The sequence below is a fragment of the Nuphar pumila genome, chromosome 4, assembly GCF_984573655.1.
Source record: "Nuphar pumila chromosome 4, dmNupPumi1.hap1.1, whole genome shotgun sequence".
Lineage (NCBI taxonomy): Eukaryota > Viridiplantae > Streptophyta > Magnoliopsida > Nymphaeales > Nymphaeaceae > Nuphar > Nuphar pumila.
This window is the reverse complement of record NC_143252.1, coordinates 55774581-55846669: the sequence shown is the minus strand read 5'-3', so window position 1 is coordinate 55846669 and position 72089 is coordinate 55774581. Positions and strand designations below refer to the sequence as shown.

At 38.1% G+C, this 72089-nt stretch overlaps 1 protein-coding gene across 1 annotated transcript; it reads right to left on the bottom strand.

Annotated features, from left to right (window-relative positions):
* Nucleotides 1–20613: 20613 nt before the first annotated feature.
* On the bottom strand, nt 20614–47541 carry LOC149840229 (Cornichon family protein). Its single transcript, XM_090003081.1, has 4 exons — nt 47331–47541; nt 44871–45052; nt 20969–21091; nt 20614–20885 (listed from the first exon to the last, which is right to left on the bottom strand). The coding sequence occupies exons 1-4, from the start codon at nt 47403–47405 to the stop codon at nt 20852–20854; spliced, it is 414 nt and encodes a 137-aa protein (XP_089859207.1). The 5' UTR covers nt 47406–47541; the 3' UTR covers nt 20614–20851.
* Between the last annotated feature and the right edge of the window lie 24548 nt (nt 47542–72089).

Sequence of the window (72089 nt, the reverse complement as noted above, 5' to 3'; positions counted from 1 at the left end):
GGATGAGAGAATTAATCCATCGAGGCACTCTGATTACTCCACGCTAAGAGCACCACAAACTTGGGCGCTCGCATATGATACTTGATTTCGTCGCTGGAGTCCACGTGCAAATCTAGTTGATCATTAAAGGGAAGCTGCTTCTCTACCCTACAAGTCGATCATCCGATAATATCGTGGAACTCTAGTTGTTGCCTTGCGACTTACAGTGTACAGTTGCGCTTAGAGTCTGTTTTGCTTTTGTTGAGTCTGATGTAAGCTGCCCGGTTCAGGTGAATCAATACCCCGAAGGGGCAGCCCGTATACTTGAACTGTAATGGCCTGCGGGCAAAATTGTGAATGAAGTAAATGCATTGAGCTTTCTTTTGTTCACCCTCGTTGTGATTGCTTCTTGTGATTGCAATTTCTCTCCCTCTATTCTCTCTTGCTCTCTTGCACTCTGATTACAAGCTTCCGTGATCGGCAAGCGAGCTAACGAGTAGGCTTGCGGCGGTTGGGAAGGACCGTCGTGTCGCGCTGACCCATTGAAGGAAATAGGCCTATGACAAGTGGTACCAGAGCCCGTTCTCGTGCTGGGGAAGGGACCTGGAGTCGGTGTCGATGGACACGCTGACAGACTGCGATTTGTGAGCAAGACATCGTGGCGCCTTATCAAAACTTGTGCAACACCAAAGGCAAGGCAGTTGCTGAAGCTGAGGAGATTTGTTCACCTCGGGGCCAAGAAGAGTTGGTTGCAACTGTTAACAAGCTGGTGGAAGAGGTGACTTCGCATGAGGAAGCAATTTCACGCGCATGTGAATCATTCAATGGACTGAATGATGTGGTGGCGAGCCTGCAAGAGCAGGTAACCTTATTAATGGGACAGGTCATTTCGTTGACGACTACAGTGGCCGACTTGCAGACTAAAGTAGGGGAGCTTCAGTTGAAGAACCGTATGTTGCAGCGGACGGTGACCCTAAATGGCGGAAATGGTGAGAGACCATCAAGGATTGATGTACCAAGACCTGCAAAATTCAATGGTTCTAGCGACAGCAAGGCCATTGAGAACTTCTTGTTCCAAGTAGAAGACTACTTGGATATCCAGAATGTGACCCTCGAAGATCTGAGGATTAAGGCTGCAGCGACCTTACTTGATGGAGATGCTATCGCTTGGTGGAGGCGGAAGCGCAATGACATGGAGAGGGGTCAATGTGTGATAGACACCTTTGATGACTTCAAAATGGAGTTGCACAACTACTTCATTCCAAGCAATGCGCAGAGGCAGGCTTATCGGATGGTTCGTGAGCTCAAACACACTGGTTCGTTGCAAGACTATGTCAGAACGTTCCAGAAGCTTATGCTGGAGATACCTAACATGCCAGAAGACGACATGCTCAACGGGTTCATTGTGGGGCTTCAGCCATGGGCACAGTCTGAAGTGGAAAGGAGCAACCCTCGTATTTTGGAAGATGCATATGTGGCGGCTGAGCGCTTAGTTGACACTCAGTGCAAGTCTTTCACCCCATCAACCAAAGTTGGGAAGAAGCCTGACCACGGAGGCAAGAAGGATGAGCAGTGAAATGATAAAGGTGAGGCGTCGACACGCCATCAATCCGAAAAGAAACAAAACTTCACGAAACATAACAACAGCAACAAGAGTGCGGTTGTGACATGTTGGTTCTGCGGCGATAGACATATCACCAGGCAGTGCTCAAAGCGCCTTGTAAAGGACGACGGGCAAGCCAATGCTGCACGGGAAGAATGCAGCGATACTGAATGCAGTGACACTGAGACCATTCAACCAAGGATGGGGGCCATGCGATCGATTAACGCAGTTAGAAGTTGCGCAGCTAAGAACATGCAAGTCAGTAAGGAACTTATGTACGTAGAAGTCATTATGAATGGAAAGTCTACTTCAGCAATGATAGACTCTGAGGCCACACACAACTTTGTCTCGCGGGAAAAGGCAGAGCGGTTGGGCTTGAAAACTGGGTCAAAGCAGAGGACTATCAAAACAGTAAACTCTGAGGTCAAGCCCATCCTTGGTGAAGCAAGAGATGTGGCTACTCAAGTGGGGAGTTGGGTCGGCAAAGCCAACTTCTCTATGGTGCCCCTGGACGATTTCAAGGTGATTCTGGGTATGGAGTTTCTGCGAACCCAAAATGTTATAATGCTGCCAAAGTTTAACACGTTGACGATCATGGGGTCAGACCTGTCCCACACAGTGCAGTGCCTTACGCAGAAAGGCAAGTTTTCAGTGTTATCGGCAATGCAACTGAAGAAGGGTGCCAAGCATAGGGAGCAGACATTCTTAGTTGCAGTGCATGTAGATGAAGGGAAGGTAGAAGCAACAGTGCCGCCAACCCTAGCCCCACTATTGGAGGAGTTTCGGGGGGTGATGCCCCCGGAATTGCCAAAGCGTCTTCCGCCAAGACGTGAGGTCGACCACAAGATTGAGTTGACCCCGAGAGCGAAGCCTCCCGCAATGGTTCCATACCGTATGGGGTCAGCTGAACTGAAGGAGCTGCGTAGGCAGCTAGACGAGATGTTGGACGCAGGCATTGTTCATCCATTAAAAGCCCCATTTGGTGCCCCAGTCCTTTTCCAGATGAAACATAATGGCTCTAAACGGTTATGTGTGGATTACCGTGCTCTGAACAAGGTCACGGTGAAGAACAAGTACTCATTGCCATTGATAGCGAACTTGTTCGATCAGCTAGGCAGTGCCCGTATCTTTTCCAAGCTAGATCTGCGATCGGGTTACTGGCAGGTGAGGATTGCCGAAGGTAATGAGCCGAAAACAACTTGCGTCACCCGCTATGGTGCTTACGAATTTCTAGTAATGTCATTCAGGTTGACAAATGCTCCAGCCAAGTTCACGACTTTAATGAACCAGATCTTCTACCCTTACTTAAACAAGTTTGTGGTAGTCTACCTGGATGATATCATGATCTACAGCATCAACATGGAGGAACATGACAGGCACTTGCGAACAGTGTTTCAGGTGCTGAAGGAGAATGATCTTTGTGTCAAACGAGAGAAGTGTCTCTTCGGGCAGGAGGAGATCAGCTTCCTTGGCCACGTTGTGGGGCGTGGTGTGCTGCGTATGGATGGGCAGAAGATAAGGGCCATCCAGGAATGGGTTCCGCCAAGCAAAGTGTCAGAATTGCGGTCATTCCTCGGTTTGGCAAACTATTATCGGCGTTTAATCGAAGGTTATTCCCTCATTGTTGCGCCCCTCACAGATTTGTTAAAGAAGAATCGGGTATGGCTCTGGACAGGAGCGTGCCAAGATACCTTCGATGGCTTGAAGAAAGCCTTAGTGAGGGAGTCAGTGCTGCGACTGCCTGATCATTCGAGACCCTTTGAAGTCCACACGGATGCCTCAGACTTTGTCATTGGCGGAGTTATTATGCAAGATGGTCATCCGATCGCATATGAGAGTCGCAAGTTGAAAGATGCAGAGAAGCGTTACACAGTGCATGAACGTGAGATGACTGCCATTGTGTATTGCCTCAGGACCTGGCGGCACTACCTTTTGGGTGTTGAGTTCATCGTCAAGACGGACAATGTGTCCATAAGCTATTTTCAGACGCACAAGAAGTTAACGCCTAAACAAGCTCGATGGCAGATGTTTTTGGTTGAGTTCGACTTTGCCTTAGAGTACAAGGTTGGAAAGACCAATGTTGTGGCGGATGCCTTAAGCCGTAGGACTGAACTGGCAGTTGTGCGCACGGAGCCTTCTAAAGTGCACTTAGAAGGCGCATTGCTAAGCCGCATCTGTGAAGGTACGCAGCAGGATCCGATCGCACAACACCTTGTTTCTCTGGCGCAGGCAGGGAAGACTCGGCGATTCTGGCTACAGGATGACCTCCTCATAACAAAAGGGGGACGCATCTTCATACCGCGGTGGAGAAGCCTCCACCGAGAATTGCTTAAGGAGTACCATGATACACTATGGGCCAGCCATCCTGGTCAGGAGCGGACCTTAGCACTCCTTGAGCGTGGCTACTATTGGCCGCATATGAGAGACGATGTTGAGGGGTATGTGCGAACATGCCTCATCTGCCAGCAAGATAAGGGGACAAACCAGAAGGCTGCCGGTCTCCTTGAGCCTCTACCCATTCCAGAACGTCCTTGAGAAAGCATCTTTATGAACTTTATTGTTAGTCTGCCAAAAGTAGAGGGCCTCAGTTCTATTTTGGTTGTGGTGGATCGTTTCTCAAAGTATGCCACCTTCATCCCAGCTTCCAAGGAGTGTCCTGCAGAGAAGACTGCAGAGTTGTTCGTAAAGCATGTGGTGAAGCACTGGGGCATACCAAAGAGCATTGTGAGTGATCGTGATGCTCACTTCACGGGCAAGTTCTGGCGTGAAGTATTTCGGCTACTTGGCTCTGATTTGCTGTTTTCAACAAGCTTCCATCCATAGACAGATGGGCAGACAGAGCGCATCAACGGGATACTGGAGCAGTACCTTAGGCACTTTGTTAGTGCCAATCAGAAAAATTGGGTAAAACTCCTCGATGTGGCACAGTTTTGTTATAATCTGCAGAAGAGCGAGTTTTCAGGCCACAACCCGTTTGAGATAGCCACGGGGCAACAACCACTGACCCCGCACACTCTTGCCGCATAAGAAAAAGAAAGGCCATCTTTCGCCAGTCTGTTCGTGACTGGCACGAGCAGAATGAGTTGGCGAAGGCATTCTTACACAAAGCGGCAAAGAGAATGAAGAAGTGGGCAGACAAACACCGTCGGCCCGTAAGGTTCCAAGTTGGGGACCAAGTGTTGGTGAAGCTATATTCTGGTCACACAGGCATCTTCCGCGGGCGGCACCGCGGACTACTCAGAAAGTATGAGGGACCCTTCACCATCACAAAGAAGGTGGGCAAGCTGGCATACAAGCTGGAGTTTCCCCCAGACTTCAAGGTGCACCCGGTGTTCCACGTGTGCAACCTCAAGCAGTTTCATCCAGATGATGGAGACCCAGAATGCAGTATGCCACAACGCGCTCCCATCATGCAGAGGGCCCCGACGGCACAACGGGCCGAGAAACACCTCAGTCAGATCCTTTGCCACAAGGTCAACTACTTGGGGCAAGTGAAGAAATATTTGGTGCAGTGGGAGGAAACAGCGGAACCAACGTGGGAGCCTGCATTTCGAATGAACAGCCGCTACCCGGCTGAAGTCAGGGCTTACCACGAAACAGATGGCGCCGAGGATGGCGCATGATTTGAAGGGGGGAGCATGTTCCCTTGCGACTTACAGTGTACAGTTGCGCTTAGAGTCTGTTTTGCTTTTGTTGAGTCTGATGTAAGTTGCCCGATTCAGGTGAATCAATACCCCAAAGGGGCAATCCGTATACTTGAAGCGTGCAAAATTGTGAATGAAGTAAATGTGTTGAGCTTTCTTTTGTTCACCCTCGTTGTGATTGCTTCTTGTGATTGCAATTTCTCTCCCTCTATTCTCTCTTGCTCTCTTGCACTCTGATTACAAGCTTCCACGATCGGCAAGCGAGCTGACGAGTAGGCTTGCGGCGGTGGGGAAGGACTGTCGCGCCGCGCTGGCCCATTGAAGGAAATAAGCCTGTGACACTAGTATAGTCCCAAGAAATAAGCCATCATTTTCTTCGACCTCCGATACTTCTTATGGAAGTGTTTTAATAATTAAATCTTGCCAAAATTTCATTATTTTCAATTGCTAACATCTTTTGAAGACGTGTTTCCAAGAACTCAACAAAAATTGGACACTCACAAGGATGGCAGAACAAACTGTCGTCCATTACTGAATGGCAGAACGAGAATGCCATCTATCGCAGAATAGCCGAACACGGAATGGCGTCCGCTATTGGATGACACAATCCTTTCATCGTTCACTTTACCAAACATGCAGATAAGCTTTGAGGCTTGTCCCTATTTCATTCCAATTACCCTATATATGTTTCAGGGTGAGAGGATTATTCTTGAACGAGTTTTTGTACGAGAAGACTCTCCTTCATGAATGATACATATCTCATGCTGAACCTTATAAATAGAGCTTTACCCTTATACCTTGAACACATAAAAAATATCAAAAAATCAAAAATTTCTCTCTGTATTCTTTGATCCTGCAAAGAACGCACCCTAGCATATTTATGTCATCCTCTCGCTAATCAGCCTACTTGTACCGAAGTACTGTCAAAGCTGCAACATTTTTTATCCCAATGCAGGAGTGTCGCAAGGATCGAAGAAGCACGTAAAAGCTTAACGGGTTTCGAGCTTGAAAAAGATGATTTTTGGATCATTCATTCTTTTATTTCGATTTTTATTATTTTAAAGAACATATACTAATACATTTTAATCTGCTTTGCATATTCAAATGTCTCGACGTTGCAAATTGGGCTACAAAGATCAGAAAAATATGTCTCGACTTTACCTTTTCCTCGGGCAAAGGACAATCTAGATTCGTATACAACATCCCCCACAATTTCAAAAGGATTTCATAAATTTTGGGTAAGTTATTTTTTTCAACTTCCAAATTTTTATCCACAGTTTTTAAAAAAATTCTGTGTACTCCTCAAACTCAGGATCCCTATGGCTAGACTTTTTTATTTATGCAATGAACTTTTATAATATAGTGAGACTCATGCATTTATAACAGAGTTGTTAGCCTGTGACATTGATTATATAAGGTCACATATTTTTGCTCTTTCTTCCTTCTCCAAATTAAAACCTTTTTAACAAGTTGATTCCTAAACTTTAGACTTTTCTTCTCTCATGTTGGTATAAGATAGTAACATTCAGTTTTACTGGTATTTTTTTCCTCTCATTCTGCCTTGATTTTTAAATGACTAGTTATAGGGATTCAAGATTAAGTTTCGAGGCATTCCTGTTAGGTCTAATGATTCTCATTAAGACTTCAACTTTAAACGATTAGAGCTTGATGAAAATGCATTCAAGTGCACATATTTCCCCTAGGTAAGCTTCCTAAAGTTTTTATTTTTAGCTCGAAAGGGCTTATTCTTCACTTTTGTCATCCTTTGACCTGACAATCATGGGTCTCATAACTTTTTGGTCTAAGAGGGATGCCCCTAGCTATCCAACATCTGCTTCCAAAAGCTATATGACCAAAGTCTGATACCTTCTCATAGGTCTAGAGGTAAGTATTGACTTTCTCCTGGCTTTAGCTTTTCTATTCTAACATTTACCCCTAAGACAGTTTCATGATCAGAGTCTACCACCTCGCCATGGACTCAGAGTAGGTGTTAGCTTAAATGCACAGTTTTTTTTGTTCTTTGCTTTTTTTCTTTTTCTGACATTTTTTTCTTTTTACACTTTTTACATTTTTTCAATGTTTTACTCTATCAAGGTAAAGAAAAAAATTCTTTAGAGGGAACTAACCTATGAAGTAGATTAGCATCTAAGGTCTCTAACATCCGACCATTTTCTTAGAGAGTTGGTTACCTAGGTGGGTTCCACAGGCTTAACACTCATGCATTGATAATGATCTCATGCTTCTATAATTCATCCTTATATGATCATGGCTAAAATTATTGAATTCAAATACCTTAGTCTCACTGTATTGCTACCTTGTCTTTTCCTAAGATTTGAATGTCTTATGTGGTAGAGTCTTGGGTGCAGAGACTTACTTGAGGTTAAATAGAACTAGATCTATTTTGAGAGAAGATTTTTTACCTTTAATGATCGTTCAATGATATGTCTAGCATCATGATGAAGCCCTATCATCTTTCTATGACCGTGGGAGTCTAAGGTAAACTTGATTGTCAAGACAATTATGGGTTATGTCAAACAAGGTCGGATCAGTTCAAAGACGATTAGGTGTGGAGATTGTTTTATGGTCTCACCGAACGAGATCGAGCCAGTGTTTGAGACAATTGGGATATAGAGACCATTGTGGGTCTCGCCGAACGAGGCTGGGCCAGTGTCCAGAGGTAAACCAAGCTTTCAAGACTACTCGAGTCTCATCGAACGAAGTCGTGTCTGTTGTATGCTTTGCTGCTAGAGGTTCATTCTTGCCTAAGAGATTTAGACTTTGAAATAGCCTTACAATGCCCTATTGATCATGCATACATTTTAGGGTTTAATTCATATTAAACTATGCATGATTTTATACAAAAATATTTTAAAAACCCAAATTTATGCTAGTTTCGAGTAAATGCGCTAAAATGATAAAAAATAGAAAATGCTTGAAAATCAATTTTATTTTGCAATTTAGTGCATATATTAGTAATTGTCATTAATGTAGTAGGTTTAATTCTTGAAATAATGAAAAAAAATAGAGTTAGCATAGATTTAGTAGAGGTTTTTATAAAACATAGGGTAATTGAGGTATTTTGTAAATAGTTTTTTTAGGAGAGGTTGTAAAATGGAAATGTCAAAAATAAGGGGAGCTATAAAAATTTTCTCTCAAAACTCTTTAAATGCCATACATAAGAGAGAAAATGTGTCTTCTCCCTGGCAAAGCCCTTCTCTTCTTCCCCTTCCTCTCCACATTTTTTCTCCTCTTCTCCTTCTCCCTCTTTTTCTCCTCTTTTCTCTTCCCTCTTTCTCGTGGAGTGCAATCTGGCGACGGCGCAAGAAGGAGGATTCCAAATCTCTTTTCTCAACCAAATTAAGAGTAAGAAATCCTTTTCTTCCTCTTATTCTTCTCCTTTTCTTCTTTTTCTGTTTCTTTGATCTGATTTCCTGTAATTAGCCGATAGAATATTTGATTTCAATTCCATTTTGCATTTTGAACTCATCGAATATAAGCATCAGCATTAGCATTTTGAATTTTTTTGCATGTTTTCTTTTTATTAAAATTGTGCTTCAGATTAGTTTTAATAGCTATAAAATAGTAAATATTGTTTCATCGTTTCAATTTATGCATAATTTTTGTTTCGTTTTTGTTTTCCTGTTGTTTTTTTTTTTAACTTTTCATACCGCATTGCAGTTGTGCGTTTACAGTGAAATCTTAGGTTTTCGGTAGCCATGAACCCTATTTCTGGTTGGCTCCGATCTGAAATCTGTTGTAGCATTTTTTGTTGCTTTATTAGCATGACTCAGGCATCTGAGCCAGAGTAATCGTGAATTCAGATCATCAAATTTGTTGTGCATTCGGTGGATTTCATCATATTTGACAAGAAATCTGATTGATTCTCGTTTATTCCGGTGATTAATTTCAAAGCCAATCACGTCTGATTTCTAGCATCGATTGAAAGTCGGGATCGATTCCAGTCTGCCGAAATCCTGTAATGTGTTGAGCTGAGTGAAAATTTCATTTGCATTGACGTGAATTCATTATTCATGGCACCTGAATCACGACACTTTAAGGGTTTACTGTTTTCCGGCAAAGTATTGTTTACAGAGCTCTTAAATCAAATCACTGTATACTAAGTTTTTTTCCGGCTTGATTGTGTGCTATCTACTGAGATATTAGGCATTGATCAATCATCTAATTTTGAGTAACTGTATGAATTTCGGCAATTGAGTGTCCGATCTCCAGGAATTTCTGACATTCTAATCACCTGTTACTATTTTTCGGCGAGTGCTGCGGATACTGATTTTCAGTGAATATTATTTTGAAAACCGATTGAATAGGATTTTTGGCTTGTTGTTGCTAATTGTTTGATGCAATGTTGTTAAATTGTTAGATGTTAGTTAAGTGATTAGTTAGTTGTTAGTTGCTTTGTAATTAGATTATTTAGTTGATTTAAAATAATTAGCATTGTTAATTAGGTGTTTAGTAATATTACTTTACAATCATTCATGGTAGTAACTAGTAGTTAGTTTGCAAACATTCGTAGTATAGGTTTAGTATAGTTTTACTTGTCATTTAGATTTTTTTCCACATTATCTTTCATTGTTTTAGCATTTAATTAGTATATTTTGCTTAGTGTAGTTTCTATTAGTATCTTGTGTTGCTTGTGTTCTTTTGATTTGTGCAGGATAGCACAGAGTGGAGCATAAGCGAACAAGTGACACAGAAGCACAAGCATAGAAGATTTTTGCTTTTCTTTTAGAATTTAGGAATTTAAATTTGGGTTGTAATAAAACCATTTTAAGCCCTCTGTGTAGGGTATTCATTTGTTGTAATAGTTAATTAGCTTTACTTTTCTCATACTTTTCTCATTTTGGCAATAAAGCATAGTTAGTTGCTTGTTTGAATACAAAATATTTCCCTGTTCCCTGAGTTCGACCGAGTCTCTACCACTAGTGAGAACCGGTTTTTATATTTGGTGTCTGATTTTCACATTGCTTTCATATAAAATTCTTTTCAAAAATCATTTTCACAAAAATGGACATCAAATTTTTGGTGCCATTGCCGGGGAACGGCGAAATACGAGTATTCACTTTATTGCCTTGATTTTATTCTCGTATTTTAGGTTGTTAGTTTAATTCAGTTCATTAATTACGATTGTTTAGTTGATTACTTAGGATTGTTTAGTTTGCTTTTTGTACTTAGGATTAGAATCACATGTTTGCACAACGCAGAGAACAATTTACTTTTCTTGCACAACCCACCTATAGGACTCTCTTAGAGGTGACTGTGCACGATTGCTACCGTGCACATAGTTTGTTTTTTGCAAATTCCTTGCTGAGTGCAAGTGTGTGGTGTTTGTTTGTTTCTCGTATTTGTTTTTGTTTACTCGCTTTGTGGTTTGCGTGGTTTGGCCGCTAGCGCGTTAGTTAGGTAGAAAAACCCAAATTAAGATGTGTGCTACACCGGTCTACCTCGTGGTGCATGCAAGGGCGACACTCACTTGACCCCGAGCTTGTCGAGCCAATCGAGGACCCGAGTCCCTTATCAGAAGAGCCCATAGATCTGCAATCATGATTGAGGATCAACGGATGATTTGTCCTCTTAGGGAGTACTTCATGACTAATACCTATACTCCTGCCTCCTGCATCACGAGACTTGATGTAGGAGCGAAGCACTTTGAGATCAAGGTGAGTGTTATTCAAATGTTACCTTCATTTTACGGCCTTAGCAACAATAACCCATATCGTCATCTCGACGAATTCTTTGAGATTTGCTCAACTGTGTGAATCAACAACTTTGGAGATGACACATTAAGGTTAACATTGTTTTCGTTCTCCCTCAAAGATAAAGCCAAACACTAGCTAAAGGCTCTTGAGACGGTTCAGATTACCACTTGGGAAGGAATGCAACGCGAATTCCTTAAAAAGTACTTCTCAATTGGTAAGACGAATCAGTTTCATAAAGCCATAACTAGTTTTTCTCAGATCGAGGGAGAACAGTTTCACGAGACTTGGGAGAGAATGAAAGATCTTCTCCGCAAGTATCCCCACCACCAGGTGCCCCGTTGGCAACTGATACAATATTTCTATGACGATCTTACTGAAAAGAACTGTCAAATGGTTGATTTGTCATGTGGGGGCACTTTTATGCTCAAGAGTGAGGATGAGGCTTAGTCATTATTTGAGACTTTGAGTGAAAACATGATGCATCATGCCTTGTCTTCATGACTCGATAGGACCACATCTGTGTCTAGTGGTCCTAGGAAAATATGGATTTTCGAAGTAGGGTCTGAGCGAGATTTGCAAACCAAGGTCGACCTGTTGACTAGGAAATTAGATCAATTCCTAGCAAATTCTTTGTGAAGTCCAGTAGGAAGAGTGTGTGAGCTATGCGCTAGCCCTGCACACTGTGTTTTTGAGTATCTGACAACACCGCTATATCCTGAATTCGTTCAGGAGCAGGTGAATGCTGCCCAAGGTTTCGCTAGACCCATGCACGATTCATTTGCACCCTCATATAACCCGGGTTGGTGAAACCACCCCATCATTCCATCCCATCAGCCCTCCCAGACACAGCATAGACAGAGTAACCCTTCACAAGGTTACTCGCGTCCCATAGTTCCACAGGTCCAACCCCTAGTATAGTCTGCCTTCTACTCAGGAGCCCACATCGTGCACATCATTTTAGGAGAAGATGTTAGAGGCCTTTTATGATATTAAGGTCACTCTTTGTTCCCATACACAGTTAATAGCCAAGCTAGAGACTCAAATGGGATAGTTGGCTGAGACCTTCAGTAGACAAAGCGAGGGGCACCTATCTAGTCAGCCTGGTGTCATTCTTAGGTAGAGTATTCCATGTCATTTGACCTGCACTCCACAGATTCACATGGTAAGCAGGTCAATTTTGTTACATCCTTTAGGAATGGGAAGGTGTGTCACTCCATTCAGGAATCAACTCAGGAACCGAATGTCATACCTACCGACAAGTCAATCTCCTCCATTAGGGCTCAGGAGAAGGGGCAAGGCCCACAGCTTATACAATCATCATTTAGTCACCGAGTCCCAGTCTCCCATGCATTAGGACCGCCAATTGCTTTTAGCAAGCAAGAGCTGCAAATGCAAAAGATGCTTGACCTAGTCAAGCAGGATCACAACCACTCCTTGTTTGATGTTTCATATAATGATAGTCGATCGGTCCTAGACTCTCCGTTTGAGAGTAGTCTCCCAGATGAGACTAATCTTTATTCTTCCTGTAGCGAGAATCATGATATTACTTTTAGGGGTAGAGTGGGCGAAGACACAGTGCGCAGTGTCACAGATGACACTCTTTTCCTCAGAGAGCCCGATTGAGCGAGACTTCATGTCCATTGATCTCATGGACGATAAAGGTTTTTCCAGGGATCTGTCTGGCTGGGGATGTGAAACTTAGCACTTTATGGGAGACAACCCATATGTTGTATATTAGTAGATTTACATTTAGGATTTATAGATTTTCTTAGGTTTTTCTTTTTCTTTTCGTTCATGAGTTTCATGTCATATCATGTACGCATTGCATTGATTATAGTCATATAACATGCATTTCTATTTCATGTTAGGTTGTTTCTACTCTTTTCCCTCATTTATTGTGTCTCATGTGCATTCACTTAATTTCATATAAGCATGGGGTAGTGCCACTGGGACAGTGTCATTCAAGCATGGGGGTGTAGTTTGCATACCCAGATATTTCTGTCTACATTCTTGCACATGTTTACATATTTTTTTCACAAAAAGTAGGTTTTTAAAGAAAAGGTTTGAACTTATATGAATGTTATTCAAAATCTAATGTTTTTAGAGAAATTTTAAGCCCCATGAAAAATTTTCTGACATGGATCTAGAAATTATGGTTGTTTATGTGGATTTCAAAAAAATGATAATAGATACATGTTAGAGTTTATTTTGAATCACAAATATGAATATGCACAGTTTTATTTTTTTGAAAAACTAAGCAAATGAACAAAAGCGCAAAAATGAGCTCAAAAGCAAAAAGAGAGCATGCGTTAGGTTATTTGGATAATTTCACAATCCCTAGTAGATGAGATTTAGACACAAGTTAAAGCGTTTGAGTTTCATTTTGAAAAGGAGAGTGAAAAACTTTGTGATCCTTAGTAGCTAAGAGCAGACAAAAGTTGAAGTGTTTGAGTCTCATGTCGAAAAGGTAAATGAAGGAAGACACTTTTGTATCTTAGTTGATATATTTTGGTATATATCGAAAAAGTATAAAAGATATTGGCATTGCACAGAGCATAAAAGTAGACCATACATAAGCTATAAAATAAAAATAAGTGTGCAAAAAGAAAAAGTGTAAAAATTTTAAAATCAAGAAAAGAGCTTAAAAGGAAAAAAAAAAGTTCACTGCTTAGAAGTGTGATTGAGAAAATCTATGCAAAAAATATATGAGTGGGGATAAATAAATAATAACTTGTTTTTATTGGATTTTCCAAGAATAAAACATAAATAATTGTGATATTTAGAAAAGTGAACGAAATTCTTTTTCTGTGGTGGTATATAAAAGACTCTAATTATGTTTTGATTTTTTTTGTAACAAATATTTGTGAAAATAAATTCTTTAATTACCTACTACTTGTGAAGATGTATGATATTATGCATACATGACAAAGATGTTTGTAGGTAGCATCACTGCAAACCTTCACGAAATCTTACTCGTCCACTGGGGTAACCTAGGGGTTGAAAGGACTTGTTACATGTGCTAAATGCAACCGTGATTACTATGAAAGTGAGTTAGTATTTCTTGCATTTTTCTAGTTTGCTCGAGGACTAGCAAAAGATAAACATAGGGGTATTTTATCATGCATACATGTTAGGGTTTAATTCATATAAAACTATGCATGATTTCATAGAAAAACGTTTTAAAAACCCAAAATTATGCTAGTTTCGAGTAAATGCGCTAAAATGATAAAAAAAATAAAAAATGCTTGAAAATCAATTTTATTTTGCAATTTAGTATATATATTAGTAATTGTCGTTAATGTAGTAGGTTTAATTCTTGAAATAAAAAAAAAATAGAGTTAGAATAGATTTAGTAGAGGTTTTTACAAAACATAGGGTAAGTAAGGTATTTTGTAAATAGTTTTTTTTAGGAGAGATTGTAAAATGAAAATGTCAAAAATAAGGGGAGCTATGGAAATTTTCTCTCAAAACTCTTTAAATGCCATACGTAAGAGAGTATTCTCCCTGACAAAGTCCCTCTCTTCTTCCCCTTCCTCTCCACCTCTTTCCTCCTCTTCTTCTCCTTCTTCATCTTTTTCTCCTCTTTTCTCTTCCCTCTTTCCGGTGGAGTGCAATCCGGCGGCGGCGCAAGAAGGAGGATTCCAAACCTATTTTCTCAACTAAATCAAGAGTAAGAAAACGTTTTCTTCCTCTTCTTCTTCTCCTCCTTTCTCTTCTCTGTTTCTTCTTCTTTTTCTGTTTCTTAAATCTGATTTCCTGTAATTATCCGATAGAATGTTTGATTTCAATTCCATTTTGCATTTTGAATTCATTGAATGTAAGCATCAACATTAGCATTTTGAATTTTTTTCATGTTTTCTTTTCATTAAAATTGTGCTTCAGATTAGTTTTAATAGCTATAAAGTAGTAAATGTTGTTTCATCGTTTCATTTTATGCATAATTTTTGTTTTCCTGTTATTTTTTTTTTAACTTTTCATACCACATTGTAGTTGTGCGTTTATAGTGAAATCTCAGATTTCTGGTAGCCGTGAACCCTGTTTCCGGCTGGCTCTGATCTGAAATTCGATGTAGCATTTTTTGTTGCTTTATCAGCATGACTCAGGCATCTGAGCCGGAGTAATCGTGAATTTAGATCATCGGATTTGTTGTGCATTCACTGGATTTCATCATATTTGACAAGAAATTTGATCGATCATCTGATCGATTCTCGTTTATTCCGGTGATTGTTTTTAAAGCCAATCACATCTGATTTCTAGCACCGATTGAAAGTCTGGATCGATTCCAGTCTGTCGGAATCCTGTAATGTGTTGAGCTGAGTGAAAATTTCATTTGCATTGACGTGAATTCATTATTCATGGCATCTGAATCATGACACTTTAAGGGTTTACTGTTTTCTGATTTCTGATTGCCGTAAGTGTTTACTGTTTTCCGGCAAAGTATTGTTTACAGAGCTCTTAAATCAAATCGTTATATACTAAGTTTTTTTTAGGCTTGATTGTGTGCTATCTACTGAGATATTAGGCATTGATCAATCATCTGATTTTTGAGTAACTATATGAATTCCGACAATTGAGTGTCCGATCTCCGGGAATTTCTGAAGTTCTAATCCGCTGTTACTATTTTTTGACGAGTGCTGCGGATACTGGTTTTCAGTGAATATTATTTTGAAAACCGATTGAATCGGATTTCTGGCTTGCTGTTGCTAACTGTTTGATGCAATGTTGTTAAATTGTTAGATGTTAGTTAAGTGATTAGTTAGTTGTTAGTTGCTTTATAATTAGATTACTGATTTGAAATAATTAGCATTGTTAATTAGGTGTTTAGTAATATTACTTTATAATCATTCATGGTAGTAACTAGTAGTTAGTTTGCATACATTCGTATTATATGTTTAGTATAGTTTTACTTGTCATTTAGATTTCTTTCACATTGTCTTTCATTGTTTTAGCATTTAATTAGTATATTTTGCCTAGTGTAGTTTCTATTAGTATCTTGTGTTGCTTGTGTTCTTTTGATTTGTGCAGGATAGCACGGAGTGAAGCATAAGCGAACAAGTGACACAGAAGCACAAGCATAAAAGATTTTTGCTTTTCTTTTAGAATTTAGGAATTTAAATTTTGGTTGTAATAAAACCATTTTAAGCCCTCTGCGTAGGGTATTCATTTGTTGTAATAGTTAATTAGCTTTACTTTTCTCATTTTGACAATAAAGCATAGTTTAGTTGCTTGTTTGAATACAAAATATTTCCCTGTTGCCTGAGTTCGACTGAGTCTCTACCACTAGTGAGAACCGGTTTTTATATTTGGTGTCTGATTTTCACATTGCTTTCATATAAAATTATTTTCAAAAATCATTTTCACAAAAATAGACATCACCTATCCATGAGTTTTTCATAGGTTCAGACTTCTTTGACATGCCCCCATGTGGTTTTGACATAAAAGCATCATTGAAAATCATCAGAGAAAACAAAGAAAGGAGTTTGACAAAGGCTTCCTTAGTATTGTTGATAGAAATAGTATGATCCTACAACGAAGATGATAGCTTGGACCTTCGGAGAAGAAAATATTTTGATTTTCTTGACATTTCTCATTTTTTTAAAAGTTATTTAGAGAATCCAGGTTTTGAGAGCTTACCTAGGGTCGTGGGATGATGACTCACGCAAAGTGTCTTTTCTTCATACCATGGTAGTTCTGCTCTGACTTTTTGTTGCCACGTTCTGAACCTGGTGAACCTTTTTAGACAGAGATAAGGAAGAACTCAAATTGTTGTTTGTCCTTTGTGAACCCAGGATGAGTTGATATAATGAAAGTGTCAATCTTGTGTTCTCTGATGTGGTCAGGCTTTCTACTGAGATGTCGATGGTTGACCCCTTTTTGAAATGCTCCTTCAGGACCCATATGTGCATTTCTCTTTTATTTATTTTTTATTCAGACCCTTTATAGTCTAGACCATGGGTTCTCACTTTGAGCATTGTTGGGAGATGATCTCTCGTGCACTGCTAACTTTTCTCAGTCCTTGAAAAGGTTGGTACCCCATGTTCAAGTCGATTCTTCACCCATTGAGGTATTTATAGACTTGATTATACTAAGAGTGACCTCTAAACTAAGAATCATCTATCTTTTTCTTATGCTTGAGGCTTTTGTGCCTAGAGATGATTCTATGAAAGAATAAGGGTGTACCCTTTTGACTTGTTTACCCTACCTCCTGGACGTTTTTTCTTGGAAGAGAGCACAGGGAAGATGTTCTTTTGTAGGATGTGATCTTTCTTACAGGACATAAGAGGGGTGACCCTAGTGTGATCATCTCGTGGGTCCAGGCAAATCATAGTTATCTAAGATGATGTCCTTGAAATTTTCTCTTTATCATGTGTCACATTTTTTTTGTACTTCTATGCCCCTTTGGTAGCATACTTAGGGAACCGTTGATGGTTGATAAGGACCATCACTACATGAGATGACTTGAGGAATGCAAACCATTGTTGATGCTTTATGCTCACTAACCCGTTCCAAGAACCATTACTCTCTGAGCTCACAAGCTTAGACTTCTTCCTCTTCATTGTGATTTATGTCCTTGCTATGTTGGGACTATTCTTGTTCTTGATTTACAAGGAGGTCATCACTTTCAATGTTGTCTTGGATAACGTGCTGAAGGATAAGACATTTCTCGGTATCATGACCCACAGCTATGTGACACCAATAGTACTTAGTCAGGTTATTCTCTTTTATCTGTGGTAGGTTCGATACCTCATGCAACTTTACCAACCCTTCCTTCAATAGGAGATCCAGAACGTTTGATCGAGCTTGTTGGAACTTGGAGAACACTTTGTCTTTGGTCCATTTTGGGTTTTCAATATATTCTGCTTCATTTGTGTTTGTCTTATTTGGGGAAGTTCTCTGGTTGCTTGCCTTATGACACTTATTGGCCTGCTTATGGTGGTTTTGGACAATGATGACCTGGCTTTTGAATGAGTTTGCCTTTTAATAAACATTGTTGTCCCTTTTGTGCTTCAAAAACCTCTGAATGTCGATCTCGAAGGTGGTAGCCTTCTTGATAAGTTCAACATATATTTCAACCTGAGCCATGCTGACGAGGCTCCGTAGAGGTTGGGAGAAGTTGTTCATAAAGATGACCAGTGCATGAGAGTCTGAGATCGACCCTTTCATCATGTTGGTCATAGACTGTCATCGGTTTATGAACTCATGAGCCCATTCTTCTTTCTTTTGTTTTAGGTCATACAACTGACTGATGGTGGGAAGGGCCTCAATATTAATTTTAAATTGTTTCATGAACATATTTATGATATGCTTGAATTCTCTCATGTTTTGGAGGTTTGGGGTGGCAAACCATTTTAATGTCTCTCTTTTTAGACTTTTGGGGAACCAACTAATTAGCCTCCTATCTTTGTTTCTCATTATATGGGGTGGCATCCCATACGTGAGATTATGCAGAGGTGATTCCTATATGATGAATTGAATTTTGAGTTTTCAAGTCGTATATCAAGTATTCATTATATCCCAAACAATTGGTTCACACAGGCCCACAACAAGTAACGAGAGATTTTCAAAATAATAGGTACCCTAAAAAGTTGTATTCACTGATCTGCGAAGTTTCTCTGAGTTTTAGAGTCTCCTTCTGAGTCCACACTGATATCTCCAAGCTAACAACTTAAAGGTACTTGGGAGATCCAAAATTTCAAATGATAGGACAAGAGATTTTTTAAAAAAACACAATAAAAGAAGGGCTCTTTTCCTAAGAGAGACGAAGATAAAAAATAATGAGCAAACAATGAGATCAAATAATGTCTCAAACAAACCCTAACCAGTTAGAGGTTGTATTTTTTTATTTTCTATGTGACATATATTTTCTCTAGCAAGGGTTTTTAAAATATGTGAGCAAACCTAGACCTAATATTGATGCACACAACTAATGCAAAAGCAACCTATACGTGGGATCAACAATCTAACAAAAAATTAAACAATAGATCTAGCAAACGAAGCCAAAGAATAAAGCTCGTCCAGGCAGCAAAGACCTAACAGATTGCAGAACCTGCAGATGCGAGGGTCTATAAACGACACTGTCTATCAACAGACAGTAGAACATGTAGATGCGATGATTTGTAGGCAGCACTGCCTGTCAATAAACGGTAGAACCTGCAAATGGGAAGATCTGCAGACCACACTGTCAGTCAGAACCTGCAGATGCAAGGATCTGCGGATGACACTATCAGGCAAGGATCTGCGAATGACACTGTCAGTCAGAACCTGCAGATGCAAGGATCTACAAATGACACTGTCAGTCAGCAAATGGCGTTGTCGATCAAGGGGCAACCAAACGTGCAGACACAAGGGTCTATGAATGACGTTGTCTGATAGAGGACAACCAAAATGTGTAGACGCAAGGGTTTGTGAATGGCCGAACATAACCGAATGACGATCAGCGAATGACCAAACCTCAGCGGATGGCAATCAGTGGACGACCAAAGCTCAACAGACGAAAAAACAGAGTTTTGTCATCTGAACATAAATAAAACCCAAAAAATGAAGATTTTAGGCTCATTAGGGCTCAAAATATCTCCGTAATGCAATTCTAGCTACGAAAATAAAAAAAAGTATGACGTCTCATCTTGATCGCCAAAAACTGTTGATAAAGATTTGAAAGTTGGAAAGAATAACTTGCCCGAATTTTGTGAAATCCTTTTAAAATTGTGGAGGACGCCATATTCGAATCTAAATTATCATTTGCCTGAAGAAAAGGTAAAGCCAAGACATATTTTTTTTTATCATTGTAGCCCGATTTGCATCATCGAGACACTCAAATATGCAAAGCAGATTAAAGTGTATTAGTATATGTTCTTTAAAAGAATGAAAATTGAAATAAAAGAATGAATGATTTAAAAATCACCTTTTTCGAGCTCATAACCCGTTAAGCTTTTACATTCTTATTTGATCCTTACGACGCTCCTACGTTGGGATGTTAAAGGTTGCAACTTCAACAATACTTCAACGCAAGTAAGCTGATTCACAAGATGATGATATGAACAGGTTATGGCTCGTTCTCTGCAAGATCAAAGCGCAGACAAAGAAATTCCAGATTTTTCTAAAAATTTCCACATGTTCAAGGTAGAGGGGTGAATCCATATTTATAAAGTTCAGCATGAGATGGATAAATCATCCAAGAGAATCTTCTCGTACAAAAACTTGTTCAAGAAGAGTCCTCTCACCCCTAAAAGACATGCAAGGCAAATTGAGATAAGATAGAGACAAGTCTCAAAGCTTATCTATGTGTTCGGTACAACAGACGGTGAAAGGACTGTCATTCAATAGTGGATGAAGCTCCATGTTTCGCCATCATGCAACAAATGGCATTCCCGTTCTGACATTTAATAATGGGCGGTGGTCATTTCTGTCATCCCGTGATTGACGATGGTTCATTCTATCGTCTGTGTGAGGGTGTCAAATTATTGTTGGGTACCTACAAACACTTGTCTTCAAAAGATGCTAGCAACTGGGCATCATAAAATTGATGTCTATAACTTGACATTAAGCCAATGAAAAACCACATTCCGGCCCTTTAATTTTTGTTCTTTGCAAATATGTTTTTTTATTGATCCTTTCAAAAGCTATTAAGAAATTCGATGTTCCCAAATCAATATAGTACATCAAATCAAATATATAAAACACTAGAAACAAAGGTTGACTCTAAATGAAAATATCAGGTTTACATGGATACCAACCAAACCATGGAAATGCAAGTCTCCATGGTATGGCAATAAGTGACATGCAGAACGTCTATGAGCCTGAATCGTATCTCATTAACATATACCAGAAAGAGCCAAATGATGTAAAAGTCTTACAAATAAGAAAAGAATAAGTTATCACAAATCAACCATGTCACGTTCTTGGGCAAATTCCTAGTCATCATCTTCCAACACACTCCATATCATCCTGCATTTTTGCATGAGGAATTAGGCAAATATTTTATGACTTCAAAATATTTAGATCGAGTATAACTGGCTCATCGGATTTACCAGAATATGGTCATGAAGAGAAGTAAACATAGATATGCAAGCTTAAAGAAACGCCGCTTCTTTTCACCATGCAACAGATTAAATATCTCCGTGACATCTACTAAATGCCGCTTCTGCAAATACCTGTCAAACCAGGGGAAAACAGGAACATATCCTCAATCACGCAGTTTCATCCCTTCAAACAAGGGACTCGAGCAGCTGAGTCAATATGGACTGCTAAAAACAGTAGGGCTTATCAAGCAAGGAAAATTATATCAAGAAGCTAATTCAGAGAAAGACGGGGATCATTCCATGCAAATACATTTGCATAATAGTTGATAAGGATGGCATGGTACCCTAATAAAAATTCAGGTTAGATACCGGCTTTGAATACATAGCTAATTTTGATTGCCATTGGCCAATTCATGTGTGTGCACACATACAATTGGTCCGTCCCTAATTTGAGCATGGACTCGGTAAGGGCCTTACTGTTTTTTTGATGTTCTATATGTTTTGCAAACCAAACCCTACAAATCTGGTGCTCCATAGTTTATTTAGTGGAGAACATCTATCAGATGAGAATTTATGATGTTAAGATAGGTTGCTAAAAGAATCTAAAAATCAACGGTCCCTATTGCACCAAAATTTTGTGAAGAAACAAAACCAAGCTTCGTGATCAAAGCAATTTGATCTTAAGCATGTTTTCTAGTAAATAAACAATGAAAACACATCTATGGAATCAGATAACATGCAATAAATACATGGATGCATGCATGCACATAGGTATTCATTGTTGTAAATATAGTAATACACCTCTAGACACAGTGCTGATTCACATGAATCCGTCTTTTCTCCAACAACAACTACGCCTTCATCCCAAAACAATTGGGGTCGGTGATATGAACCAAAAAAGAAAATCATTTTGGGTCTTCCACATGAATCCTTCTCCTCCAATCATTTCTATCCAATGCCATGTCCTCGGTGAGGTTCAAAGCATTCATATCCTTTCCTATCACCTCCATCCATGTCTTCTTAGGCCTACCCCGACCTCTTTTAACTAATATATTTTCCCATTTCTCCATCCTTCTAACTTGAGCATCATTAGGCCTTCGCCAAATATGTCCAAACCACCGTAAACGATTCTCTCTCATCTTATCTTCAATGGGTGCAACGCCTACCTTCTTACGTATCTCCTCGTACTGAATCTTATCTTTTATTGTATTAACACACATCCATCTCAGCATACGCATCTCAGCTACACTCATTTTTTGAATATGATGTCTCTTGGCAGCCCAACATTCCGTACCATATAGTAAAGCGGGCCTAATAGTCGTCCTATAAAACTTTCCCTTCAACTGCAATGGCATTCTATGATCGCACAATACTCCAATTGCACTTTTCCATTTCATCCACCCAACCTTTATCCTATGATTTACATCTCCATCAATTTCTCCATACTTTTGAATAATAGATCCCAAATATTTGAAACAATCATCCATCGGTATTTCTTGCTCATCAAGCTTCACTACACTCTCATCACTACTTCGTTGCTTACTAAACCGACATTCCATGTATTCTGTCTTACTCTTACTCAACTTAAAACCTCTTGCTTCCAATATCTGTCTCCAAAATTCTAACATAGCATTAACCCCAGCTCTAGACTCATCAATCAAAACAATATCATCAGCAAACAACATACACCACGAAACATTTTCTATCCATCACTATAGCAAACAGGAAAGGGCTTAAAGCAGATCCTTGATGTAACCCAACCGTTATGGGAAAATTGGTTGTCACCCCTCCACAAATGCGGACATTGGTTACTACTCCTTCATACATATCCTTAATTATACTAATGTACTTGAGAGAAACACCTTTCTTCATCATTGTCCACCAGAGAACGTCCCTAGGTACTCTATCGTATGCCTTCTCCAAATCAATAAAAACCATATGCAAATCTTTGTTCCTCTCTCTATTTCTCTCAATAAGTTGTCTAAGAAGATGTATAGCTTTCACAGTTGATCTTCCAGGCATAAAACCAAATTGATTCTCCGATATCATGACAATCTTCCTCAACCTAGACTCAATCACCCTCTCCCAAAGTTTCATAGTAGACTCATGAGTTTTATACCACGATAGTTTGTGCAATCTTGTATATCACCCTTATTCTTATATAGAGGCACCAAAGTACTCTTCCTCCACTCATTAGGCATTTTATTTGTCCGCCAAATCTTGTTAAAAAGATTTGTCAACCATTCTAAACATTTCTCTCCCAAGCATTTCCAAGCCTCGATAGGTATACCATCTGGGCCAACTGCCCTACTTGATTTCATTTTCTTCAAAGCCTCTGCAATTTCTTTCTTTTGAATCTTGCGCATGAAATCACGATTCATCTCATGAAAAGGAATGGAGAAGTCTCCAAGATCTTGAGCATGACTTCCATTAAATAGCTTATCAAAATAATTTTTCCATCTCTCCTTAATCTCCTCATCTTTGACTAAAACCCTTTGCGTTTCATCTTTGATACATCTAACCATACCCAGATCCCTCGATTTCGTATCTTTCATCTTTGCAAGCCTATAAATATCCTTCTCGCCGTATTTGGTATCCAACTTGTCATAAACCTCCTTATATACCTTATCCCTCGCATTTTGAACTACTTTTTTAGCTTCCTTCTTTGCTATCATATAGTTCTCCAAATTCTCATTATCACGATTCTTATTTAGATTTTTATAACACTGTCTTTTAACCTTAATATCTAATTTGACATCCTCGTTCCACCATGATGTATCTTTACCTAGCGGTGCACCACCTTTAGACTCACCCAATACCTCGTTAGCCACCTTTCTCATGCCACCCGATATCTTATTCCACATTGATTCTGAATCCTCCTCAAGACACCAATCAGCTTCCTTAACTACCTGCTCTACAAACATTCTTTGTTTAGCTCCTTTCAGTGCCCACCACTTAATTCTATGATCTATCCTATGTCTATACCTTTTGTGGCATTGTCTAATTCTAAGATCTAAAATTAAGACTCTATGTTGTGTAGCTACACTTTCTCCCGGTATAACCTTACAATCGATGCAACAACCACTATCTCTCTTTCTAAGTAGGAAAAAATCTATCTGACTCGTATTAACCCCACTTTTAAATGTTACTAGGTGAGACTCTCTCTTCCTAAACCAAGTGTTTGCTAAGATCATATCATAGGACAAACCAAAATCTAAAATCCTTTCTCCACTTTCGTTTCTTTCTCCTATACCATAGCCTCCATGGATACTCTCAAATCCATCCCTACTAATGCCTACATGCCCATTAAGGTCACCGTCGATGAAAAGCCTTTCTCCATAAGATATCCCTTGTACTACTCCATCTAAATCTTCCCAAAATTGACGCTTAATGGAATCATCTAAACCTACTTGAGGTGCATAAACACTAATAATATTAATAATCTCCGAACTTAATACTAATTTAATAAGTAAAATCCTATCACCCTTCCTACGGACCTCAACTACATTATCTATAAACTCACGACTCATAACAATCCCTACTCCATTCCTATTCCTATTTATTCTTGTATACCAAATCTTATATCCCCAAGGTTCTATCACTTTTGCTTTCTCGCCTACCCATTTGGTCTCTTGTAAACATAAAATATCAATCTTTCTCCTACACATAACATCTACTAACTCTACCAACTTACCAGTTAAAGATCTTATATTCCAAGTGGCTAACCTAATTTTATGGTCTTGGACTAACTTTTTTACCCCCACCCATCCAACAAAGTGAGGGAATATTGATCATGCACATATTTTGCATTTTATTCATTAAATTTTATGCATGATCCATTGAAAATCGTGTTAAAAACCCAGTCTTATCGGTATTTTTGAAAATTTGCATTTAAATTGAAAATAAAGAAAAAACAACGTGTTTTAAATACTTCCCTGCGTTTTTCAATGTTTAATTTTGTTTAAGACTTTTTAATTAGTGTTCTAATTAGCTTAGAAGTGTTTAAGTCATATTTTTTTTTGTTTAGGAAAGGTATTTTTGTGAAACACGTTTTTTCAAAAGCACTATTTTGAATTTTTTTTAAATAAATTAGAGTTTTCTGAAAAAAAAAATGTGTAAACCTAATTTATTAGTATAAATAGTGATTTTTTAGCCAAAGCACACGTTTTTCCTTTGTAGCCTGTGCCCCTCTCTCTCTCCTCTCTGGCTCTCCTTCTTCCTTTCTCCTCCTTGTTCGATCGCCTGGTTGCCTACCTAATTCTTCTTGCTTCTTATGCTATTCACTTATTCTAAACCTCATCATCGCCGGTTTAAAAGAATTTCTTCTGTCCAAGAGAGAGCGAAGTTCGTTGGATTGCAGCGGAAAAGACCATCTTCTTCCTCTCAACCCTTCCATTGGAAGCGGCTCGTACGATTTGCTTCTTCTTTCATGTTTCTTCGTAGTTTCGTAGATTTACGTTTTTGCATATCATAAATCATATCATTGCATGTAGTTTTGTTGATCATTGCATATTCGTCATATTTAGATTAGATTAGTTTAGATTCTGCATTTGAAAAAAAAAAATATATATATATATATATAATAGTTTAATTTAGCTATTTTCTTGATTTACACGTAAGATAATAATATTTTATTTCAATCGATAGTTTTAACATAGAAATTTTTGATATTTTTGTGATGATAATTTAGTTTATGTTAGATATAGGTCAGATTTAGCTCAGATCAATATTTTTATATTAGATAGTCATTAAATTAATTAATTAGATTTTTTTAAGTCGATTAGGGTTTTTGTCGTTCTTTTTAATTCGTTTTAACATTATAGTGTTAGATTTAGTATTTATTTGTTTACTTTCGAAAGTAAGTTTAATTTATTTCTTTTGATTCACGCCATTTGTTTATTTTGTCTCCAGTTAATTACTAGTTGTTCGTTCGATATTTATCATTGTGTTGTTAGATAATCGATAGTTGATAAAATAATTAGAATAAATTAATTTTATTAATGCTGTCAATTAGGCTAGTTTATTTCCTATTTATTCACGTTCCTCTATATTTTTCTTAACATCTTATTAGTTTTCAATTAATGTTAATTAGTTGTTTTTTTCGTTACTAGTTTAGAAGAATTAACCGAGTTAGGCGTTCTTTCAATTAGTGAGTTTCTTTTAATTAATGTAGTGATGTTAATGTTCTGGCTGTAGGTTAAAGTCAGTTTTTAATTTATTTAGTCAGCTGTGATTTTTTTAATTCATGTTAAGGTTACTTAGTTTTTACTTTAATCTGCGATTTAGAGTTAAGTTAGTCGTTGAATGTTAATAGCCGAGTTGTGTTGTGTTCTTTCGTTCATATTTTTTTTATTAAATAGATTAGGTTAGCGATTATATTATTTCAAAGTTGTTAGTTAGCTTAGTTCAATCTTGAATTTTGTACATGTTACAAATTAGATTCGTGTTTGTTCATAGTTAGTTTTTCTATTTTGTCTTTTAGCACTTTAGTTTGTTACAAGTTATTTCATCTTCTATTACAAGACATTTTCTTTTCTTTTTAGCTTAGGCTTTTATTTTATTAAATTTAATTCAATTTGGGTTTGTAATAAAGCACTTATTATTTTTATTTGTTTAAGCCCTCCACAGGGAGCTACACTCACTTATTTAATTAACTATTTTTATTTTTAAGTCAATAAAGAGTAGCTTAGTTATTTGTGGAATACAAAGTATTTTTCCCGTTCTCTAAGATCGACCCGGACTCTACCACTCGTGCAAGCCGGTTTTTATTTATTTGGTGTCTGTATTGGTCTTATAAAATGTGTCGTGGTGTATGTTGTTTGCTGATGATATTGTTTTGAGTGATGAGTCTAGAGCTAGGGTTAATGCTAAGTTAGAATTATGGAGACAGACATTAGAAGCAAGATGTTTTAAGTTAGTAAGAGTAAGACAGAATATATGGAATGTTGGTTTAGTAAGCAGCGAAATAGTGATGGGAGTGTAGTGAAGCTTGATGAGCAAGAAATACCGGTGGATGACTGTTTCAAATATTTGAGATCTATCATTCAAAAGTATGGAGAAATTGATGGAGATGTAAATCATAGGATAAAGGTTGGGTGGATGAAATGGAAAAGTGCAACTGGAGTGTTGTACGATCGTAGAATGCTATTGCGGTTGAAGGGAAAGTTTTATAGGACGACAATTAGGCCTGCTTTACTATATGGTACGGAATGTTGGGCTGCCAAGAGACATCATATTCAAAAAATGAGTGTAGTTGAGATACGTATGCATAGATGGATGTGTGGAAATACAATAAAAGATAAGATTCGAAACGAGGAGATACGTAAGAAAATAGGTGTTGCATCCATTGAAAATAAGATGAGAGAGAATCGTTTACGGTGGTTTGGACATATTCGGCGAAGGCCTAATGATGCTCCAATTAGAAGGATGGAGAAATGGAAAAATATATTAGTTAAAAGAGGTCGGGGTAGGCCTAAGAAGACTTGGATGGAGATGATAGGAAAGGATATGAATGCTTTGAACCTCACTGAGTACATGGCATTGGATAGAAATGATTGGAGGAGAAGGCTTCATGTGTTCTTTTTTGGTTCATATTGCCGACCCCAATTGTTTTGGGATGAAGGCGTAGTTGTTGTTGTTGTTGTATAAAACTTATCAAATTTTTGGTGTCGTTGCCGGAGAACGACAATTAAAATACGAGTATTTACTTTATTGCCATTGTGTGTTCTCGTTTACTTAGGTTGTTAGTTTCTTTTCTATTCTTTGCTTAGGATTGCTTATTTTTTTCCCTGTTTAATTGTTTAGGATTGCTAGTTTCTTTCAGTACTTAGGATCTAGAACCACGTGTTTGCAAACCCTAGATACCAGTTTATCTTTCTTATACAACCCACCTATTAGGCTACCCCTAGGAGGTGACTGTGCATGATTGATACCATGCTCTTAGTTTATTTTCAAAAGATATTTGTTGGGTGCAAGTGTGTGGTGTTGTGTTTACTGCTTTTTAGTTTTCTTTTTCTTTACATGCTTTGTGGTTTGTTGTGATTTGGCCGCTCTGCACGTTAGGTAGATAGAAAATCAGTTCCTTAAGACGGTTGTTGCACCGGTCTACCCTCAGGTGCATGCAAGGACGACGCTTGCTTGACCCCAAGCTTGTAGAGACTTTAGACGACCCTGAGTCCCTCGTTAGGGGAGCCCGCAAACCTGACCCTATGGCTGAGGATCAACAATTGACATGTCCTCTCAGGGAATACTTCATTCTTAATGCTTACACTCCCGCCTCCTACATCACGAGACCTGATGTAGGAGCAAACCAATTCGAAATCAAAGCCAATGTCATCCAAATGTTACCATCATTTTATGGCCTTAGCAACGAAGACCCCTATCGTCATCTCGATGAGTTCCACAAGATCTGCTCTATAGTGCGGATCAACAATTTCAGGGATGACGCGTTAATGTTAACGTTGTTTCCTTTTTCCCTCAAAGACAAAGCCAAGTACTGGTTGAAGGCTCTAAATACAATTCAGATTACCACTTAGGAAGAGAGTTCTTCAAGAAATACTTTCTGATTGGTAAGATGAACCAATATCGCAAAGCCATCACCAGCTTTTCATAAATTGAGGGAGAAATGTTTCATGAGACGTGAGAGAGGATGAAAGATCTTCTCTAAAAGTGTCCACACTACCAGGTGCCCCGTTGGCAACTGGTGCAATATTTTTATGACGAGCTGATCGAGAAGAACCGTCAAATGGTTGATGCTGCCTGTGGGGGCACTTTCATAATGAAGACTAAGGATAAGGCATGGACCCTGTTTGAGATCCTAAGTGAGAATTCGATGCTCCACGCTTCAGCCTCACGATCTGAGAGAGCTACACCTGCCCCTATTAGAGCCAAGAAGGTTGGTATATTCGAATTAGGGACAAGCCTTGAGTTGCATAACAAGGTCGACCTACTGATCCGAAAATTAGATCAGCTGATGTCGAATCCCTCCCCAGCCATGCAACCCAGCACACCATGTCTTTGACTGCCTCGTGGTGCCAGAGTACCTTGAGTTTGTCCAAGAGCAAGCTCAGATGGCGGAACGTTTCGTTAAGCCCGCACCCAACCCATTTTCCAACCCCTATAATCCTGGTTGGCGTAACCATCCTAATTTCTCATAGAAAAATCCACAAGTCTAACCCCCATCCCTTCCCAGAACCAACCCAAGCAAGGTGGTTATGTGCCTGGTTTTCAGAGATCTAGCTACCCCCCAGCCCAGCCTTTTTATAGTCAGCCTCCGTCTTAGGAGCCTACTTCTAGCCAGTCCTTCGAGAACAAGATGATGCAGGCCTTCCCGGACCTCAAGGCGAATTTAAGTTCCTACAGGCACTCTATTGCAAAACTTAAGACGCAAATAGGACAGCTCGTCGAGGCGCTTAGCAGGCGAAGCGAGGGGGCATTACCTAGCCAATCGTTGGTTAACCCTAGGAGCAACGAGCCGATGCATGACCTGCACATGACAGATGCCCATCAAGAGCAGGCTCAAGCGGTTATAACCCTTAGGAGTGAGAAGCAATATAAAGCGAAGGAGGTTGCAAAAGAAAGTGAGGGATCTAGTGAAAAAACAGTCAGTTCCTACTGACATACCTCAGGAAAGCGAGAGGGTTCCCCCATCTGAGCCTTCCAAATCCTATATCCCCAAAGCCCCCTTTCCTGAGGCGTTAGAGAGACCAAAGTCGTTCGGCAAGTAGAGAGTAAACATACAATAGATGCTTGAAATTTTTAAGCACGTTCAGATAAACCTTACCTTGCTTGATGCCATCCAGCAAGTCTCTGCATACGCAAAGTTCCTGAAGAAGTTTTGTACGCAGAAGAGGAAGTTGAGGTCCCATATGCTGAAGAAGATCTATCTGACCGAGCAGGTGAGTGTGGTGCTACAACACCAAACCCCACCCAAGCTCAATGACCCAGGGACTCCCATTATTTCGTGTGTCATGGGAAACATCACCGTTGAGCCTACATTGCTCGACCTTGGGGCAAGTGTGAATATCTTGTCGAGTTTCTTTTATGACAAGTTCAGACTAAAGGAGATAAAGCCAACACCTATGACTTTGCAGCTGGCACACAGATCGATCAAGATCCCATGAGGGATTCTTGAAGATGTTCTGGTCAAGGTGGAAAACTTCTACTTTCCTGTTGACTTTATCATCTTGGATATGAAGAGTGGATGATATGAGGTAGACCCCATCATTTTAGGTCGCCCCTTCCTGGCCACCACCGATGCATGCATCAATTGCCGCACAGGCGCAATTGACGTTTCATTTGGCAATAAGAAGATAAGGCTAAACATTTTTCACGCCGCGATGAACCATGCAGGCGATGAGACTTCTTTCGAGATCGATCTCATTCAGGACCCCGTAGAAGCGAAGCACGTTTGGACGTTGAGTGATCCACCTCAGAAGGAGGAGGATGAATCACTCGAGAGAGATTGCCTTGGATTGATTGATAGACGGTCAGGTGAGTTGAATTGGACCTGACACTATGAACCACTCTCTGAGTTGGCAGAGAAGTTTGCCCGACCTTCCATTGAGAGTCTGCCCGAACTTGAGTTAAAGCCCTTACCGGCTTTGCTTAAGTATGCCTTTTTAGGCAAGATCGAACTCTCCCCGATATTATTTTCGTAGACCTGACTGACACTCAGGAGTGTCAGCTTCTGCAGCTCTTGCATGAGCATAATGAGACGATTGGATGGTTGGTGGCAGATCTGAAGGGGATAAACCTCTCCTTTTGCATGTATCGGATTATCATGGATGAGAGTGCCAAGCCCTCAAGAGAAATGCAACGGAGGTTGAATCCCCACTTGAAGGAGGTGGTGAAGAAGGAGGTAGTCAAATGGTTGGACGCGGGGATCATTTATCTCATAGTTAGTGAGTGAGTCTCACCCAGGTTGTCCCCAAGAAGTATGGGCTCACCGTTGCGTTGAATGAGAAGGGAGAGAGCGTCCCCATGAGGACTACCACGGGGTGGCGAGTATGCATTAATTATAGAAAATTAAACAGTGCAATACGGAAGAATCAATTCTGATTGTCGTTCATCGACCAAATTTTGGAGAGACTTACAGGCCAACATTATTTTTGTTTCCTAAATGGTTATTCATGATATAATCAGGTGGTCGTTCACCTCGAGGACCAGAAGAGGACGACGTTCACCTGTCCATATGACACATTTGCATTTAAGAGAATGTTGTTTGGGCTCTGCAAAACCCCGACAACATTTCAGCGGTGTATGATGTTGATTTTTTCTCATATAGTGGATGACGTCCTTGAGATTTTTAAGGACGATTTTTCAATGTATAACTCTTTCTTTGATAATTGTCTCCAAAAAATTACAGCAAGTGCTTAAATATTGTATGGAGACAAATCTCATGCTTAGCTGGGAGAAGAGTCATTTTATGGTTCAGCGGGAGATTCTTCTTAGACACATTGTATCTAAGAAAAGGATCGAGGTCGATAAGGCCAAAGTGGAGTCGATTTCGATTGTCAGATTATCTCCACCGACCGTTGTGCGGCAGGTATGATCATTCCTAAGGCATGCAGGTTTCTATCGGTGGTACATCAAGGATTTCAGCAAAATCTCAAGGTCGTTACGTAACCTGCTATCGAAAGACTAGTCGTTTGTTTTTTATGATGTCTGTCTGAAGGCATTTTTATCTTTGAAGGAGGCCCTGACCACAGCTCCCATCCTACGTTCTCCTGATTGGTCAGTGCCATTTGAGATCATCTGCGACGCCTCTGATTATACGGTTGGAGCTATTTTTGGCCAGAAGATCAAACGATGATCTCATGTCATTTATTACGCCAACAGGACCCTCTCTGATGCTTAGATAAGTTATACGACTACGGAGAATGAATTGTTAGCTGTAGTATTTGCGCTTGAGAAGTTTCGTTCATATTTGTTGGGCTCCAAAGTCATCGTTTACTCCGAACATGCTGCCCTTGCGGTATTTGATGAGAAAAAAAGATGTGATCTCTATTTTTGAGAAAATTGATTTTTGAAAAGATATTTTTATATGAAAAAACAATGTGAAAACCAGACACCAAATATAAAACCGGTTCTCACAAGTGGTAGAGACCGGGTCGAACTCAGGGAACGGAGAATACTTTGAATTCAAACACGCAACTAAACTACGCTTTATTGCCAAAATGGAAAAGTACGAGAAAAATAAAACTACTTAACTATTACATCAAATGTTTACCCTACGCATAGGGTTTAAAATGATTTTATTACAAACCCAAAAATTGAATTGAATTCCTAAATTCTAAAAGAAAAGCAAAAGGTGTCTTCTACGCTCGTGCCTCGTGTCGGACGTGCGCCACCACGTATCTCACTCACTTGCCTTCGCTCCGCGCTTTTCTGCTAAACACGAACACACAAAGCAGAAAGGCGAAACAAATAGTACTATACTAAAAAAATGTAAAATACTGTAAAAAGATGCGAAATGAAAGAATGCAAAGTGCAAATAAAATGTCGTAAAGTGCAATGACGTAAAAATCTAAATGACTAAAATGCCTAAAAAAATATAAAATGCCTAAAATGCAATGCTAAAATAAAACCAAATGCAACATATAAAATAAAACTAAAATGCAATGCTTGAACTACGAAATGAACATTATCGTAAAAAAATCAAACTAAAATTTTGTCGTGAACACGCTTTAAAAACAAGCCGCAAAAAACTTCTTTTAAAAACAATTGCCGTGAAAATTTTGATTTTAAAAACACAAGCGCATCATAAAAAAATTTGTTTTAAAAGCACGTCGTGAAAATCAATTTTAAAAATAACACTTGCCGTGAAAATCGTTTTAAAAAAAACAAACACGCCCGTGAAAAACTATTTTTAAAAACAACACTTACTCACGAAAAACTTTTTAAAAACAACGTACCCGTGAAAAACCGTTTTTAAAAACACTTGAAAAACCTTTTTCCAAAGCAAACCGTGAAAATGTTTTTAAAAGCAAACCATGAAAAAGAGGCTTCACGGCAAAAAATTCATTTGCTGTGAAGGAATTTTAGAATGTTGTGCAAAAAAAAACATTTTCACAATGGTCGGGGAGATGAGCTTCACGGTGATTCAGGTGAAGAGCTGTTGGGATTCCAGCAACAAAGAATGAATCCGCCGGTCTGCAACTGACTTCTGGCAAAAGAGGAGTAAATCCAGCGAGGCAAAGGAATGAATCGATTTGCAAATGGCTCCGGCCGATGAAGGGAATGATCGAATAGATGCAGAGATGGATCAAATGTTGGTCATCTGAAGATTTTCACGGTGGATGACAGGAATCCGGCATATGCAGGGTGATTTCGGCCGACGGAAGCAGATCCTCCGACCGATCAACTTTGCTTTCGACTTCACGTCAATGCGAAGTATTAATCAGCAGATCAGATCTGCTGATGAATACTGCACAAAAACGCCCAATTTACAGTAGATCTGAATTTTCACGGTGATTTTGATTGCAGAGAATAACTTCACAGCAAGTCGGATTTTCAATTTCGCAGCAAATCAAGCAAAGGACTTCCAGCAAATTTGTTTTTACGGTGAAGATGGATTTATCAACAAAAGCAAAAATTGAATTCGTTAGATCAGATCTGCACGGCTTCTCCACTTCGATTCATGGCATATTGGATTCCCGATTTCACAGCAGCTTCACCGTGAATCAGATCTGAGCAGATGTTGAATCACGCTGATGACTGCTGGATGTTGTGCGATGGTGAATGCTACGGTTGTGATGCAAATGAGGAAATGATGCAGAAAATCGTAAATGAATGGATGCAAAACTGAGAATGTACTAAAGAAGTAAAAATTCAGTAATACATGTAAAATGAGAATTCAAAACACAGAAATCAAATGTTTAACTAGAATTCGTGAAAGAGAAAAGAACTTACCGGACATTGGATTGGGTTGAGGAGAGAAGTGGCCTCTCCCTTGCATCGTCACTTCCGTTGAGAGGGGCCACCGGTAAAAGAGAGGTTGAGAGAAAGAGGAGGAGGAAAGAAGGGGCAAGAAGAAACCGGTGGAGAGGGGTTGGGAAGAATAGGGAAATGGCTTCTTCAAGGGAGGACCCCTCTCTCAAACCCCTACGTAGGATATTTAAAGAGAAGAGGATTTATTCCTAACTCCTAATATTTTTACAAAATTCCAAAAAGAGCTTTTCTACATAAACGTTTTCTAAAAACTCCAAAAACCTATACTATTTACTAAACTACTAAAACTTTCTAAAAATATTACACCTATCTATATTTTTTTTTTGAATCTAAACTACTTACAATCTAAATCCTAAAGAAACTATTTCGAACTAATTCCTAAACGACCTACATTGCCAATTTTAACTCGCAATTTATGCTTTTTCTGATTTTTACCTTTTTCGTGCATTTTCTCAAAACTAACGATAAATGTGAAAATTTAATGTGATTATTCATAGGATCATGCATGAATTAATATGATAAAATGCTAAAATAAATGCATGATCAAGATGCTAAGTTGTGCCTCATCCGTTGAATTCTTCTGCTACAAGAATTTGATCTTGAGATTTGAGATAAGAGTGGATGTGAGAACCTTGTAGCAGATCATCTGTCCAGACTGGCGATGGAGACATCCACTGATCAGGGACAGATTGATGATTCTTTTCCGGATGAGCAGCTTCTTCATGTTAGGCATTTACCCTGGTTTGCAGATATCATCAACTATCTGGTGACCAGACAGTTCCATGTGCATTGGGCAAAGAATGAGCGCGATCGTTTTCTGGCACAGGTGAAACATTATTTCTGGGAGAATCTAGAGTTGTTCCGATTATGTCCCGATCAGGTGATCCGGAGGTGTGTTGCTGAGGAGGAGTATGATTTCATTCTAGCTTTTTGTCCTTCCCTAGCCTGTGGATGCCACTTTTTTAGTCGTAAGACCACTGCGAAGGTTCTCCAGTCTGGATTTTAGTAGCCGATACTTCATAGAGATGCTCATGATTTTTGTAGGAGATGCCTACGCTTTCAGCAGACAGGTAGCATTTCCAAGCGCGATATGATGCCCCTTTCGCCCATTCTTGTTGTAGAGATTTTTGATATCTGAGGCATCGATTTTATGGGTCCCTTCCCACCATCGTTTGGTTTTGTATACATCTTAGTGGTGGTTGATTATGTCTCCAAGTGGGTCGAGGCCGTGCCCACCCAGACCAATGATCATAAAGAGGTACTTTGATTCATCATGCACAATATCTTCAATAGGTTTGGTGTTTCGAGAGCGATGATTAGTGATGGTGGTACGTATTTCCGAAATGTGCAGGTTGCTTCCTTACTTAGGAAGTATTTTGTGCATCACCGGATTGTCACACCATACCATCCGAGTCGAGTGGCCAGGTCGAGGTCTCCAACAGTGAGATCAAACAGATTCTAGAAAAGACAGTCCGGCCAGACCGTAAGGACTCATCGGCACCTTGATGATGCATTATGAGCTTATCAGATTGCTTTCAAGACTCTGATTGGCATGTCTCCTTTTCGTTTGGTTTTTTGGAAGCCATGTCATCTACATGTTGAGCTGAAGCATAGGGCGTATTGGGCAATCAAAAAGTTCAATTTTGATATGGTCCAAGCTAACACTGAGAGGAGATTGCATATGAGTGAGCTCGAGGAGTTGCGAAATGATGCGTATGAGAGCGCCAAAATCTACAAGTCCCGAACCAAGCATTTTCATGATAAGCACATAGTGCAAAAACCGTTCGAGCCTGAGCAAAGGGTTTGGCTTTATAATTGATGACTATATTTTTTCAGGAAAGCTGAAGTCTAGGTGGGATGGCCCATTCATAGTCCAGAGAGTTTTTCCGCATAGTGCTATTAAGATTTTGGACCCTCGAACAGGCAACATGTTCAAGGTTAACGGGCAACAGTTGAAGCCCTATATTTCTGATGTCGTGGCTAGTCAAGACATCGGAGTCATTAACCTCATTGATGAGTGAAGCAGTGCACAATGTTTGTATGTTGTATTTTTAGGATTAGATTTTTGGTTCTTTCATAGCTTTCTTAGGATGTGTTTCTCCTTGTTCATGAGCATGAATGATAGATCATGTATGCATTGTATTTTGTACATTTTTATGAGTTATAAGCATTGAGACAGGTGAAATTTCTACAGAGCCAGTATAGGGCAACATAAAGTAAAATTTCATAGTGTGGATCAGTTGACTTCTACTACTTTCCTCTCAATTATTGCGTTTCTCATATCCATTCGCTCAGTTTCATGAAAGCATGGAAGAGTCATTGAGGACATGAGGGAAGGGCGTAGTTTGCACACCCAATCTTTTTGTCTTTGTACTTGCATATTGATGAAAACTCATAAAAAATACGCTTTTAAGAAATGAGTTTGACCGTATATGAATGTTTTACACAATTTAATGTTTTTAAAGAATTTTTAAGCCCCACGAAAAAAAAATTCGACACTAATATAAAAAAACATGGTTATTTATATGGATTTCAAAGAAATAGCGATAGATGAATGTTAGAGTTTATTTTGAATCACAAGTATGAATATGCACAATTTATTTTTGAAAACTAAGCAAATGAACAATATTGAAAATAAGAACTCAAAAGTGAAAAAGCGCATACGTTTAGTTGTTTGATGTCTTTGTATTCCCTAGTAGCTGGGATCAGACACAAGTTGAAGTGTTTGATTCTCATGTCAAAAAGGATAATGAAGGAAGCTACTTCTTTGTCTAAGTTAATATTTGTGACCTATTTTGTTCGAGCAATTAGAGCAGGAGAGGTGTTTACACTCGGTGCCCTAAAATCATCTTGTTTGAGAGCCACCGACCTGAAAGGTCGTTACATGAACTTTATAGAGAGCCTAATAGATGTTGACATTGCACATAATAAAAAAGTAAGTTATACGTAAAACTATAAAAATTGAAGGTCTAGTGACTTTAGCAATTAAGTCTGAGGGATACTTTGTATCTGGTGCCCTAAGGTCGTCTGACCTGGGAGTCACTGGCCCAAAGCTCGTTACACGGGTCACGAAAACTGAAAATTTAAAATAGTGATCACCAAAAAGAAAGAAAAAATGTGGAAAAATTAAAAATCTGGAAAAAGAAAAAGAAAGAAAAGTCAAGAGCATAAAGATTAAGTTCACAGCTTAGGAACAAGTATTGCGAAGACCTGTGCAGAAAACATATGAGTGAAGATAAATAAACAATGACATGTGTATATTTGATTTTCTAAGAATAAAGCATAAATGATTATGATATTTAGAAAAGTAAAAAGAAAACTTTTTATTTTGTGGTGGCCTGTAAAAGGCTCTAATTATGTTTTGAAAATGTAACGGCACAAAATATTTGTGAAAACAAACTCCTTAACTACCTAATATTTTGTAACTTGAAATTTTATGCATACATGAAAGAGATATTTATGAGTAACATCACTACAAACCCTCACGAGACCTTACTCGTCCACTAGGGTAACCTAGGGGTTTAAAGAGCTTGTTGCATATGCTTAATGCAACCGTGATTCCTACGTAAGTGAGTTAGATTTTTGCTTTGCTTAGTTTGTCTTTTACTTTTTGTTAAGGATCAGTTTGCTCGAGGACAAGCAAACAATAGGCATGGAAAAATTTGATCATGCATATATTTTGCATTTTATTCATTCAATTTTATGCATGATTCGTTAAAAAATCGTGTTAGAAATCCAGTCTTATTGGTATTTTTGAGAAAGTGCATTTAAATTGAAAATAAAGGAAAAACCGCATGTTTTAAATACTTCCCTGCGTTTTTCAATATTTAATTTTGTTTAGGACTTTTTAATTAGTGCTCTAATTAGCTTACAAGTGTTTAAGTCATATTTTATTTGGTTTAGGAAATGAATTTTTGTGAAACACGCTTTTTCAGAAGCACTGTTTTGAAATTTTTGAAAATAAATTAGAGTTTTCTGAAGAAAAAAAATGTGTAAACCTAATTTCTTAGTATAAATAGTGATTTTTTAGCCAAGGCACACGTTTTTCCTTTGTAGCCTATGCCCCTATCTCTCTCCCTTCTCTGCCTCCCCTTCTTCCTTCCTCCCCCTTGTTCGATCGATTGGTTGCCTACCACCTTCTTCTTGTTTCTTATTCTTTTCACTCCTTCTAAACCTCGTCATCGTCGGTTCTTCTCATCCTTTCTGTCGAAAAGAGAGCAGAGTTCGTTTGATTGCAGCGATAAAGACCACATTCTTCCTCAACCCTTCCATCGGAAGCGGCTCGTACGGTTTGCTTCTTCTTCCCCATTTATCTGTAGTTTCATAGATTTATGTTTTTGCATATCATAAATCATATCATTGCATGTAGTTTTGTTGATCATTGCATATTCGCCATATTTAGATTAGATTAGTTTAGATTCAGCATATGAAAATATAAAATATATATATAATAGTTTAGTTTAGCCGTTTTTCTTGATTTGCAATCGATAGTTTTAACGTAGAAGTTTATGATATTTTCGCGAGGGTAATTTAGTTTATGTTAGATATAGGTCAGATTTAGCTCAGATCGATATTTTTTATATTCGATAGTCATTAAATTAATTAATTAGATTTTTTTAAGTCGATTAGGGTTTATGTCGTTCTTTTTAATTCGTTTTAACATTATAGCGTTAGATTTAGTATTTATTTGTTTACTTTCGAAAGTAAGTTTAATTTATTTCTTTTGATTCACGCCATTTGTTTATTTTGTCTCCAGTTAATTACTAGTTGTTCGTTCGATATTTATCATTGCGTTGTTAGATAATCGATAGTTGATAAAATAATTAGAATAAATTAATTTTATTAATGTTGTCAATTAGGTTAGTTTATTTCCTATTTATTCACGTTCCTCTATATTGTTCTTAACATCTTATTAGTTTTCAATTAATGTTAATTAGTTGTTTTTTTCGTTAAGCCCTTTCCTATTTGCTATAGTGATGGATGAGCTTACGAGATTAATTCAAAAAAATGTGTCGTGGTGTATGTTGTTTGCAAATGATATTGTTTTGACTAATGAGTCTAGAGCTCGGGTTAATGCTAAGTTAGAATTAACAGACATTGGAAGCAAGAGGCTTTAAGTTGAGTAAGAGTAAGACAGAATATATGGAATGTCGGAGTGATGGGAGTGTAGTAAATCTTGGTGAGCAAGAAATATCGGCGGATGACTGTTTCAAATATTTGGGATCTATCATTCAAAAGTATGGAGATAATTGATGGAGATGTAAATCATAGGATAAAGGTTGGGTGGATGAAATGGAAAAGTGCAACTGGAGTGTTGTACGATCGTAGAATGCCATTGCGGTTGAAGGGAAAGTTCTATAGAACGACAATTAGGCCTGCTTTACTATATGGTACGGAATGTTGGGTTGCCAAGAAACATCATATTCAAAAAATGAGTGTAGATGAGATGTGTATGCTTAGATGGATGTGTGGAAATACAATAAAAGATAAGATTCGAAACAAGGAGATACGTAAGAAGGTAGGCATTGCAGCCATTGAAAATAAGATGAGAGAGAATCATTTACGGTGGTTTGGACATATTCTGCGAAGGCCTAATGATGCTCCAGTTAGAATGATGGAGAAATGAGAAAATATATTAGTTAAAAGAGGTCGGGGTAGGCCTAAGAAGACTTGGATGGAGATGATAGGAAAGGTTATGAATGCTTTGAACCTCACCGAGGACATGGCATTGGATAGAAATGATTGGAGGAGAAGGATTCATGTGGAAGACCTAGAATGATTTTCTTTTTTGGTTCATATCGCCGACCCCAATTGTTTTGGGATGAAGGCGTAGTTGTTGTTTGTTGTTGTAGTTATTTTTTTCGTTACTAGTTTAGAAGAATTAACCGAGTTAGGTGTTCTTTCAATTAGTGAGTTTCTTTTAATTAATGTAGTGATGTCAATGTTCTGGCTGTAGGTTAAACTCAGTTTTTAATTTATTTAGTCAGCTGTGATTTTTTTAATTTATGTTAAGGTTACTTGGTTTTTACTTAATCTGCGATTTAGAGTTAAGTTAGTCGTTGAATGTTAATAGCTGAGCCGTGTTGTGTTCTTTCGTTCATTTTTTTTTTATTAAATAGATTAGGTTAGGTATTATATTATTTCAAAGTTGTTAGTTAGCTTAGTTCAATCTTGAATTTCGTACAACATGCTTTCTTATTTGTCATTTGTTTGCTAGTAGTTATTAAGCTTATATTTCGTTTAATAGTTAGTTTTTGTTTGATTGATTAGTTAACGCTTTTGTGCTTTAGTTCTTGTTAGTCTTGCTACTTAGTATAGTTAGGTTAGTTAATTAGTTAGTCAACCATATTAGGTTGATTTCTTTCTTGATTTTTGGTTAACTTAGTTTCTTGATTTCTTGCTTAAGTTATAGTTAGTTGTTACAAATTAGATTCGTGTTTGTTCATAGTTAGTTTTGTTATTTTGTCTTTTAGCACTTTAGTTTGTTACAAGTTAGTTCATCTTCTGTTACACATAGATAGTTTATTTCATATTAGTTTAATTCATGATTTTGTGATTTTTAGCTGAAACTAACATTGAATTTTTATGAGTTTTTGTTTTTGTTTTGTGTTTCAACTTTTTGTTTTTACAGGGAAGCGTGTAGACGTGCGGTGAGCCCTCGAAAGTACCCCGAAGAGCCCTCTAAGGTCCCTAAAAGGTCCTCTCAAAAGGCCTTTCAAGCCCCTCAAAGAGCCCCTCAAGAGGACCCTTCATCAATCAAGGGACTAAAAGCTCAAGCACTGAAGACCTTTTATTTTCTTTTTAGCTTAGGTTTTTATTTTATTTAATTCAATTCAATTTGGGTTTGTAATAAAGCACTTATTATTTTTATTTGTTTAAGCCATCAGCAAGGAGCCGCACTTTCACTTATTTAATTAACTATTTTTATTTTCAAGTCCATAAAGAGTAGCTTAGTTATTTGTAGAATACAAAGTATTTTTCATATTCCCTAATATTGATCCGGACTCTACCACTCGTGCAAGCTGGTTTTTATTATTTGATGCACGGTTTGCACAAACGTTTTTTATTCAACAACAAAACAACAACAACAACTACGCCTTCATCCCAAAACAATTGGGGTCGGCGATATGAACCAAAAAATAAAATCATTTTGGGTCTTCCACATGAATCCTTCTCCTCCAATCATTTCTATCCAATGCCATGTCCTCCGTGAGGTTCAAAGCATTCATATCCTTTCCTATCATCTCCATCCAAGTCTTCGTAGGCCTACTCCGACCTCTTTTAACTAATATATTTTCTCATTTCTCCATCCTTCTAACTGGAGCATCATTAGGCCTACCACCGTAAACGATTCTCTCTCATCTTATTTTCAATGGGTGCAACGCCTACCTTCTTACGTATCTCCTCGTTCTGAATCTTATCTTTTATTGTATTTCCACACATCCATCTAAGCATACGCATCTCAGCTACACTCATTTTTTGAATATGATGTCTCTTAGCAGCCCAACATTCCGTACCATATAGTAAAGCGGGCCTAATTGTCGTCCTATAAAACTTTCCCTTCAACCGCAATAACATTCTACGATCGCACAACACTCCAGTTGCACTTTTCCATTTCATCCACCCAACCTTTATCCTATGATTTACATCTCCATCAATTTCTCCATACTTTTGAATGATAGATCCCAAATATTTGAAAGAATCATCCACCGGTATTTCTTGCTCACCAAGCTTCACTACACTCTCATCACTACTTCATTGCTTACTAAACTGACATTCCATATATTATGTCTTACTCTTACTCAACTTAAAACCTTTTGCTTCCAATGTCTGTCTCCATAATTCTAACTTAGCATTAACCCTAGCTCTAGACTCATCAATCAAAAGAATATCATCAGCAAACAACATACACCAAGGCACATTTTCTTGAATTGATTTCGTAAGCACATCCATCACTATAGCAAATAGGAAAGAGCTTAAAGCAGATCCTTGATGTAACCCAACCGTTATAGGAAAATTGGTTGTCACCCCTCCACAAGTGCGGACATTGGTTATTACTCCTTCATACATATCTTTAATTATACTAATGTACTTGAGAGAAACACCTTTCTTCATCATTGTCCACCAAAGAACGTCTATAGGTACTCTATCGTATGCCTTCTCCAAATCAATAAAAAACATATGCAAATCTTTGTTTCTCTCTCTATATCTCTCAATAAGTTGTCTAAGAAGATGTATAGCTTTCATAGTTGATCTTTCAGGCATAAAACCAAATTAATTCTCCGATATAATGACAACCTTCCTCAACCTAGACTCAATCACCCTCTCCCAAAGTTTCTTAGTATGACTCATGAGTTTTATACCACGATAGTTTGTGCAATCTTATATATCACCCTTATTCTTATATAGAGACATCAAAGTACTCTTCCTCCACTCATTAGGCATCTTATTTGTCTGTCAAATCTTGTTAAAAAGATTTGTCAACCATTCTAAACCTTTCTCTCTCAAGCATTTTCAAGCCTCAATAGGTATACCATCTGAGCCAACTGCCCTTCTTGATTTCATTTTCTTCAAAGCCTCTGCAATTTCTTTCTTTTGAATCTTGCGCATGAAATCACGATTCATCTCATGAAAAGGAATGGAGAAGTCTCCAAGATCCTGAGCATGACTTTCATTAAATAGCTTATCAAAATAATTTTTCCATCTCTCCTTAATCACCTCATCTTTGACTAAAACCCTTTGTGTTTCATCTTTGATACATCTAACCATACCCAAATCCCTCGATTTCCTATCTCTCATCTTTGCAAGCCTATAAATATCATTCTCGCCGTATTTGGTATCCAACTTGTCATAAACCTCCTTATATACCTTATCCCTCGCATTTTGAACTACTTTTTTAGCTTCCTTCTTTGCTATCATATAGTTTTCCAAATTCTCATTATCACGATTCTTATTTAGATTTTTATAACACTGTCTTTTAACCTTAATAGCTAATTTGACATCCTCGTTCCACCATGATGTATCCTTACCTAGCGGTGCACCACCTTTAGACTCACCCAATACCTCCTTAGTCACCTTTCTCATGTCACCCGCTATCTTATTCCACATTGATTTTGAATCATCCTCGAGACACCAATCAGTTTCCTTAACTACCTGCTCTACAAACATTCCTTGTTTAGCTCCTTTCGGTGCCCACCACTTAATTCTAGGATCTATCCTATGTCTATCCCTTTTACGGCATTGTCTAATTCTAAGATCTAAAATTAAGACTCTATGTTGTGTAGCTACACTTTCTCCCGGTATAACCTTACAATCGATGCAACAACCCCTATCTCTTTTTCTAAGTAGGAAAAAATCTAACTCGTATTAACCCCACTTTTAAATGTTACTAGGTGAGACTCCCTCTTCCTAAACCAAGTGTTTGCTAAGATCATATCATAGGACAAACCAAAATCTAAAATCCTTTCTCCACTTTCGCTTCTTTCTCCTATACCATAGCCTCCATGAATACTCTCAAATTCATCCCTACTAATGCCTACATGTCCATTAAGGTCACCGCGGATGAACAAACATTTTTTTTATTGAAAAAATATTTTTAAATGCTTTATTGAAAAAGTTGCATCAAATATATATTAATATATCATTGAACTTGTTCATTTGTCCATCAAATTGCAGCCAAAATATCACAAAAATGCATTTAGAATACATGGCTCAACCTGATAACCATCCCAACCAGCCTGGACCAGAACCCAATCAAATTCTGGCATTTGATGTTATGAACACTAATTTTGACCTAAAACATAGTAAGGTCAAGCTCGACCAGACACAACTTGTTACCAGCACTATGATTGTCTCACTGAGGCAATAAACATCTGCATATTTTCAAAATTACCTTTTCCTGTTTCAAACTATTAAGCTAATGATGGAAAAGTTTTGTTGGTTCAACAAGGGAGATAATATGATTTAAAAATCAGAGATGTCACTTTATCTATTGAACTAATGCACAATGAAGCAAGCAGATTACGAAATGACAGCAATATAAAGGCAAGACAATTTTCATACACCAGCATCGCATTAAGTTGTGAGATGGAGTAGAATTAGAAGCCTTGAAATTCCACTATTTTGTGTTATAAAAAAAATTACATGTTAAGTTTCAGTAAGAGAGCAAACGAGTGGGATCCATAACCAGATTTGTCATTTATAGCATAGGTATGTGAATTAAAGCAAACTTTATGTGGGATAGAAAACATCTCAAGTAGGATAGAGAACCTTCATGCTAAGAAAATACAAATACTAGCAAAGACCAGTCACATGCATGTTTTAGATGGCCTATGTTCCATCTTATTATGTTTATGCTACAACCATCATGCTGTGAGAAGGGTTCTAATAAAACATTTTATAGAAAGAACCATTTGAAAAGGTGCTTTTGACACACTAATATAGGAATGGCATTCTTGAACAACTGCAACAAATACAAGGAGGTGCATATGAGCATAGCCTTTTCTATAATCACAGGGCTTTTATAATCCCATCTCAAATTCCTGTTAAGGATACGAATCAAGATTATTGACCCTCTACAGAACCAACTCAAATTATGCAAAACCCACATCACTCAGAAACAGATCATATATGTTGTGCATGTCACAAATCCCTCTTATTTTATGCTGAATTTAAATGTTTATGATTCTTTGAAATGGACCATAAAAAATACAGACATAAATGGTTTAGTCAGTTTTTGCTATAGCCAACAAACATTGTCATTCGATTGCAACACAAAAAACACACTATTATTGTCATTAATTCAAGAAAGAAAACATGTATGACACCAGAAGAATATGGCAGATGATGTGACAATGCTTCCATAAAGAAATCTTCTCTGAAGATATGTGAAAGAATAAGACTTCAAGAAGGAAAACTCGTGTTAAAAATGAAGTGTGAGGAAAACCATGAGAAGACTCACAATTTCACATTGTAGTATAGGTAGGGCATGCAAAGAAGAAACATGAACCAGTGCCCCGTGAAAAGGAAGAATAAGCCCAGCACTCCTTGAACTACAAACTCTGGAAGGACTACACTGTTTATCCGTGACGCTGAATCATAAGGGTTGATGTAGTCAAATTCCAGATCTGCCAAACACATAAGCTGCAACAGATAGTGATTACATGAGGATTTAGATATTTCATTTTGGATATGACAGACATGAATATCAACATAAACATATCATTCTCTAAAATATATTACATAGAAAGGGTGGAAATATTAGCAACTTCCTGAAAAGTGAAGAGCCCTTACCTGGATAATACACTTACAAACAAGTACCAAAGTGACAAGAGAGGATAAGTGGATTAAAAAAGAAGCAACAAAATTCAGAAACAAAGTGGTGAAGCGAAAGAAAAAAAATAGTTGTTCAAAGTATAAAAAATGAGACCTAGAGTAGAAGTGAGAAGAAATCAAGTCCTGCAATATTCACACTCCAATTTATCTTGTTTGTTCCTTATTCTGAGCCTAATTAACTATAGGAACCCAAACCATGATCACCAGGGTTGTTGGACATGGATAGACAGGTGACACACACACACACACACACACACACACACACACACTAATTTTGTATTTGCATGTCTGCTGCATCTATATGCTATCAGAGCTATACATTATTAAATGATTCAACTCAACTTATGATTATTAATACATGTGTAAGTCATGTAGTCTCAATATCGATCACCAGTGCGGGAAAAAAATCTATCTAGCGCCATTGCCAATGTCAGTAACCAACGAGCCAAGGTTGTTGTCTTCATAATTCTTAGATCCTTAGGTGGTTGCACTTGCCTCAAAGGAACAGATTATTTATAATTAGATCGAACTTAATGAACTGTCATAGAGGGGTTTGTTTTATGCTTATTCATCAGTATGCATATGACATCTTTATGCCTCTAAACCGTTTATTTTCTGAACACAGATTTCTTTGTTCTTGTTGTGGGAAAAGGTTTTTTTTTTTTTTTGCATCTTATGAATCTGGCATATCACAGTAACTAACCAAAATTAGATTGAGGTTTGCTTTGTAAGATGTGATGGTGAGAAAACATAGTAGTGATTGATACACTTGTGTGAAAACAGTTTGCCACAAGTTGTGCTCAACCTTTGGTTTAAGCTAATCACACTACACTCATCCCATTGCAAAATCTTTTATCATGCACACTGAGGTTCTGTTTGGGAGCCTTACATTGAGATGGAAATACCATTTCCATCTGTAGCCAAAATATGGTTTTTTCCAAAATGGGGTGTTGAAGATGGAGTTGCCAAAAACATGCTCTTATCAATGGTGTTGAAATGTGTTGCTGGGGCTGCCAACTCCATTCTCAATGAAGTATTTTTGGCGACACCACTGCTCCCAAACAGCAGACAGCATGAGTGCACTGGGTGAAGCTGCAACACAGCTCCCAAACAGAACCTTATTTGAAACCATGATGATTCTGACACTGACTGATTCTGAAGGACTCCATCTAATGAAGCATCATTGGCACCCATATGTAGCAACGTTAGAGAATCCTTGCTTGTGCAGTTTTAGGCATTTGAGAAAACTTGCTTCCTGTGGAGTTTCGAGTTCTCGCTCCTCCATTACAAGGTGGGATATCGTCCTGTAGGCAAATTTATCTTAAATTTTTCCAACTTACTTGATCCATTTTAGCACCGTACGAGAGAAGAATCACGCTCGTCGTTAATATCAAGGCATGAGTTATGCTTAGTCAATATGAAACCGGTGTTTCCCTTCTTGCAAAACTCCGCTTTTGTGAATAGCTTAGCCATCTTGATCATTTTTGTTATCTTCGCCAGTGCGACTTTGGTCAATGAATTCATTAGGGTCTTCAACTGGTTCCATTGTCGACCAGTGGTCCAGTATGACATGTTTTTTCTTTGAGCTGTAATCATATCTGTGGTATCAAAAGAAATATCTCGACTAATAATTACTTTGTGAATGGTTTTGGTGGCATCGCATAACCTTTGATGCTTGGCGATGTTTAATTCGTGAAATCTTTGAGAGAAAATAGGGTAAATGAAGGACTCTTTCATTTCCATTAACATAAATATTCGCCAACCATGTTTAAGGTAGAAACATCATCAACATATGCGGAACCCAATTCGCGTTTCCTGTTTTCCTTCCGTCACTAGTCTTGTTTTGGTAGAGGTCCATATGAGATTTAAGTGCTTTAGGATATTCTAACCGGCAGGTGTTAGTTCAAGGCTTCCCTGAATTGGTTAGCAACAAGTTCCTCCCAAAAATCAAACTTGTGATCAAGCAATGGAGGAGCCCCATTCCTTTCCCTCTTTAAGATTGCGTTTATGTCATGATACGACACCAAAACATGCTCAACAAAAAGAGCAAACAAAATAACGAGAGTGAGAGAGAGAGAGAGAGAACCTGATAGATGACCAACGCCAGTATAGCAATGAGGATGAAGAAAGCGAGCAACCAAACATACAAGTCGGACGCCATCGCTCAATTAGTTAATTTGAGATCATCCATTTCGCTCATCCAAGGACGACGGCCTCCACCTCCTGCCCCCTTCTCTGTTAAAGACTCAAGAGATGTAAACGCTAAGACCTGTTTCTCTCTAGAAATGTGTTTGGCCAATTCTTATGTTTGGGTTGGAGTTTTTAAGGTGGACTTTTACTTTTGGTCATGTGCTGCTTGTACTACTGACTCATCAAGGGTATTTACTACCACCAGAGAATCTACCAAAGGTCGCATTAGATTGCTCTCGAGGAAATGTCAAAAAGTGATCATGGAGCGAGTTAGTAACCTTAAGGTGAAACAGGAAGAAGTTGCCACCTGTAAAAGTTCTACCTACTTTCCCAAAGAGCCACATACCTGTCTCTTGTTTTTTTTAATCATTCCCCTTTGATTCCGGGATGAATGCCCTTAATCTGTCGGAAGCAGATAAAGCCGGTTTACCTTTTTTTTTATTTTAACACGCAATTGCAGTCAGCACTCGGCACATCCCTAATCTTGCGGGGTAACAAAAGAAGCCGGAGACCCACCATTAGAGCTAAAAAGGATGCTCAGACCAACTAGTCCACTCGCAGACACGGAGATTTTATCTTACGAAGATGAACCAACCGCTGCTTTGTTCCGTCTCCCCCACTCTTGACATAGCCAAGTAGGGATCGCATATTGAGTTGCTCCGACAGTGCAAAAAGGTGGCTGGGTCCTGCGCATTGCATCGCAAGGCTGCACTCAGTCGACGACCAAACATACCCCGGTCCGGATCGGGTGCAATCACATGGCACAAAATTTGTGCATTAACCTGATTGCCCTTCATCAGGCCTTGGGCTCCACAACTGACAGGCCCTGTCACCAAAGATGGAGGGTGAGCACCTTGCACCTGATCTTTTCACAACATATGTAGTCTTGCGTTCCGACCTTGTTTTTGTGTTCGTGATGTTTTGAGAGAAATGGGGAGAGGGAGGGGCATTCAAAGATGGGAATGGTTAAAAGAATTAGAAAAAAAAAAAACTCTAAAAACCTGCCAAGGCTTTAAAAGAAGTGCAATCACATTGCACACTTTCGATGTGCCGCTTAACCTGGTTGCCCTCCATCTTTTGACTTACAGCATGTCGGTTGCGGGGACCAAGATCATACGGACGGCAGCCAGGTGTAGCGGCACACTCAGTGTGCAATGTGATTGCGCCTAATCTTCTGCCCTTGAATTAGGAAGCAGATCAGGTCATGCTGAAAATGAGCGTTTTTTATCATGCTGACATCGTGGCCATCCTATTTGCATTTTAAAAAGCTCAGAAGTCAACAAAGCCACGTGGCATTCATCCAAAATGCAAACAGACGGCCACGATGTCCCCATGAGCAAAAACGCTCATTTTCAGCATGACCTGATCTGCTTCCCTTGAATTAGGCTCTTCATACCGGTCGCCTCCAGAAAATGACTTGCAGCTCAGCTATAGATTTGGGTGACTAATTAGCTGACTCAATTCATCTAATAAACCACAAAATTGGAGCTGGACACTTTAGAAGTTCGTTAATTTCCTTGCTTGCTTCAAATATTTTTTTTTTATATTAATACCATTTTAAAAAGGCCTATTTGACTATATTTCAATATGTTCAAAGTATATACGCAGAATGCCTTACTGAACAATTAATTAGTATGTATAGAGTTCACTTCAACACTGTGTCCTACAAGTAGTGTTGTTTGCATCATGGTAATTTTGTGGATTTGGGTGAGAAAGGCCACGTTCGAGCTCAACTGACCCCAGGTGTAACTACGTCAAGTTTGTCAATAGCTTGAGCTTGACTTGTAAGCTCGAACTTAGGCAGTCTTATGCAGCCCAGATATATGTAGGCTTTTCATATATAATGAAGCCTAGGCTTCTAAACTAGAGCGCAGCCGATATTTTTCACATACATTACACCACACTTTTCAGTACAAACAACCTGTTTTCCAGTTTTTTCTCGATGTTTTTTTTGGATCCTGTCCTACGGATATGGCCCGAAAAGGGCTTGGCATAGTGGGATTGGGGGGGGAGGGGGGGCTAGGCTGCTAGACAGGCAGTCTAGCTTAAATCCTGCAGGTGTCAGCCCCTTGCATTATAGCCTAAGCAAAGACACTCGCTGAAGGTGTGAGATGTGCCACAGTTTTACACTCTCGGAGAAGCGACCCTACGTTGGCAGACATAGTCCAGTGCAGCCAGGTCGATTACTCTGGGATGGTTTCTCCGTTCTTCATGAAAAAAAAAGCCATGGATATGATCTACATGGACTGCTTAGATATGGATATGCTTTAGAACGTTAAATTGCATTGTATAAGTAGCTTTTTTTTAACACTTTCAACAATTACCGGCTCAAAATATACATCAAAAATATATTGAATTTTATGATTGGAAAGTCAGTTTTTTACACTGAAACCACTTCCATATCCTCTAAGAGACTCATAGGTGCAAGCTGATCACAAGGATGCATTCATCATGATTCATTTATTAAGACTTTGTTTTTTTTATAGGCAAGCTGGGGTTAGGCATGCCCCCCCACCTGTTATACAACAATACCATTGGAATTTGAACTTGCAACATTCTAACACAAGGTGACCTGCACTCACTGCTTCTACCAGACAATCGGAGCCCCCAGTTGGTATTAGGGAACAGACTTTCGATCGTATGCTATATAAATAAAGAGAGAGAGAGAGAATAGAGCTTAGATGCTTGAACATTAGGTGCTTGTGTTACATGCTTGATAGATTTTTCTGCTCTTCTGGTATTTTTTTTGCAATTCTGACCTCATAAATGTGTTGGGCATGGAGAATTTACACCTGCATCATGTGTTTTGGATGAAAAAAATGATATTTGGAACCTCAAAAATTTACAAAGATTTTGGACAATAGATTTTTCAAACTTTATAAAAACCCACCCATGTGTTGGAATGGAATACTTCAAGAGCTAATCTCTATAAAATCAAGTACATAGATCACATATGTACAGTCAGAATTTATAAAAATAAAAATAAAAAACTGAAAAACCATATCGCAAGCACATAATGTTCAAGCACCTATGCTCTACTCACCTAATGTTAGAGGGGACGTGCTTGAACATAAGTGCTTGATAGGTTTTTCAGTTTTTTTGTTTTATTTTTAAATTCTAACCGCACAGATGTGATATATGTACTTGATTTTATAGGAATCAGCTCTTGAAGTGTTCAACTATGACACATGGTTGGGTTTTTAAAAAGTTTGAAAAATCTTTGTAAATTTTTTAGTCTTCAAATATCATTTTTTCATAAAAAACAAGTGATGCAAATGTGGATTCCTCGTAAATTGACCATGCCTAACATGTTTACAGCAAAGCAGGTTATATGTTCCCCCCCCCCCCGATGATTCACTGAATCTCACGTCTGTGTTCGGGGCTTTGAATGAGCACCACGTATACAAGCACATGGGGCTCGTATTCCCGTGTATGTTGACATAACTTTGCATCGGACTCTGGTGTTGTTGCAAAGACTTAAGTACCCTTTATTGTTATTCTTCTCATAAAGTGATGGTTTGAGAAAATGACAAAAATGCCTTTCATTCAAAAAAGAAAAAACAAATAGTTCAAAAAAAGCACAAACATGTCCTCCATCCAGAAAGTCGAGGATGATGTTGACTCTTCAAAGTCTTCTTCTTTTTCTGTTTAAAAAAAGGACAAACATGTTTTCTTCTTCTTTCTCCGTAAAACACTGTAAAACCCTTTCTCTCTCTAGAGAAGAAATCAAGGGAAACAAAGAGTTTTTCCTGGAGAAGGCCATGAACATCAACCCTCTCACTCTCTCTCCCTTCTCTCTCTACTTCTGTGCACATCCAACAGACGATCCTACATTGCTGCATCGTCATCTTCTTCTTCTTCCTTCTTCGTAAAACACTGTAAAACCCTCTCTCTCTGTAGAGAAGAAATCAAGAGAGGTAAAGGGTTCCTCCTGGAGAAGGTCATGAACACCAACCCTCTCACTCTCTCTCCCTTCTCTCTCTACTTGTGTGCCTGATTTAGAGTTTTTGCCCTTACAGGAGGGGGGTCCGGGGGCTCCCCCCCCCGGCGCGGATCCCGCTGCGCGATCAGCGGGCGGGGGTCCAGGGGGGGCCGCCCCTGGCGGGGGGCTCAGGGGGCAGCGCCCTCCGGACCAAAATTTTTTTGGGCCTTCCAACAATGATTTGTAGTATTATCGGGCTTTCCTACAGCAATTTGTAGCATTTGTAGTATTATCGAGCTTTCCTAATTTGCGGAAGACACTACAAATCGCTATAGCGATTTGCGGAAGACACTACAAATCGCTATAGCGATTTGCGGAAGACACTACAAATCGCGGATTTGGAATATAACCTCCGGTTAAGGAGATATGATTCTGACAAGTTGGTCCTAATTTGCGGAAGACACTACAAATCGCTATAGCGATTTGCGGAAGACACTACAAATCGCTATAGCGATTTGCGGAAGACACTACAAATCGCTATAGCGATTTGCGAATCGCTATAGCGATTTGCGAATCGCTATAGCGATTTGCGGAAGACACTACAAATCGCTATAGCGTTTCGCGATTTACGGAAGACACTACAAATGCTACAAATTGTTGTAGGAAAGCCCGATAACACTACAAATCGTTATTGGAAGGCCCAAAAAAATTTTGGTCCGGAGGGCGCTGCCCCCCGAGCCCCCGCCAGGGGCGGCCCCCCTGGACCCCCGCCCGCTGACCGAGCAGCGGGATCCGCGCCGGGGGGGGAGCCCCCGGACCCCCCTCCTGTAAGGGCAAAAACTCTAAATCAGGCACACAAGTAGAGAGAGAAGGGAGAGAGAGTGAGAGGGTTGGTGTTCATGGCCTTCTCCAGGAGGAACCCTTTACCTCTCTTGATTTCTTCTCTACAGAGAGAGAGGGTTTTACAGTGTTTTACGAAGAAGGAAGAAGAAGAAGATGACGATGCAGTAATGTAGGATCGTCTGTTGGATGTGCACAGAAGTAGAGAGAGAAGGGAGAGAGAGTGAGAGGGTTGATGTTCATGGCCTTCTCCAGGAAGAACTCTTTGTTTCCCTTGATTTCTTCTCTAGGGAGAGAAAGGGTTTTACAGTGTTTTACGGAGAAAGAAGAAGAAAACATGTTTGTCCTTTTTTTAAACAGAAAAAGAAGAAGACTTTGAAGAGTCAACATCATCCTCGACTTTCTGGATGGAGGACATGTTTGTCCTTTTTTTGAACTATTTGTTTTTTCTTTTTTGAATGAAAGGCATTTTTGTCATTTTCTCAAACCATCACTTTATGAGAAGAATAGCAATAAAGGGTACTTAAGTCTTTGCAACAACACCAGAGTCCGATGCAAAGTTATGTCAACATACACGGGAATACGAGCCTCATGTGCTTGTATACGTGGTGCTCATTCAAAGCCCCGAACACAGACGTGGGATTCAGTGAATCATCGGGGGCGAACATACACAACCCTCTCTGTTTACAGTGTTGGAACTGCGCAAAAAAGAACAAAAAAACCCATAAGCACGTATTGAAAGCACAATGTTCAAGCCAACACGTTACTCTCTATATATAGAAGAGAAACCTGTATCTTGGAACGGGTTCATCTTCGAAAGCAGATCATGTCGTGAGTCCAAAAAAAATGAAAATGAGACATTTAGCGGCAGTTTTGAACCACCGGTAAAACTTGGTTTTTCACCCAGGGCTTTAGTGGTGGTCAAGGCTGTTACTAAATGTCCTAGGCGCATTAGAAAAGAAAGTGTGCCGCTGATCAAGCACACGATCAGCGACACACAAGGATTCAGATTTTTTGGGCACTTTAGTTGTTTGAAGTTTCAGGATTATATATATATATATATATATATATATATATATATATATATATATATATATATATATATATATATATATGTATATATATATAGAGAGAGAGAGAGAATAGAATTCTGTTTTTATCAAAACCCCCCATCGATCGGACCTGCCAGGTCACCCCCTCCCCCTCCTAATACCACCCTCATCCCCAACCACACCCTCTGCCACCTCATCCAGGAGTGCTGCATCGCCCACCGGCGTCGATCGCATCCCCGCCTACTAGAAATCGACACTTGAATCATTTGTTGTAAGATAATCTCTCTAGGGTGGAAAGCACCAATGTATTATTGATTCTTATGCATAGATAAGTTTTTATAAGGTTAAAAAATAAATGTTATACAAGTGTACCAGGTTTCAAGCATGCAATGTAGGTTTTTACGATGATTTTAGCATATACCGTGAAACCTACATTAGGAACTTGGGATTTTGGTTTGCCATAAGTCCCAAATCGAAACAAATTTGAGGACTTAGGGTGGTCGTAAATCCCAAATCGGAAAGAAAGGGATTTTAGGGTTGCAGTAAACCCCAAATCGAAAAATTTGGGGATAGGTGGCCATGAACCCCAAATTGAAAAAAAAATGGTTGTAGGGTTTGCTATGGTTTTTCATGGTATACCTGTTTCAAGTATGTGGGTTATTACAGCATAGTCATTTGTGAGGGTTTATGTTTTGAGCAATGCAGAGGTAGGGTTTAAATGATTCTATAGTGTATTTTGTTGCAAGTAATGGAATGGGTCATTGCACAGCCAATCGGCATGACCGAGCCTGTGTAAACGTCTCTCTTAAAAGTTTGATTTTCTCAAATTTGCGATTTTCTGCATAACATAAGTTGTGTGCTTGGTTCTACAAGTATGGTCTACCCAGATTTGCTTTTCGGTAAGTATGGATCTTAGGGGAATCCCTCTTGTGTCATTTTTTTTTGGTACTTTATATGCCTAGTGTTGTGAATGAAGGTTTTGGTTTGGAATGATTGGATTTCCTCTGCATTCCTGGTATACGGCCTGTATATGAACCTGGATGTTTTCCAAAAACAATTATATATAGGTCCCTGAGTATGAATAAGTCCCCTGATGTAAGTCTTGTGCATATGATTGAGTGTTACGTTTGTCCAATACTATTTATGATTCCAGTTTTGTGGATTCAATACTATTAATCATGCTTGTTAATGGTATATTTTTTTTATATACCCTGAATTAGCAGGTCCTATACCTCTGTCTGACAAGTTATTGTTTGTCATGAAAAGATATTTTCATAGATGATTTGCATATAGGATCTTAATTCCGGTTACACCTTCTAAGTGCTCAAGGCTATGTTGTAACTATGTTAATATGTCCTATTGGGTACTCTGCATATTTTTCCATTCCATTAAGTGCCAACTCAACCTAGGAGGATGTGTCTTTTGATTCTGTGGATGGTCAGTTTAATAGTCGAGAATGACCTTGAACTTGAATATCTGAAGTTGAACATAGCCTATCTGAATAATTGAATTTATGAGTTTTTTTACTATTTTTAAACTTTGTTGATTGTTGAATCCAGTTTGAATGCCTAGTTGTTGAGTGTTGTATCGGTTTGATTGATTGCTTTACTATCGGATTTTTTAGCATCATCTAGCTGCTAGTGAATCGATGTTAGTTAAGTGATTTATTAGCTGATTAGTAGAAAAATTTTGTTAGTTGTAGTTAAGTAATGTGTAATAGTTAGCTTAGTTATTAGTTAAGTGAGTAATTGTTAGTATAATCGTGACTTCATTTACCTAGTTAAGTAATTAGATTTACTCAATGCTATGTCATTAGATTCACTTAGTTGCAAATGAATGATTAGTTGTTTTAATATTACATTTAGTGTTTAGGTTTACTTAGTAATTTGTCATTTAGCGCTTAGTAACCATTTTCATTCAAACTTGTCATTTAGATTTCTTTCATATGATCTTTCATTGTTTTAGCATTTAATTAGTATATTTTGTTTAGTATAGTTTCGTTTTTTCTCTCTTGTGTTGCTCGTGTTCATTTGACTTGTGTAGGATCGCACAAGAGTGGAGCGAAAGTGATTAATTGACACGAAAGCACAAGAATAGAAGATTTTTGCGTTTATTTTAAAATTTAGAAATTTAATTCTGGGTTTGTAAATAAAGTCTTTTAAGCCCTCTGCGTAGGGTATTCATTTGTTGTAATAAGTAGTTAATTAGATTATTTTTTTTCATATTTTTTTCATTTCGGCAATAAATAATAGTTTAGTTGTTTGTTTGAATACGAAGTATTCCCGTTCTCTTAGTTTGACCCGGTCTCTATAACTAGTGAGAACCGGTTTTTATTATTTGATGTCTGGTTTTCACATGTTTTTCATTTAAAAATCATTTCAAAAACTACATCATCAAAAATACATCAAATTTTTGGCGCCGTTGCCGGGGAACGGCGAAATACGAGTATTCACTTTATTGCCTAGTGTTTGTTTTTGCATTTAGGATTAGAACCACGTGTGTGCATATCGTAGAGACGAGCTTACTTTCTGCACAGCCCACCCACTAGGATCTCCTTAGAGGTGATTGTGTACGATTGGTACCATACACATAGATTTCATTTTCTTTGCATAATCCCTGTTGTGTGCAACTGCGTGGTGTGTGTATTTCTTGTTTTTAGTTTACTCGCTTTGTGGTTTACGTGGTTTGGCCGCTAGCGCGTTAGTTAGGTAGAAAAACTCAAAGTTAGGACGTGTGCTACACCGATCTACTTCGAGGTGTATGCACGGGCAACGATCACTCGACCCGAGCTAGTTGAGTCCCGAGTCTCTCATTAGGAGAGCCCCTCGTCCTATCACCATGGCTGAAAATTGGTCGTTGTTCCATACCCTTAGGGAGTACTTCATGCCCAACATATACACTCCCACTTCCTGCATCACGAGATTTGATATAGGAGAAAATCAATTTGAAATAAAGGCCAGTATCATTCAAATGCTACCATCCTTTCATGGCCTTAGCAATGAAGACTCATATAGTCATCTTGACGATTTTCTGAAGATTTGCTCGACAGTGCGGATCAACAAATTTAGAGATGACGCGTTGAGGTTGATGTTGTTTTCATTCTCTCTCAAAGATAAAGCTAAGCATTGGCTAAAGGCTCTCGATACGGTTCAGATTACCACTTGGGAAGGAATGCAGCGCGAGTTTCTTAAAAAATACTTTCCAATTGGTATGACGAATCAGTTTCGTAAAGCCATAATCTGTAATAACCATGAATTTTACCAGATAAATAAACTTAAAATTTATGTCATTAAGTTGATACATGGATATTTTATTGGTGTTTATTTGTATTTGGATCTCGGACATCCTATTTGGACCTTCAATATTCCAATTAGAAAATTTTTTATTTGGATCCATAATAGTGGTCTAGATCCATGTATGGTAATTTGGATCCATAGCTCCAAATCAAGGTATGATGAAAACTTCAGACCCATAGATCTGAATCTCTTAAATGGTTTATGAACAAAACGGATCCTGGATCCAGTATAATTATGTAAACTCCAGGATAAAGTAATCAGATCCATAATTATTCAAGTTGGACCCTTCTTTGGAATTTTTAAATATTAGTGTAAATAGTAGAAGATCTGAATCTGCGGATGGACCCGGATAGGCACAAAACTTGGAATCAAGATGGCGTATGGGTCGCGGGTCACAGCCGATCCAAAATCGCATATACATGTGTGTTAAAATGAAAGCACAAAAAAAAATATAAGGTTAAAAGAGAGGATTATGCAAACCCTACAAAGGGATTTCTTTTGAGTTAAACGAGAGAGCGCAACCGCTAGAGAATTGGGGTAACCGCCCCCCCACTTTCCCACGATTTGCTCCCTGATTCTCTCTCACGCTCCTCAAAACCCATCCCCACTCTCCATTTTGGGATCTCACTCACTCTTTCATTATTTCTTCTTTCACTCTGCTTCCGCTCCCTTTCATTGTCTTGCTGTCGCACGAATTGGAGAAGGGCGCACAGTTGCATCCAAGATCTGCAAAGAAAAAAAAACATCAAAGAGGTAGGATATACTGTGATTGTTGCTATGTACTTAGTTTCAAGCCTGCAACGAGTTGCAACTCACCCCATATAAGAAAAAAAAAATGAAAAAGGGTGTTTTGTGTAGATGCAACAATATGTGATTTCTGTGAAGCTAATCGATCAATGTCTTCGGGTATGATCGATTGGCGTGAAATCAGGCGGTGGATCCTGTTTTGCCTTAGATATTTTCTGTAAAAAAAAAAAGAAAGAAAGAAAGAAGGGAATAGTGACCTGCGTGTTTTACCTCTGAAATTTCTTTTTGTCCAGCAACTATAATAGTGGTTTGCGTGTTTTTACCTTTGGATTTGTATTTTGTTATTTCCATTATCGCACACTAGCATTGGGTGTGAAAAACCGTGAAGACATGGGTTTAAAAATCCTTGTTTTTACTGCACTGGGAAAATATCAGAAAAGTCGTTCCTTTCTGCGTTTGAGTTCTCGTTTGTCATTATCACTACAAAAAAAAATTATGTCAAGAATTAGTAATACTCTAGTCTAAATTTCTGTTTAAAATATTTATCAAAAGTATCTACTTAATTGAGTTTTGGTAGATGTAGTTATACCTTACTCATGTATTCTGAGACTGATTTTTTTGTATGCTTTATCTTTGTTTCAGATTTAATATGTGAAACTTATTTGTTCATGTATGTGATTAAGCAAATTAATTGTTGGTATGTATGTGCTTGACAACATACATTAGGTTAATAATGGACCTAGCTAATCCACACTGATTATAGTATATCATTCAGTGTGATACTGAAAGATATTTTCACGTGAACTATTTTTTTTACCTTGTATTTGTAAATACTAAAAAAAAAAAACTGCTTTACCATCTTTACCAGGTTATACTTCTTGGAAAAAAAAAGATTAATTTGGTATGGTCTGGTGTTAGTCAGGAGAGGTAGTATGTCTATTTATAGATGCCATTGGGAAAAGATGTTTCATAGGTATTTGAGTTCTTGAAAATTTTAATTTATATGAAATTGAGTGAAATAAGGGTAAGCAATCTCAGGAAGGTAGAATTTCATTACAATAAGCTTGGATAGCTACCTTGTAAGCAAGTTCATACTTGCTGAGATTGCATTGTAGGTTAGTGTAATTGCTTGGTGATGAATTTCTCTTATTTACCTCCTATTTAGGTGTTTCTCTAAGTGACTGAATTTGAATTACAGTATAAAAATAAATAAATTGGATTATCAACCAATGGAAAATCTCTTTTGAAATTCTTGTCTACATAGAATTTTAAAAACTGCATAAGATGTTAGTATTATGCCAATTGCCAATTCTGTTCACATGAAATTTTAATACATACTATAGAGTTTGTATATCCTGCATAAGACGTTAGTATTATGCCAATTGCCAATCATGTTCTTATGAAATTTTAAGACAGACTATAGAGTTTATGTATCCTGCAAATTCTTGCTCATAGAGTATAAATATATATATATATATATATATATATATATATATATATATATATATATATATATATATATATATATATATATGCTTAGGGTTACACCATTTGCACCTCCTACTCATAGAATTTTAACACAGTATTGATGACTTAGTGACAGTAGAGTTATGTCACATGCAAATATTGCTTTTATAAAGTTTTACAACTACATTGATACTTGGTGACTGTTGAGTCTAAGCTACCTGCGATTCTCATAAAATGAGCTCATATTTGAGCTTGTGGTTCAGATGAAACATTGTGTTGCCATTCAAGCACATGTTATGTCCTTATGTGTGCCTTAGTTGTAATGGTGTGGTAATGTATTAATGTAGGCACATGGGTTTCCAAAATGGAGCTTGCAAACAAAAAAATTTTTTTAAGGGTATTACACACACCTAAAGCCTTATAAATTTAATATACATGCACACCTAACCATAATTATTGCCTGATTGAGTTAAAGGTATCGGGGGCACTTGTGCTCACCAGTTTAAAGGTACCAGAACGCATTGAATGGCCTTGCATAAATAAATAGAAATTAGCAACCTACCTACCTAAGATGAGAATTTGTGGGATCATGCCACTACGGTAGTATGAATTGTTGCCTATGTTGGTATTTAAAACATTGAGCTATTGGGTTCAACACATATTGAGCTCCTGTGAGATCAGGTAATGAAATTAATAAGATAAATAAATCATTCAGTCGCGAGCTTACCTTGAAGAGGGTAAGTGGTACAAAACTTCGAGGACATGTGTTAATTAGCTTTGGGTGCCAATGACTCGTTTATCCTCAGTCCTCAAAGTTAGGGATGCATCATGTTTTGGTTTTGAGCCTTTGGGAGGTTCTCTCGGTCACTGACCACTCCCTTAGGATTTACAGTTTTAGTTAGAATGTTTGGGTTAATAAAACACCAATGCATAATAAACCCCTGAATGTTCTTTTCTGAAATGATTGCTTTGGCCCGTATGTACCCACGGGATAATTCAAGAAAAATATTAAATAAAAACATCTTGGGTCCATCAATTGAATAAGGGATCGTCAGGTTTGCACTCTAACTTGTTCATGGTCACTTTTGGCATATGGTTATTTAGATTAACATGAAATAAACTCTCTATATCTGTGAGTTTGATTTGAGCCCGCTTTTGTTCGCATATTCTAGTTAGACATGTATAATTGTGAGATCGAACAAAACATTGAGAGTTTTATACCTGAACTTGTTTACTTGTGATTAGAAAATTGAACATGTGATTAAGTATTTAAACCAGTGTTACTTATTTGATTAGATGTTAAGTCCTGTTATGTTTTGTGATTTAGAATTTGTGCTATGGAGTAAATTAGTCTCATGTTAATTATTTCTTAGTGCCATACGTAGTATCATGCTTTACTGGATATGGTTAATCAAATACATTACATACTTGTTACACAGTACTTCTGCAAAAATCATAGTAATTACCTACTTAGACAGTTGTAGTCTAATTCCAATCAATTTAACATTTTTCAGGTAGCGAATAAATGGAGCATTGTGGCGTCACATTTGGAAGTAGTCAAGAGATCCCTGTTTTTCAGTGTATCCTGTTTAGACTCTGATTAGTTGGATTTGTAATTTCAATTATGAGATGTAGTTGATGCTTTTAATTAATGAATGAAATAATTTCAGTACCTCTCTGGCTTACCTGTAACTCGCCCGATGCTTGGACTGATTACTTGCGCTATAAAAAAAAATCTCCAAAATTTTTACTATAAAAAGTTGGGGCGTTACATAATCAGTTTCTCGCAGATTGAGGAAGAACAATTCTACGAGACTTGGGAGAGGATGAAAGATCTTCTCTGCAAGTGTCCCCACCACCAGGTGCCTCGCTGGCAACTGGTGTAATATTTCTATGATGATCTTACTGAGAAGAACTGTCAAATGGTTGATGCCGTGTGTGGGGGCACTTTTATACTCAAAAGTGAGGATGAAGCATGGTCGCTTTTTGAGACATTGAGTGAGAATTCGATGCACCATGCGACAGCTTCACGGTTCGATAGGGTTGCACCTGCACAAGATAGCACTAAGAAGGCAGGTATTTTCGAGATAGGGACGAACCTTGAGTTGAGCAACAAGGTAGACCAACTGTCCTAGAAATTAGATCAGTTTTTGTTGGGTCCTTCTCCTGCCATGCAGGTGTGCGCGTTGTATGCAAGTCTTGCATACCTTGTCCTCGAGTGTTCAGTTGCGCCACAGTACCCTGAGTTTATCCAAGAGCAAGCTTAGATGGCTCAAAACTTTGCCAGACCCGCACCCAATCCATTTGCCAACACTTATAACCTGGGCTGGCGAAACCATTACAATTTCTCATGGCGCAACCTACAGACCCAACCCCCTAACCCTTCCCTGAGCCAACCCAGGCAAGGTGGTTATGCGCCTGGATTTCAGAGATCGAGTCATCCCCCAAACCAACCTGCTTATACTCAACCCCATTTTCAGGAGCCTTCACCTAGTCAGTCCTTCGAGGACAAGATTTTGCAAGCTTGAGCTCACATACCTAGTCGATTGCAAAATTAGAGACCCAAATGGGACAGTTCGCCGAGACACTTAGCAGGCGAAGTGAGGGGACATTGCCTAGCCAGCCTATAGTTAACCCTAAGGGTAAAGAGCCTATGCAAAGTCTGTATATGACCGATACACATCAAGAACAGGCTCAAGTAGTAGTGACCCTTAGGAGTGAGAAGCAGTACCATTCGAGGGAGGCTGCAGAAGAAAGAGAGAAGATAAGTGAGAAGCATCATGTCCCTAATGTTTTACCTCAAAAAAGCGAGAGGGTTCTTCCATCTGAGCCTTCAAAATCTTACATTCCCAATGTCTCCTTTCCTGAGGTGTTAGAGAGACCAAGAGCATAAGGTAAGTCAGGAGTGAACATGCAAGAGATGCGTGAGATATTCAAGCACGTTTAGATAAACCTTCATTTACTTGATGTCAACCAGCAGGTCCCTGCATATGCAAAGCTCCTCAAAGAGCTTTGTACGTAGAAAAGGAAGTTATTGTCTCATGCACAGAAGAAGATCTATTTGACTGGGCAAGTGAGCGCAATATTGCAACACCAAACCCCACCTAAGCTCAATGACCCAAGGATTCCAATCATCTCATGTGTCATAGGAAACATTACTGTTGAGCACGTATTGCTCGACCTTGAGGCAAGTGTCAATATCTTGCCGAGTTTCTTTTATGATAAATTTAGATTAAAAGAGATAAAACAACACCTCTGACTTTGCAGCTCGTAGATAGATCGATCAAGATCCTGAGAGGGATACTTGAAGATGTCTTAATCAAGGTGGAGGATTGTTATTTCCCTGTAGACTTCGTGATTTTAGATATGGAGGGAGCTGATAGCATACAACATACCCCTATTATTCTTGGTCGCCCTTTCCTAGCCACTGTCAATGTGTGCATTAATTGTCGCACTGGTGCGATGGATATTTCATTTGGCAATAGGAAGATAAGGTTGAACATTTTTCATGCAGCATTGGGGTATACCAGAGAGGAGGCTTCTTTCGAGGTTGATTTTATCCAGGACCTCATTGAAGCAGAACATGCTTGGTTGTTGAGTGATCCACCTTAGGAGAAGGATAATGAATCACTCAAAGAGGATCACCTAGGATTACTTGAGAATCAGACAGGTGATTTGAGTTGGATCTAGCACTTTGAGCCATTTCTCGATTTAGATGAGAACACAGTGCGCAGTGTCACAGATGACACTATTTTTCATAAAGAGCCCGATTGAGCCTTACTTCATGTCCATTGATCTCATGGACGATGAAGGGTTTTTCCAGGGATCCGTCTAGCTGGGGACGTCAAACTTAGCGCTTTATGGGAGGCAACCCATATTTTGTACAATATTAGATTTGCCTTAGAATTTGTAGATTTTATTAGGTTTTATTTTTTCTTTTTTGTTTCATTCATGGTTTTCATGTTATGTCATGTATACATTGCATTTATTGCATTCATAGAACGTGTATTTATACTTCATGTTAGGTTGTTTCTATGCTTTTTCCTCTTTTATTTTGTCTCGTGCATTCACTTAGTTTCATATAAGCATGGGGGAGTGCCATTGGGACAATGTCATTCAAGTACGGGGGAGGGTGTAGTTTGCACACCTTGATATTTCTGTTTACGTTCTTGCACATGTTTACACATCTTTCATGAAAAGCAGGTTTTTAAAGAAAGAGTTTGAGCTTATATAAATGTTATTTCAAATCTAATGTTTTTTAGAGAATTTTTAAGCCCCATAATTTTTTTTTCGACATAGATCTAAAAATCATGGTTGTTTATGCGGATTTCAAAGAAATGATGATAAATACATGTTAGAATTTATTTTGAATCGCAAATATGAATATGCACGGTTTATTTTTGAAAAACTAAGCAAATGAACAAAAGCACAAAAATGAGCTCAAAAGTGAAAAAAGTGCATGCATTAGGTTGTTTGGATAATTTCACAATCCTTAGTAGATGGGACTTAGATGTAAGTTGAAGCTTTTGAGTTTCATTTCGAAAAGGAGAGTGGAAAACTTTGTGATCCTCAGTAGATGAGAACAGACACAAGTTGAAGTGTTTGACTCTCACGTTGAAAAGGTAAATGAAGGAAGTCACTTTTAGTCTTAGTTGATATCTTTTCTTTGTATTTTGATTTTTGTCTTCCCTTGATCGACTTCCATGTCATCGTTAATTTTGTTTGCGTTTTGCCTTTTTTGCCATTCTCCTACCTATGTATCGATTGTAGGCACCAGCATGTGCATCCGAACCGTTGGGATTTCTTAACAGGGCATCAATCATCATCCCATCTCATTGCATCGTATCTTCCCCTGCATAACAAACATCCATCACCATCTAGTCATTCCTTGTCTTGTGCATCAAGAACTCATGCATTCTGTTTAGCATTATCTTGCATCTGTCCATGGCATCAACACCACTATCCCTTATACATGTCTGTTGATGAATTGCACACCCGCATCCTGACCCTTGTGTACGTTCTTTTACATCTCTGCATAAGGGGAATATGATCTAAATCTAGAAGCATTTGGATAGTCATTTTTCAAAATCAGAGATAATCAGTTTTAATCATGTTTGAAATGAGTAAGGGTGAGTATATTATCATATCTACAGGAGTATTTCACTAAACACTCACTCCAAGTTCCTTTTCCTTTTTTGTGTAAAGTCTATTGCTGAGGCCGATTCACTGTAAGTAAATTGTTGTTGATGCTTTCTATGTTTTGAGCTACATCATCTATATTTCAATATTTTGTTGATTTCAATATCTTTCTGTTTCTGAAGTTATGTCTTTCATCTTTTAGACATTACACAACATCATCCATGCCATCATCCTGGTATCTATTTCATAGCATCATGGTTAATCTGCATTAGATCATTCCAGATCTCAAGCCAAATACAACATTTGATCCATTTGCTGGCAAGGCATCCAGCTACTTTTTCATTCATATACTTCTCACTCTTGCCTACTTTTCCAGGCAAGTTGTGGGTGTTATTTTACAAAATGTTGCTAGTTCAGGGGTCTCATTTGCTATATGGATATGCATATGCGGGGATATTAGCCATGTAGAAGTCCAAAAATCATCTCTTTATCCGGATGATATGCTCTTACTTTCCAATTCTGTGTTATCTTCTAAGCCAATCAAGACATCTGAATCCTTTTCGCCAATTTGTTTTCCAAGATACAATTCAATGGCATTTCTTTATGTTTACTGTAGTCATCTTGATGTTGATACGTATTTGATGTTGCCTACTATCGACTTAGAGCTATCTTCAAATCCAACTGATAAGAAAACGCATAAATGTGTCGTAAACACCCCGTGGAGCTCCTTGATATATCACTTTGTGGGTAGGATTCTTTAGTACCCTTGTTGATCGGGCCCTCAAAGAATATGTTGTGGATGATGTCGAGCTACTGTTTGAAATATCCTTCACATATTCAAGCTCAAGATATTCATGTCGACAACATTGTTTGGTTGAGTGAGAGTGATAAAGTGCCATGTGATCTGGATTTAATTGGAACTTCCGACCCACAGAGTGTATGCTATGTTGAGACTGCAGCACTTGATGGTGAAATGGATCTAAAAACGAAGGTTATACCTTCTGCATGTTCTGGGATTAACTCTGACCTTTTATACAGAATCAAGGGTGTCATTGAGTGTCCTCCGCCTGACAGGGACATCATAAGATTTGATGTGAACTTGGGTTTGTTTCCTCCATTTATTGATAATGACTTATGCTCTTTAACAACCAACAATACTTTGTTGCAGTCATGATATTTAAGAAATAGGGTATGGGCCTGAGTAGCCATATACACAGACAATGAAACCAAGTTGGGAATAAGCAGAGGAATTCCTCTGATCTCCATTAAAAGATAATAAGTTTGGCTCTTTGTGACTAGGTGAATTGGTCAAGTTGAAGGTAACTTGCTGTTGCTACTAAATTTGGTTTGCAAAAGAATCGATTTGCTATCAACTTTCTACAAATCACCTTGTTGTTGCTAAAGAGGAATCCAACGTTTGTTGTAGCAAAATCTTCTCGATTTGTTGTATTGATGTATTAAGTGGCATTCCTTGATTCCCTGCATATCAAAATCCAAAAAGTATTGAGAGCGGCTTAAAGCTAACTTGTTGTGATTTCCTGTGCATTCACAGCACAATCATTGGATTTCCCACAGTGCACTACTTGAATATGCTTTCAGCATGTTATTTCCACAACATACCATTAGATATGCTCACTGTATATTGGTTGATGTGCTCACAGCACATCATGTACTTAGACACACTTGCAGCCTCCTGCACATACACAACACTTGACACCCACCTCATCTCCATCTTCAACAACTTGTTGTGGCTTCATATAATGCATCACCTATTGTACACCTTCACACCATCTCACTGCTACATACCCATTTACCGATCACCTTCAATGCTTCCCAACACATAGCACCATCCCCTGCATTTCTACATTGATGCACTCTCACTTTCTCCATTGGTTGTTAGCCACCCCTTTGCATCACCTGCCCCTCAATTGCGCACCACCTCTCACTTCACTTTTCTTCACTAGCACAACAGTTCACTATCCCTGTTACATAATATAACATCCCCTGCACTTGCTCTATACATTTCTTTCACAACTCTGGTGCATTTCCTGCAAAATCGTGTGCCATACACCTTGTGACTGACAATGCTTTGGTTTGCACTAGCCATTTGTCATCTAATTTCCATCTAATACATTTTCATATACATTATCTCTATTGTATTTCCTGTTTTCACCTTCATTAATGTTTCCAATAGTTGATTCACATGTTGTAGCATTTATCATTAGCACATGCATCTCTTTACTTATGCATACATTCCACAGCTGCTCCTTCCTCCTCATTGTTTATATGATGCATCGGTACTCTCAGATAGCATCACCTACTAATGTTAGCCTTGCACGTGCATGTTTATAGGCATTTTAAACATAAGCATTACAACATGCATTCTCTCACTAGCTCAATGCATCACATATACATTTTAACATTCATTTTCTCATTAGCTTAGGATATCATACATGCAATTTTATATTCATTTCCTCATTTGCTTAGTATATTACATATGCATTCCAATGAGCATTTTCTTATCAGCATGTACACTTTTAATTTTAATATATTTTTAATCTCTTTCCATGCTTTACACTTTGCTTTATGCTAACCCTGTTTTGCAGGAAAGATATAAAAATGTTAAATTCCTTATATTAGGATTTTATCATTTTCAAGATTGTAATAATTAGATATTAATGAGAATTATTTACTTTTTAGTATTAGAATAGAATGTATGAGCATGTAAATCTCATGAATTATCTGTTTCATCTCATTTTTACTTTTATTTAAAAAATCCACAATGGTGAAACATGAATGCAACGTGCACCTTTCTAATAAGAGGTAATTAATCCTAAGTAAATGATTCACATTTATGACCATAGTCAAAATGTGAACAATACTTAAGATTTTTATCTTTTATGAAATAACATTTGACATTCACTTAGATCTTTTTTGAAAATCATCATATTTCTCTAAATTTTTCTTCCTTTATCACAATTTGACATGTAAATTAACTTAAAATATATTCATGGTCATAGTCAGGATATATTGAGGGTTAATTTCATTTCAAATCTTATAAAGGCACCAAAAATTTATTTTATTTCTTATCAGAATTTAAATATAGATTATATTATAATATATTTGTGACCATAGTCATGAATGTATTATAACTTTAATTTTATTTCAATTCTCCTAAAGAATAAAATATGCTTTTTAAATCAAATTTTCAAATCTTCTTAAAGCATTCATCATTTAGGATAGAATTGCATTTTTTTCAAATTATTTTTGAATTATTTTTCCAAATTCCAAGTGATTTATGAGATAAATTTTTAAGTGTATTTCTCATTTCTAAAATCATTTTCAACTCTTATTTACAAATTCAAGTTCATCTTTTATTCTCAATTCTATCTTATTTCAAAATTCAAACTTCAATTTCCAAATTCATTTGCAAGTTCAAAATTCAATTTCAAAATCAATTCAATATTTCAATTTCAAAGTTTAATTCAACTTTGAAATTCCCTTCTGATTTCAAATTTCAGATTTGAATTCAAGCTTTATTCTCCATTTCCATTTCAAACTCCAAAATCTCCAAGTTTTATCTAAATTCTGAGTTTGATTCTCAAATTCAATTTACTTTGAAATTCAAAATCAAGTTTTGAAATTGACTCTGAGTCTCAAAATCGATCTTTTCTAATTCAGTCCTAAATTCAAAACTTATTTCAAAATCACTTGGAAAGGTCCCAAAATTTCTGAAGAACTTTCTAAAAAAACATACATCTTTGCATTTTCATTGCACAAGCATGATTTAATGTGCATTTAGGATTTTAAAATAATTACTTAAACAAATTAAGGCAAAGCAAAAGGCATTTATTCAATCCTTGGTTCAATTACCCTTGGTAAAGGCGCCAGGAACGGTTGAACCTCGTGCAGACGAGCGAATCTCATCTCTTCATTTTTTCCGCAAATTTTCAAAAATGGAGGTGAGTAATTTCAAAATCTTTTCAAATAAAGGTCATGTGAGACCTTGCAAAAGAGTTTCTCTATTCTTTATTTCTTTCTCTTCTCTCTTCTTTTTTTATTTTTCCTTCAAAAAGAGAAAAAAAAGGAATAAAGGAAAATTTTTGCAATGATCACAGTCTGGAAGACTGAACCAGGATAAAATTCTTGTATTCTTTGTGTGTGATTGCTTTGAAAGATTTAAATTCCTTCAAATTTTAAAGACAAAGTTTAAAAGCACTATTCACTCCCCCCCCCCTCTAGTGCTAGCTGCATCGATCCTACAGAACTTTCGCTTTGAAGTCCATACAGATGCTTCAAACTTTGCCATTGGCGGAGTTATCATGCAGGAAGGACATTCGATTGCTTACGAGAGTCAAAAGTTAAAGGATGCTGAGAGGTGTTACACTGTACATGAATGTGAGATGACGGTCATCGTGCACTGCCTTAGGACCTGACGACACTATCTTTTGTGTGCTTAGTTCACCATCAAGACGAATAATATCGCCATGAGCTATTTTTAGATGCAGAAGAAGCTAACGCCCAAGCAAGCTCGATGGCAAATGCTCCTAGCTGAGCTTAACTTTGCTTTAGAGTATAAGGTGGAAAAGACCAATATTGTTGCCGATGCTCTGAGCCGCAAGGTAGAACTGGCAGTTGCATGTGCAGAACCTTCCGAAGTTCACTTAGAGGGTGTGTTGTTGGACCGCATTTGTGAAGGTATGCAGCAGGATACAACGACACAATACCTTATCTCTTTAGTGCAAGCGACAAAGACTCAATGATTTTGGCTACAGTACGACCTCCTTGTGACAAAAGGGGGACACATCTTCGTGCCGTGGTGAGAAAACCTTCGTCGCGAACTGCTTAAGGAGTGCCATGATACACTATGGACCAGTCATCTAGGACAGGAGCAAACCTTAGTACTTCTTGAGCGCGGCTACTATTAGTCGCAGATGAGAGACGATATGAAGGAGGTATGTACGAACGTGCCTTATCTACCAGCAAGACAAGGGGACCAACCAGAAGACTACCGACATCCTTGAGTCTCTATCTATTCCAGAACGTCATTGGGAGAGCATTTTCATGAACTTCATTGTTAGTTTGCCGAAGGTAAATGGCTTCAGCTTCATCCTGATGGTGGTGGATCATTTCTCTAAATATGTCACCTTCATCCTAGCTTTTAAGAAGTGCCCTGTAGAGAAGACTGCAAAGTTGTTCGTCAAGCATGTTATAAAGCACTCGGGTGTACCAAAAAGCATTGTGAGTGATCGTGATGCTCGCTTCATGTGCAAATTCTGACATGAAGTGTTTCAACTACTCGGCTCTGATATGCTATTTTCAACAGGTTTTCACCCACAGACAGATGAGCAAACATAGTGCATCAACGAACTGTTGGAGCAGTAACCTCAGACACTTTGTTAGTATCAATCAGAAAGACTGAGTAAAGCTCCTGAGCGTGGCCTAATTCTTCTATAATCTTCAGAAGAGTGAGTCTTTAGGCTACAGTCCATTCAAAATAGCTACGAGATAGCAACCGCAGACTCTGCATACTCTAATCGCACAGGAGAAGGGAAGGTCATCATTTGCCTATCAGTTTATTCGAGACTAGCACAAACAGACCGAGCTGGCGGAGGCATTTCTGCACAAGGCAACTAAGAGAATGAAAAAGTGGATGAACAAACGTCGTTGAGCTGTTGAGTTCTGTGTTGGAGACCAAGTGTTGGTAAAGCTTTATCCTGATCGCACAGGCATCTTCCATAGACAGTACCGCAGACTGATCAGAAAGTATGAAGGATCATTCACCATCACCAAGAGAGTGGGTGTGAACACCTCAAATTTTCTAAAAATATCCAAAAATTCTCTTTTTGCCCCTGACCCACATCTTCTGAATAATCGGGTCAACTTATGATAAAAAATCCATTCATTTCTCGGATTCACTAGAATCCAGATTCAATTTCCATTTCTGACCTAATCTCGGATCCAGATCTGATATCTCAATCTGATTCTAAGTCAGGATCTCTTATTCTTCAAAAAATCAAAAAAATTCAAATCTTTGTATTTCCTCAGAGGTTTTATCTGGATCCAATCTCAATTCGAGATCCAAACTCAGTATTTTCTCAAAATCTCGGATCCAGACCTGTTTTGAAACTCAATTTATTGAAATTAACCCTGTATTTTTCAAAAAACCTCATTTTCAGAAAATCTTTAAATTTTCAAAACAAATACTTACAAAAACCTCATTTGGGTCCCGTTTGTTAAAAGTCCTCATATTTCCCTTACATTTTCAGGTTTTTCTTTCAAAAATTCAGAAAAAAATAGTTTGTCTTCTCTTTCTGAAACCTCTTTTCTTAACTAAAGACCCATTTTTCGAAAAACTCCTTTTCAAAAACCACCTTTTTGAAAAATACTAAAAACTAAAGGATCATTTTTTAAATGAGCCTAACGGCTCCTTATAAAACCGACCCTTAGGGGGGTCGATTCTTTCATCGCCTCCACCCCTCCATTTTCACGATCATTCTCTTCTTCCCCTCTTCCCTCTTCTATTTCCCTTCTCCTTCTCTCCCTAGAGCCTCCCCTTTAAGGAATCGAAGTCGGTTATCCCAGTAGAATCGCAGGTAAGTAATCATCGCCTTCTTTTTTTTTTTTTTGATCATGTGAAAGAGTTCCTTCTTGCCTTATCACATTCTTTCATTTTAATTGTATCATTCTCATTCCTTTTCCTCTTTTCTTTTATTTTATCCTAATGCATCCATGGTGGGATCGACCTGCATATAGCAGTGTCGACCCACCTGCTACTACAACAAAGGAATGACCCTGTTCCAACACATTTTTTTTTAATTATTTTATTTTATTTTATTTTCGATTTATATGTGCTCGATTGTCTGTTCATGTGGTAAGATTTGGTGTTCTCTTGAAGCAACAACTATCATGTTCCTTTGATTATCTGATTTGTATGCAGTAAGCTCATTTACATCATGGTACTCAGAAGTCGCCATATTAGATTTCAAAGATTATGTTCATTTCTATATCAGTTACATTTCGTTTTAATCATTATAATTATGTATATCTTTTTCAATTTCAAGTTGACTACGGCACCTCATTTGGCAATCCTTCTTATTTTTGCAAAGCTTTCCATTTGCTGCTATCTGATATTTATTTCAATCGTTTGTTTTATTTCATCTCCGTTGTAGTATCATAGATATATCTGATTGTGATTTTCCACTTCATTTCCTGTTTTCATTTAAATTTCCTATGGCTAATTTTCCCTTGATTTTGGGTTTCATTTGAACCCCTGTTCGCATTTTTCTTCATCTCCCGCTACTAATCTTTGTATTCATCCCATTCGTTGCATTATATGGTGGTTTCTTTGTTTAATTACTAATGTACTGTTCAAAAGCGTTGGTTCATCATACCCCCCTTTTCATTTATTTTTTTTTATCCTAGTGCACGCAACATTGTCTATACAAAGCCAGAAATCACCCTCATGGTAGCATCCAATCTGATCCCATATCAGATTGGGTCTACCCTGTAGCAATCCCTCTTCACCTGTAATTATACCCCATTTACTGTTTTGTGGTATCCCTTGTGGAGCATGCATCTCAAATTAGCATTCTCTGAATTCTAGCCGCATAAGTTCATGATTCACTGCTTGCTGCATTACCTGATTCTCTTGGCAATGTGAAGAATCTGAAGAGGCTTTCTCTAACTGAAAATTTTGAAGCACTGCCCAACTCCATTGCATTATTGGGAAAACTTGAAGTGCTGGAAGTAAGTGATGTTGACAAATTGAGGGTCTTACCTCAGGCTGTGGGTAAACTCACGAATCTGCCTTATTCAGTAATAATAAACAGCGCTATTGCAGAACCACCCAGGCACCATTCTTTCTTAGGGGTCGGTTGCCATCCATCCTTGGCCTTTCATCTGTGACATTTTCTGTACATCTGCAGTGTATCTTCATTTCTCTGTTAGTAAATTTAATATATAGCTCATTTTTTTAGTTTCCCCGTAATTTATTTTCTGCGATTTTACCTAGCATACTATCCATATACTTTTGCCATTGCCATCTAGGTAATACACTCTGAGATGCCATGCATCCAGATGGTGCGTCCACCATCAATTGTGGGATCTACCAAATTCATTTGGCCATTTGTTTAGTTCCTCCTGGAAAAGCATAGGATATGCTGAAGACCCGCACATTTGTTTTATCAGGA

Excerpts from the sequence above, each read along its gene's own strand:
- LOC149840229 (XM_090003081.1), bottom strand. The coding sequence starts at position 47,405 with ATGGCGTCCGACTTGTATGTTTGGTTGCTCGCTTTCTTCATCCTCATT. Across the intron at positions 21,092-44,870 it reads CTATACTACAATGTGAAATT|GTATTTGCAGAAGCGGCATT; the intron begins GTGAGTCTTCTC and ends CTGGTTTGACAG. Across the intron at positions 20,886-20,968 it reads CTCTTCATGACCATATTCTG|GATGATATGGAGTGTGTTGG; the intron begins GTAAATCCGATG and ends GCAAAAATGCAG.